Here is a 72,089-nt window from a genome sequence, read left to right as displayed (position 1 = left end):
ACTAATACTATGCTCTTTGGGATCACCCGTAATCTTGCATCCAAAACCATTAATCAACCATTTAATATCACTTGTCTGGATGGTACACAACTGCATAGAGTTGATCACATTAAATACCTTGGTCTATGGCTTGATTCAGAACTCTCATATAAATATCACATAGATAATATTGTTAGAAAAGTCAACTTTAGTGCTGGTGTTCTCTACCGCAACAGGAAATGTTTCACACTCCCTGTCAGAAAGAAACTGGTTCAGCAACTAATTTTACCCATCATGGATTACGCTGACATAGTTTACCAAACTGCATCTAAAACCAACCTTCTTCCACTAAACACACTATTCAACCGTCTTATTTACCCAGGACACTGTTCCTAATTTATGCAAATGACATGTCGTCAGCTTGTGACTGCAACTTGTTCCTGTTTGCGGACGACTCAGCCCTGCTGGTCTCTGACAAGAACAAGTTACAGGTTGAAAAAACCCTCAGCTCAGAACTAGGCAAAATCTGCATATGGCTCGCTGATAACAAACTATCATTACACATGGGCAAAACAGAGTCCATTCTCTTCGGTTCAAATAACAAACTCAGCAAGACCGACGGCTTCTCAGTTACAGTGGGTGACAATATTGTCACAAGGAAAGAAGATATTACCTACCTGGGTTCCATCCTAGAGGCAAATCTTTCCTGTGACAAAATGGCATCCAATGTAATAAAAAAAGTCAACCAACGAACTCGATTCTTGTACCGGATCTCCTCACTGGTAAACAAGAATACCCTGAAGACTCTAGCAGGAGCACTCATTCAAGGGTACTACGACTATGCTTGCACCTCATGGTACCAAAGCACCTCAAAGGCGCTAAAAACAAAATTACAAACATCTCAAAACAAACTGGTCAGACTACTGCTTGACCTTACTCCTAGAACCCACCTCACCCCTGCCCACTTTGACAACCTAGGATGGCTTAGAGTAGACGACAGAGTACAGCAACTTGCAATGGGCCTGGTCTACAAGATACACTACACGACCAAGGTACCCATGTACATGACAAAATACTTCCCAAAGGTCAGTGAATACCACGATCACAACACCAGAGGGAGCTCCACAAATCATGTTAAACCCAGATTCGGCTCAAACAAGGGACTAAACACGTTTTGCAATTATGCCACATCAATGTGGAACGCCCTACCCAAAGCTGTAAAGGAATGTGAATCACTACCCACTTTCAAAAACACTCTCAAAAAACACCTAAGGGAGACTGCAACTCGAAACTGGCCCCTGTAAATGTCCGAACACAACCCCCTCCAATGTACAGTAAATTACCAAGTATGGTCTTGTCAATAATCCAATGTACAGTGTTGTTTGTACAGTTGTACAGTGTCCCCCACCCACCCACCCCTCCTACCCAACCCCCCCCCCACTCCTACCCAACCCCCCCCCCCCCCCCCCCCCCCCCCCCCCCCCAACCACCTCCAATGTACAGTCCCCCCCCACCCCCACCTACCCAATCCAATGTACAATTTCTACGCCTAATGTATATACTCTTTTCTTTCTGGACTCTTTTTGTATCACAAACAGTACTGTAATTGCAAATCTGGTATGTCATAAATGTATAGATGTAGCAGTACTGTCTATCTGTATGTCATGTATGTCATATATGTTACGATGAATTGAAAATGGGGGACCCTGATGTAAACAAGACGAAAGTCTTTCTCTGGTCTGCATCCCCTTAACAATTGTATGTATTGAGCTGTACTGTACTGTACCCATTCTGCAATCTGTTAATAAAGTTTTCATTCATTCATTCATTCATTCATTCATTCATTCATTCATTCATTCATTCATTCATTCATTCATTCCTGTGCTGAGATATAGAGGGTGGGATGTGATGTTGTTTATTTTGACCTTCTGTTGTCTGTTGGAGAGGAAGCTGTGGATCCAGTGAAAGATGCAGGGGTCAATGTTCATGTCCAGTAGTTTATTGATGAGTTTGGCTGGGATGATTGTGTTGAATGCGGAACTGAACTCCATGACCAGAATGCGGGCGTAGGAGTTGCGGGTTTCCAGGTGTTGCAGCAGGTGATGGGTGGCTGTGTTGACTGCGTCTTCCACAGACCTGTTGGTTCTGTAGGCAAATTGATGTGGGTCCATGAGGGGGGTGGTGCTGGTTTTGAGGTGGGTGAGAATGATGCGTTCAAATGATTTCATTACTACGGATGTGAGGGCAATTGGTCTGTAGTCGTTAAGGCAGGAGATATTGTTGGATTTTGGCACAGGGATGATGGTGGACTGTTTGAAACACTTGGGGGACTGAACAATTACGGAGGGAGGTGTTAAAGATGTTGGTGAAGACAGGGGCCAGTTCTGCAGCACAGTGATGGAGGACAGATGAGCTGATGTTATCTGGGCCTGCTGCTTTATTTTTTTTTAGCCTCTTGAAGGTGGTCCTCACCTCTTCCTCCTGGATGTGGAAGGGGGGAGGTGGCAGAGGGGAGGGGGGCGAGGGGGGTGACTGTTCAAATCTTGTGTAGAAGATGTTGAGTTTGTCCGGGAGCTGGTCGTCACTGTCAGGTATGGGGGGGGGGGGTTCTTTTTGTAGTTGGTAATGTCCTGGGCCCTCATTCATCAACGTGTCTTACGCACAGATATGTGCTTAACCTGTGCGTACGACCATTTCTAAGCAAAGAGTGGGATTCATCAATTTCAACTTGAACTTGACTTCGTGCTTATGTGTACGCACAGCTTAACTGTGTAATTATGGTCAAAACCCTATAAATAGCATTTGGAATAATAGATCTTTCTCTCAGAATGAATGCAGCATGGTTTATATAGCGTTATCGGAATATACGGGGTGTACTGACTGACTGCGCTCCGCGTAGCTCAACTCGTTATTATTTTGCGCACAGACCGCAGAAACACGGGAACGTTTTGATTATATTTAAAAGGCTTTACGTTAAACGAAACAAGTGGAATTTCGAAGCTGTAAGCAGAATACAAGTCATATGAACACCCACGATATAGTGTTCTTCCCCCTTTTTACTGTATAAGAAAGAATAAAAAACGCATTGCAATGACACCAGATAGTGGACAGACTATGTAAATATGATGATGGGATTCAAGTTCGCGTTTTTGTTGATCATAGGCATGCTGTCAGAGTATGATATCTTAATCAAACATTCTAGAACATTTGTCTCACAGATCATGTCATAATAGAACATAGGCTATGGCATGGTCCATCGTGATATTGTGTAGACTGTTATTACTGTACCGGTACCACCCATTGTGACAACAGCCTTGTGAGTCCCGCACACAAACATGATGGAATTCAAGTTCATGTATTGAAAGGCAGGCTACATCATACATGCAGTGAGATTCATTGTTCTTGTATATGCTCTCGTATTATTGTTTATATAGGCTACCCAATACTGACATCAAAATAGATTGTAGTATGCCTCTAGAAATCATATGCAGCAGGTAGAAAATTGACGGAAGATCCATCGCGATTTGGAATAAAATTGAGGAGAACTTTAATCCCTGGGTATTAATCAAACAACACGGGAAAAGGCAGTCATATTCCAGCACGGTCTTTATTAGTGTTTGCGCTGCCCAGGCAGCAATGGTTAATAGATATCATATCCGACATCACCGTAAGTGTACACGTCTGTCAGCCTGTCTCATAACACGCTTCCCTCGGCTTAGTCCATTTTTCCACATTTCATGGGGGTATTCCATTACCGTATATGGTTAATCGGGGCGGTTCTGGTATGCAAATACTTAAAACAGTGCACGAGCTCAAACGTAGGATCAAAGTCATATTCATCATGACAGGTGTGCGTAGAACCTGCGTACGCACGTGTGGTGAATCCCGTTTTTTCTGTGCGTGCACTGATTCTACATTCTGTGCTTACGTGTGGAAATAGAACATTTTCTACGCCACGTTGATGAATGAGGGCCCTGGAGTTTTTGCCAGATGGTTCTTGTATCATTGGTTGTGATTTGTTGTTCTAATGAGGGATAATGAGGGATATGAGGACTGAGTGTATGTGTAACTATGAGGGATATGAGGACTGTGTGTATGTGTAACTAGGAGAGATATGAGGACTGTGTGTATGTGTAACTATGAGGGATATGAGGACTGAGTGTATGTGTAACTATGAGGGATATTAGGACCGTGTGTATGTGTAACTAGGAGGGATATGAGGAATGTGTGTATGTGTTAGGAGGGATATGAGGACTGTGTATGTGTAACTAGGAGGGATATGAGGACTTTGTGTATGTGTAACTAGGGATATGAGGACTGTGTATGTGTAACTAGGAGGGATATGCGAAAAGACTAATTTAAATTGCCGTGTGTACATTGACAATAAAATAATCTTCTTCTGCACCATGTAAGGTACCACATTGACCACATGTTTACCACAACAGCTGTAAGAATTTGACGTACACATTTCAACACTGTAAGTAGCACAGTAAACTACACGTCTGCTCAACAATGACACAGCAAGGGAGACAGTGAAAAGTCGACCACGTTGGGACTTCCCCTCAGATGCTTACGAAGGCATCGCAGAACGCAGTGTGTGTGTGTGTCAGGTGTCCGTGTGTGTGTGTCACTAAATGGATTCCTTTTTACACATGAAAACAGCTTGTATTTTCCTGCAAGCCTGATCTGTATGTCAATAGTGTCCCCTATCTAAACTAGAGAAAGGACAACTGGGGAAAAAACCTCTGTTGCGATAAAGAGGCCACCGTAATTGTTTTGGCCTTTGTCGAAATGGACCGGCGTGACTCTGAATCCGTGGCGTTCATTAGGACCTGCGGGAGAATCAGAAACACACCATCTCGGAAACAATCCATGAAGCCAGAGGGCTCAATAACCACACATGGGAGCATTTAGGACTAATTGAAAATGTTAAAGGGTCTAGTATTGTATATATTATATTGAAATTCTTTATTTGGAATTACCCCTTGAGATGAACCATCTCGTTTTCAAGGGGGTCCACAGCTTACAGAATACATACATTAATATGTATTAAACATAACAAAACAAAGAAGCAAACAAAAACCAAACACAAAACAAGATAGAATTAATAATAAACAGGTTCAAACAACATCAAACAAGAGGAACATAAGACAACCAAACAACAAAACACAGAGCACATATTCAAGTGATTGCTTCAAAGATCTGTTATACTATTATTGGTGGAAACATGAACAAGTAATCTCAAGGTGAGAGGACAGCACAGTTTTAAACAGTTGTGATGATGTTATAGCTCGAATATGAACTGGGAGATTATTCCAGTCAGATGGACCTTTGAACATGAATGCTTTTTTGCCAACTGAGGTAGTAACATTTGTTGGAACTTTAAAAAATAGCTGTGCACAGTGTCTTAGGCCCCGTTTAGACGGAAACGCTAGCAGGTGAATCCGCAAAAATATTTTTACGGATGTGCCTTTCGTTTATACGGAAACGGCGTTTTTACGGGGTGAAACCGCAAAAAAGCGAGACTACCTTCCAGGGTGGAATTCCTAGAAACGCAAAAGCTTTGCGCTCTCGTCTAAACTGTTAAAACGAATAAATCTGATAAAACGATGACGAAATGGTTGTCACGGCTCTGGTCGCGCGTACTGCTTACGTCGCAGGTAGCAGGTATGCGCCAGTAGCCGAGACGTAAACAAAGCAAGTATGTCTGAACGGAGATCACCTGAAGGCTACATTGGCAGTACTTTTAACCCTTTCACTGCCACACGACAGAAGGTTAACCCTTTACTATCACACAACCGGCTGTCGTGTGGCAGTGAAAGGGTTAAATACACAAGAATCTGTCCCGCGGCGTGAGTTCTATAGATATCTATGAGTGGACCCACTGTCTGTGAGTGACGCTGCTTTGGTCCAATCACATTCCCCATCCACAGTCTGCGAATCAGAGGCAGAGTAGGGCGGGTCTTCACAGCACGTCATGTGACATATGCGCCAATCGTGTGACAGCGGGACTCCGTCGTTACAGCGTCGTCTGCACGGAGAATTCCACTCCAAAACGCTCGTCTAAACGTAAAATTAAAAGTGAAACCGCAAGATGACTTTTGCGGTTTCTGTTCACAAAACGCTCGTCTAAACGGGGCCTTAGTTGATGTATAGAGGTGAAAGGGTCCATATACTGTTTGAGATATTGCGGATAATTGAAGTGAATACATTTAAAAATGAACTGTAACCAGTGCTGCTGTCGTCTTACTGTGGGAGCTGGCAAATTAAGATTTTCATACATGGTGCAGTGGTGTGTCAAATATGGGCAGCCAAGAGCAAATCTGCATAGACGGTTGAATAGTGTGTTTAGTGGAAGAAGGTTGGTTTTAGATGCAGTTTGGTAAACTATGTCAGCGTAATCCATGATGGGTAAAATTAGTTGCTGAACCAGTTTCTTTCTGACAGGGAGTGTGAAACAGTTCCTGTTGCGGTAGAGAACACCAGCACTAAAGTAGACTTTTCTAACAATATTATCTATGTGATATTTATATGAGAGTTCTGAATCAAGCCATAGACCAAGGTATTTAATGTGATCAACTCTATGCAGTTGTGTACCATCCAGACAAGTGATATTAAATGGTTTATTAATGGTTTTGGATGCAAGATTACGGGTGATCCCAAAGAGCATAGTATTAGTTTTAGTTTTGTTGATTAAAAGTTTATTAGCCGAGAGCCATGATTCAAGTTTATTGAAATTTGATTGCAGTGTTAACTGAATTTGAGGTAAGGTAATTTGAGATGTATATATCACTGTGTCGTCGGCATAGAGTTGAGTATTACAACCTGTGAAAATTGGTGTCTCTGTTTCTTTTGTTAGCCGAGTGGCAGGCTGCCTTCTTTGAGTTACATATTTTGTTGGAAGATTTAGGATGTATTGGTTCCTGTGAGGAGGACCCCCCCCCCCCATGTATCAGAACACCATGGTTGGATGATGAACTAAAATAATATATGATAGAACGTAATCGAGCTAAATTAATAGCAAATACATCAGGTTATAAATCAGACTGGGAGGTATATTGTAAATTAAGAAATGTTGTTACAAAATGTAATAAAAAGAAGAAAAAATTGTATTATGAAAATAGGTTTAATTATATAAAAAATTATTATGGAATACTCTAAATGAAATAATGGGCAGGATGAATAAGAAATACCCCATCCTTTCTAGAAACAGAAGGAAAATTCCTCACCAAACCAGTTGAGATTGCTAATCATATTAACAATTATTTTATTGGAAAAGTAGATAATTTAAGGAATAATATGCAAACAATAGATAATGAAAAATAGTATTTATTAATAAAGAATAAAATAATGAAAGATAAAAATTGTAAATTTAATTTTGATAGTGTGACTATAAGTAATGTAGAACATATGTTAATTACTAGGGATGTTCGATATTGGCTTTTTTACCGATACCGATATACCGATATTGTCCAACTCTTAATTTCCGATACCGATATATGCAGGGTTTCCCCCCCCAAAAATGAAATAATTTCAGGTAATTAACATTACATATCTCTTGTTGTGGAATTAACACAACATTATGCATACTTTTGACAATAAATAAAATCAGAATTTGTTCTTACTTGCTTGCCTGGGTAAATAAAGGTTATAGAAATGTAAAAAAAAAAAAGAAAAGAAATTGAAAACCGATACCGATATTTTCCGATATCACATTTTAATGCCGATATCGGCCGAAAATATCGGTAGGCCGATAATATCGGACATCCCTATTAATTACCACTAAAAACAAACCACCAGGTGTTGACAGACTTGACGGGAAACTTCTGAAATTGGTCCCTGATTTAATTGCCCCTGCTATCTGTCATATTATAAATCAATCCTTTAGTGAATGTTTGTATCCGCAACAGTGGAAAACTGCCAAAGTAATACCACTGCCAAAAAATTTGAAATTGCCATTCTCAGGATCTAATAGTCGTCCCATAAGTTTACTGCCAGTTTTAAGTAAACTGATGGAAAGAATAGTAAGTGAACAGATTAAATGCTACTTTTCTTTTAACACCTGATTTTCAACATGCATATCGTGAAGGACATTCAACAGCGACTGCTTTAACCCAAATGACGGATGATTGGCTGAAAGAGATAGATAAAAAGAAAATGGTTGGAGCTGTCTTGCTTGATTTTACTGCAGCATTCGACATCATAGATCACAAATTCTTACTTAAAAAACTTGAATGTTACGGTTTCTCCTCATCTGCACTATCTTGGATTCAAACTTATTTAGCAAACCGGAAACAAATCGTTTTTTTAATGGGAGTTACTCAGAAGTTAAAACGGTAAGGTGTGGAGTACCCCAAGGAAGTTGCCTTGGGCCTTTGCTCTATACCATATTTACAAATGACATGCCTCTTGTCCTAAATAAGTCCTATATTTCTATGTATGCGGATGATTCAACGATTTACACATCAGCCTCAACAGCCAATGAATTAAATACGGTCCTAAAGGCAGAGTTGCAATCAGTGATGGAATGGATAAAGAATAACAAACTAGTTCTAAACATATCAAAGACAAGTAGCATCATTTTCGGTTCAAACCATACTCTAAGAACGAAGTGATGTGGTAATTAATGAAGTCCAGGAGACTAAACTCCTAGGGGTAACATTAGACAGTAAATTGTCATGGTCACACCATATAAACAATATAGTAGTGAAAATGGGAAGAGGGATATCGTAAGGTTATGTATATAACCAAGTTCTATGAGTTATGGTGACACTCAGCATCATACTGCACTGTACTTCACTTCGTGCACGTGCACTGAATAAAAAATTCCACCATGTACCTTTACATCCCAACATTCGTCTGGCCACACCCCCATCCCCACCTATATGTCCCTATGCCATAAGTGTCATGTATGTTGTGTATGTCATAAATGTCTATATGAATTGAAAATGGGGGACCCTGATGGAAACAAGACAAACGTCTTTCTCAGGTCTGCATCCCCTTAACAATTGTATGTATTGAGCCGTACTGTATTGTACCCATTCTGCAATCTGTTAAATAAAGTTTTCATTCATTCATTCATTCATTCATTCATTCATTCATTCATTCATTCATTCATTCATTCATTCATTCATTCATTCATTCATTCATTCGCTTACCTTCATAAGCAGGTGTGTGGTCACCTACTCGCCTCCTTCCCAAACTTTCACCACAAGGCGAGATCAAGGGCCGCAGCGGCGTCTGATGCTGAGCGTCACCATAACTCATAGAACTTGGTTATATACATAACCGTACGTTCTATTTCGTTATGGCTTTCGCTCAGCATCATACTGTACAAGGGAGGCTGAGCGGGAGGCGTGAATATTAAAGGCAACCAACTTGTGTTCAGCCTTTCGTTCAGCGTTTCTCTGATTGGCCACGTGACCGCACTGCCGTGCGGCAGAGAGTTGCGTGACCTCGCTGCCGCGCGGCAGAGGGTTGCGCCGCTTCCCAATGACTTGTTTTGTTTACATCAGGGTGAACGCTGTTGTATTCGCAAATATGAGAGCCAGCTTATGTAATTGGTTTGTCATGACAAAACAATAAAAATCGCTACTTTACATCAGGGTGAACGCTGTTACACTGCCACCACCCACTTCAATGACAGAGCTCTCATATTTGCGAATGCATAAACTATATCTTAAATTATGGCTATGTGTCTAATATGGCTGTCGCGAAGTCATTGATAAGCGACAGCCATATTAGACACATAGCCATAATTTAAGATATAGTTTATGCATTCGCAAAATATGAGAGCTCTGTCATTCTACAACGGAGCACGGCCGCTGCTGCTGGAGCTGGACCGAGTCAAGCCGGCGGCGGCGCACGGAAGGCGGGGACAAACCACTGCATCGCCCCGCTGGCGCTTCAGCAAGCAGCCTCCACAGCTCCAGTTAACCTAATTTATACCGTAATGAATCATTAAAAAATATACCGTTAACTGGAATATGTTGTTTCTTTACACATATGTTGGCTTATGTAATTGGTTTGTCATGACAAAACAATAAAAATCGCTACTTTACATCAGGGTGAACGCTGTTACACTGCCACCACCCACTTCAATGACAGAGCTCTCATATTTGCGAATGCATAAACTATATCTTAAATTATGGCTATGTGTCTAATATGGCTGTCGCGAAGTCATTGATAAGCGACAGCCATATTAGACACATAGCCATAATTTAAGATATAGTTTATGCATTCGCAAAATATGAGAGCTCTGTCATTCTACAACGGAGCACGGCCGCTGCTGCTGGAGCTGGACCGAGTCAAGCCGGCGGCGGCGCACGGAAGCCGGGGACAAACCACCGCATCGTCCCGCTGGCGCTTCAGCAAGCAGCCTCCACTGATGTACAGTGACGAGTGAATCTGGTAGTGCGTTGGTTTATGACGTTAAAAACGCGAAATAACGCATAACGTTACAGCGTACAGTTCCACACTGATGTACAGTGACACCCAGAGTTTCTAGTTACAGTAGTGACGCGTGAATCGAGATAGTCCTAACACTGTAACAGTGTTTATTATTAAGAGTCAGATAGTCCTAACAGCGTTTATAGTCCTAACAGTGTTTATTAGTAAGAGTCAGATAGTCCTAACAGTGTTTATTATTAAGAGTCCTAACAGTGTTTATTATTAATTAACGTCATAAACGAACTACCAGATTTATTTTGCACCAGGGAACTTGAAGGTTCCTGCCGCACTTGCGGCAAAAGGGGGCGGGCTAGCGGCGTGGGGTCGTGGCCAATCAGAGAAAAGCTGAACACAAGTTGGTTGCCTTTAATATTCACGCGAGCGGGAGCCATAGCCCGACAAATGTACCCCGCTGAGGCCCCCCACAACCATCAGACCGGGGAGGACCGAGCCCCCCGACCCTCCCTAATGGAGGATACCCCCCCTATTGGAGGCTTACGGGAGGGAGACGGATCCGACCGTGCGAAGAGGAACTCAAGCAACTCAACGCACAGGGTGAGCAGACCGTGGCTTGACCCCACGACTACACACACGCACAACCCGCATGCCACCAGGGAACGAACGGAAGGAACAACCTCGTTACTGCCCCCAAAATCACGGGTTCAAGAGCAAACCCAACCCGTGGCAAGGCTGTAGCAGCGGAGCGCGAAGGAAGACCCAGACCCACTGAAGGGACTGGATCCCCTGGAAAAATGGGGCCCGGAGAGGTCAATGACGCCAGGCATCAAGACCCCACCAGGTGGTCACTTAGTGACACGCCCCCCACATCGCCAGCGTATTCGGATAAGGCCCCTCCAAGAGCGGGCCCTTTCCCCCCAATAGCACACCGCCTGGCACACTGACCCTGCAGAACAGGCAGTCAGCATGGCCGTAAGCACTCAAAAAGGTTAACCAACGGAAGCAGGCAGCGCACCGGGGAAACCAGGCAGCAGGCTGTAACCTGAGCCTGGAGCACTGCGGACAAGACAGGCGCCAAAGGAGTCAGCTGAAAACAGCCCCCCCCGGCGGAAGGGGCGTATGCTGGCGTTGTTGATCACCATGACAAAGCCTCCATTAAAAAAAAACCACCCAGAGGGGTCGAGGCAGAGAAGGCTGACATGATTGGCAGACGTCATGAACGTGCAGGGGCACACTCAACCGGGTAACCCGGGAGTTGACTCTGCTCCAACACACCAGGGAATCAACCACCCTCTCGGTACACAGATGGTGGTTGTTCCTATAACCCCTCAAGAAAAAACTCCAAAACACACCTGCGGGTATACACTGGCTATACCGCAGTACAAGTGTTTCAGTTTTCAAAAAAGGGTTATTCCAGGCCTACGGGTCGACGAAACATTACTTCGGACCGGGCCCGGCGGCTCGGGAAGCACAGGGTTACCAGAGGAGGTCCAAGACCACCCCAACAGCCCCCTCTTCGCCACACGTGAGAGAGGAGCGAAAAGAATGGAGAACCAGCCCTAAGCACACCGCACTTGGTATTCCCAGGCGGTCTCCCAACCAAGTACTAACCAGGACCGAACCTGCTTAGCTTCCGAGATCGGGCGTGTACAGGTTGGTATGGCCGTAAGCCATTACGATAGTGCAGAGTACAACATGTACCCAACAAAGGGTCTCCATAACGCCTAACCCTGTGACACCCGGGCCGACCCGGCATTTTTCCCCCCGAAAAAAGCAGATCTGCATCCCCGGCGGACAACGGGTTAACTGACCTGGACCAGCGCGACCAGACCAGTCCCGTGCCCTAACCACGCCGACATGCCCACTCCAGAAGAGGGGGTAGGTATGCGTGTCGATCTAAAACATGAAAAGAGGGCGCCACCCAGACGGTCCCATTTGTACCGTGCTCAGTGGCCCACCCCAAGGGCATGAGACCCCTCTACCTATGTTCTGATCTATTCCGTTAACATCCCCCAGATATGAACGAGAATTCATCGAGACAACCTAGTAAACTGGCGCTCGGAAGAGACAAAACTCCATCCCAGTTGCCCTATAAAAACGCTGTTTTAATAACAAGCAACCAAGGCGCACTTAGCCCCTGCGTGATTCTTAACAGAAACACCCCGAGCCAGCACTATGTACGCGTCGAGACCCAAACACATCAATGGATAATCTAGCAAGACACCAAACATTGTTCCTCCAAGTTGCCTGGGAGAACGACACGGAGCCGTCGTGCTTCATGTTCCTTCCTCTTTTTATTTAAAAAAGAAAGAAACACAGACTGACATGAATCCCACGTGACGCAGCTGAGGGTAAACATTTTTACATTTTTACATCCCACCACCCTCGCCACAGGGAGGAGACGGAAATCCCCAGAGAGACTTCCCACGCGAGCTGTATAGATTGAAAAGAATATATTGCAACATTGAGCTATGTAACACTTGGGTTAGGGCTCTCCGAGGAGGAGGCACTGAACCAATACACACTCAATAATCGAATTGAATCGAATATACACACAATAGAGCAGAACTCCTTTTTGAAGTTCTACTCACCTTGACAATCTGAGGAGAAGGCTCTGAAACTCTGAGGAGGCTCCCTCACAGGGAAGGAGAGTCCGAACTCACAGAAGGCACTTCTCCCCGAGGAGGAGCTTCGTGAGGAGGAGCTCTGACAACTCCCTGAAACAGATCCATAACATGGACCTGAACAACCCACGGAAGTCTTACCAACAGAGACGCGCTCACTGACGTACTCTATGGCGGGGGAATTTCCGCGGTGCACACGCCCAATCTTCCAGGGCGTGGGACCAGGAAACTCCCCCCCCCCCCTCTTACCATGTAATGTGCCGAACAGCAACGTGACAGGAACCTTGAAGGACTGGAGGTTTTAACCCCTGACCAATCAGAAAAGGGGAGGAAAGGATTACCAGTTCACCCCTTTACGACCCCACACCCATGATACGATGTAATGACAAGTAGAGCATGACACAGTCATAGCCTGCTACATGAAGCATCGAACAGCCTCACATAGCTCATGTGCTAATCTGCTATCTGATTTTTACCAAGGAAAAAACACAGAACAGAGCCCCTTTAAGAGCCCCGGTACCAGACTTACATATGTGCTTCTGTGGGCCAAACCTAACCCAGTTGTAGATCACAAGACACACACAACCCTTCATCACAACAAAAAATGGCAAAAGTACACTCTTGCTACAGAGGAACGCCGTTTTTCATAACGAGAGAATACAGAATCCTCTATTATGTATTGGCCACAGGCCTTGCTAAGCACACATGATAAGTGACCAAACAACCTTTTCTTTAGGAAAAAATAGTTTCTCAAGCGGAAAGCACAACCCCAGCAATTAAGCAGAGGGTTACATCGTATCCCCACAAACACAGTGACACAATATATTGTAAACAACATGTCTGAAAGGAGGGTGGGGAAGCCCCAGGGAAACCGGGGGGACCACCCCTCCTTCCTTACCCTTGATACGACCAAGTTGAACAGGTGACCCTGTTAATATGTGAACACACTGTTCATTGTCATTACAGGCTGAGAAAAGAATTCATTCCTCAATCACATGTCACTAAGCATAGCTTCATAGGTTAATTAACCCCCTTAGTTGTGAGTTCACGTTACATGAACACACATGTTCTCATCACAACTAACCAGATCATTTTTACACATGTAAACAACAACCCGATTTCTATGGAGAGAGAAGCTATACCAGTGACAAGACAATTCACACACAACACGCGTCGTATGATCCTCAATGTATTGCAGCAACACACGTTTTGGAAAACATCGTTATTACAAAACATTTAGAAGGGAAGGAAAGAAGAAGTGTTTAAAGTCCGGTCGGGACCTTCCTACCCTGAGCGCAGGCCAAGAGAACTGCAATCTGGCTAACGGGACACCGAAGTTGAACACAGCATCTCCTGTGTTTGGCGACGAGGGTAACGTCGCTGCGCCACCCAGCCGCTACGTTTCTCCATGTTGACGCAGTCCTCGCTGGCAGGGCTCCCGGTGTAGGTTCGACTAACATCCTCTGTCAAAGATGACGTCGTAGTCAGAGTGTTTAAGGCATGTTATTAGGGATGGGTACCTTTCACATTTGAACCGATACCGGTACCGGTACCTGTGAATCGATACCGGTACCCAACGGTACTTTAGTCTCAAGAAATTTTATTTACCTACCTCAGTCGTGAAAAAAAAATAACTACAATTTCGACAGTTTTCGGCTTGCCATTGCTCCGACTGCTTTGTTGTTGAATCAAGTCAAATCCTAGGTAAGCATATATTGTGCGTGTGAATGGTGACATGAAAAAAATAAAGTAAAAAAATAAAGAAAAAAAAAACGTGTTTCGGTTCGGTACCCATCCCTACATGTTATAGTCATAGAAAACGTTCAACAGTGTAGCATTAAGCTAACAGCCGTCCGACTGATAGCAACAAGCTAACGTTTACTAGCCTGGTAAACACAGCGAGCTAGCGCCGCAGCTAACAGCTGACTGGCTAACACAGTAGGCCACAACTAGCACGCCAGCTAAGCAGCTATCCGACTGATAGCAACACGCTAACGTTTACTAGCCTGGTAAACACAGTGAGCTAGCGCCGCAGCTAACAGCTGACTGGTTAACACAGTAGGCCACAAACTAGCACGCCAGCTAAGCAGCTATCACCTGAACCGTACACAACGACATAACAAGCCACACTTCAGACAGGCCGCTGTCCAAGTCCCTCCCCTAAGAGGGAAAAGAAAAAGAATGTCAAACACAGATTTCAACGGTGATCCAGACATACAGCGGGGCCAGCACAATTCCCATTTCGGGCTGCAGCCGACTTTGAGCATGGAACTCCCGATAAAGAAGATCCTATGCCCACATTTCCTCGTTAGGGTGTACTTTCATTTTTATATGAAAGGTGGGGCCTGCACGGGACAGAGAAGCATCCTCTCGAGAATCCTGGGTTCACCAGGACCTGGTCGCGGCCCACTAGATTGACCATCATGGGCGTCAGACCAAGATCCTCCGACCGCCGTTTAAGCCGAGCAGAGGACCCCAGTCTGGAGTCGGCGTTTCGTAAATTGTCAGCTAACCCCCACAGCATCAACAACAACCAGAGCTCGCAAGCAAACAGTACGTACCCCATCCTGGAAACAACCGCTTCTCACAACAGTCGGTGCTTCCCACAGTCCAGCTGTGTGGCCGGAGGGCAACCCCATCCAGCCGCAGCAAGGAGGACTGTAGCTGGGGAGCATGTCAGCGGCATGAGCTCCTAATACAAAAAAGCCGTTGAAGGTCAGAATGATCATCATCTTCCAGACACTCCAGTAACGAAGACAATATCGCCGTATTTTCTCGAAATAGTGAGAGAGAAAATAAAGATATGATGTCAACGTCCCGTTCTTTTGTTTTCCTTTCTTCTACTAACAACCTCGTCAAGTGGGGATCTACCGAAGGCACTTCCTTGTGGTGAAAGTGAAGAAGGAGGCGAGTAGGTGACCACACACCTGCTTATGAAGGTAAGCGGATGGGGGTGTGGCCAGACGAATGTTGGGATGTAAAGGTACATGGTGGAATTTTTTATTCAGTGCACGTGCACGAAGTGAAGTACAGTGCAGTATGATGCTGAGCGAAAGCCATAACGAAATAGAACTGTTGTTAAAAGATGTGTTTATTTGTTACCACTAAATTCTATCAAACACGTAATTCAAGCTCTGGTTTTGTCAAATCTTGACTATTGTCCTGCAGTATGGTCGAATGTAACGACGAATAAACTGAAAAAATTGCAAATGGTACAAAACAAAGCAGCACGTATAGCGATTCGCTGTGAGTACAGAACTAATGTTGCAGCGATGCACAGTTGTTTAACTTGGTTACTTGTCAAACATAAATTACTCTGCTCACTCCTTGTATTCACTAGGAATATTCTTGTTACAAAGATCCCCTCAATTTTATATAACAATTTATCTATAAGTCTTGACAGACACAACCATTCCACCAGACATGCTTCTGCACGAGGTTTTACACTTCCAAAAGTGAGGTCGAATGCAATGAAGCGAACTGTCATGTTCCGTGGTATGCAGGACATGTTAAGCAGGAGAATAGTAAATGTTGTTTCAAAATCGTGGTAAAACAACATTTTCAACCAAAGAAATTGACATTCCCTAATAGATAGTGTGTACGTAAATGAAAATGTATGTGTCTGATAAAGAGATAGGTATATATAGATGAAAAGGCATGTGTCTGATAGGGATATATTATAAAAAAATATAATTGGCTGATATGAACATAGATAATGTATGCAAAAGCTAAATAGTATATTATGCTGTATTGTATTATGAATTAATTATGAGTAGGTATTATTGTATTGTATTATGAATTCATAAGGCGTATATATTGTTGTATTGTATTATGAATTTGATTAGGGTTTTTATTGTTGTTTTAATTGTCTGTATGACATGTGAATGTTGTGAGTGTATACGTCTGTAACTGTATTTTACGTGTTATGGACCCCAGGAAGAATAGCCCCAGCACTGCTGTGGCTAATGGGGATCCAAATAAACTTAAACTTAAACACTCCTGTATAAAGACTCAGCATAAAGCATCTGCAGAACGCTTATATTGTTTGAAACATTTGCTTTGTTAGTGCATCATGTCAAGTCAAGTGATTACTTTCCAACACTGGCCACCAGTAGGGCATGGGTATCGCCACTGATTTCCCAAAACGATTAGATTCTGATTCACAAGGTCCCGAATCGATTAGATATTCGATTTCCGATTCGATCTAATTCTATTCGATTCAATGCTATAAATGGTTCAAGGAACCCTCTAACATGTTGCATTGTTAAATAAAAATATCAATTTTTACATTAATAATTTACTCTCAAGCAGTTACATGAATGTACTTTTTATTGGGCTTTTGCATAATGTCACGTCTGGGTGATGTCTCAGTAAGTGGTTTCATAGATTTGTTGTATTTCCACAATATTTCACCTCCACTTTGCACAGCTTACATATATATATATATATGCTTTTGTCCAGCTCTTCTCTGTCATCATGTTTTTTAAATGCAAGATGCAATCAGACATCTGCCTTTGCACCTGGCAGTGACTTGAGTGATGCTTTCACTTGATCCATGTTTTTAGATTCAAACACGTTGCGTGAGATCTGGACAGGAGACGACCAGGAAGGGAAATGGCATAATGACTACATTGGGGGGGGGGGGGGGAATTATAATTATCGATCTAGGGATTATGAATCGATAATCGCTCATTCAAATGAAGATCGATTCAGAATCGGGAAATATATTTTTTAACCCAGCCCTAGCCACCAGTGAACATTCACACTTCACACAATTGTGTAAAGTTATGTTTGATCTGTTTTCAGGCCTATTTCCCCAGTCAGCTGCAGGACATTTCATATTACTCTTTTAGCAACCTAAAACTAAGAGGTAATGATTATTCCTGGGCAACGATGGTCTTCAGTATGATTTATATCTGTGTGTTTTGTCCCTGAGTTGTTGACAATTAATTAGTTAATTAGTGGTCCGTATCCGCTTCCATTAATTTGTGCTAAGCTAGGCTAACCTGACACTCGCCAGGAAAATGTCAGCCCTCCTGATGTGTTTGTGAGTCCAGACACATAAAAATAGGACCTATAAAATGACAACATATTGGATTGAATACATCATTATACATGTTGTTGTATTGCTGTACTGATAAAACAATTGATCTTGATCACAAAAAACATCCATCATCTATCTTCTCTATAACTCATCGCTGTGTCCCCATATGGGATCCTTGATCAATAACATTGTGTGTGTGTGTATGTGTATGTGTATGTGTGTGTGTGTGTGTGTGTGTGTGTGTGTGTGTGTGTGTGTGTGTGTGTGTGTGTGTGTGTGTGTGTGTGTGTGTGTGTGTGTGTGTGTGTGTGTGTGTGTGTGTGTGTGTGTGTGTGTGTGTGTGTGTGTGTGTGTGTGTGTGTGTGTGTTTGTTTTATGCAACACTACCTACGTTCGTTAACACCAGTAAACGCTCCTGACAAGCGCTTTCCGTGCAGTGACGCCGACCCATTGTCAGGGTAGCCAATTACAAAGCACTTTGGGCTGGGCGAGGATAGAGTTTAAACGGCGCCATTACTGCATTGAATAAACAACAGTAATTAGGTGTAATTTGATGTCTTGTCAGCTGCTGTGCCTGAAAGGGTACGAAGGAGAAAGGAAACAAGAGAGGTGAGACCTCTTTCCCATTCATTCACTCACTCACTGACATGGGTTTTAACTAGACTGGAGATTCTCTGTCAAATAGAATGCATTCTATTAAGATATATTACAACAGTGAAATTGATTAATTTGGCACTGTAATGCACCTGGAGAGAGAGAGGAGCAGGAGGAGGAGGAGGGGTCTCCCTAATAACTTTGGATCTCATGTCTAAACCCTACCCTACTTAACTGGAGAGAAAGAGAGAAAGAGAGAGGGGGAGATTAAGTAGGTTTAAATGCAACATTCCCTTTATCTATCCCTTGATGTTCAATATTATATGTTATCTATCTACAGTAGTACCTGAATATGTCGTCTATTTAACCCTTGTGCCTTGTTAAGTAACGGACAGAGTTGTCACGTTAGTGCATGAAATGATTGCATCACGTTCAAGGTCATAAAAAACTTAATTTGTAATATTTCGTTCCAATTCTTTTTTCATGAATACCACTATAAACCTAACTCAACATATCTATCAAAGATTCCAAATATTTCCATTTGTAGGGATATGGTTAGGTGTTACAAAGGGTCAGATTAAACCGAATATATATATTTATTGCTTGAGATATATTGTATAATATTTGTATATCGTCTGATATCCCTTGTATATTCTTTGTACATATACACGGAATATCCCTTTACCTAGTACAGGCCAGACCATAATATTCGTTCTCCTATTGGACAGCGATCCCCTAGGCGCCACGGCCATACCCCCAATGTCTAGTTCAAAGCCACCGCCAAGGCTTGTCTCAACATGCCCAGTTTTGCGCAGGAATACGAGACAGAAATGAGGTTGGCACTAGATTATTCACCGTACGTATAAATACGTCGCAGGTGGATACAGAAGCACTTAGTCCAGTTAGTTACCCTCAAACGTTAAAGCCTTCATCACGAGTCAACGACCAAGTGAAGTGAGCAACTTGCGTCTAAATAGAGCACTTAGAACCGCGTGCGAATAGGATAGTAAAAGTGTCAGAGCTTAGTGAAATAACGTCAAGTTCGACCTAGTTAAATGTGAAGTACCGTGCACCGGAGAATCTACACCGGTGAATGCAGAGCCTTTTCCGGCTGGATTATTGCTTTGGTACTGTGGCTGCTGGAGCAGAGAACCGTCTACCCCGCTGCTGTGTGGGATTTACCCGTGAGGAGCATCACTCGAGCCCGTCTCTAGGAGAGGCTGGCTGGCTTTCATCCATGCTGCACGCATACTTGGATTATAGCTGCTGCTTTCGTCTGCCGATCAAGGGAGTAATGTACCGCCTCCCGTAGCTGGAGCTTATTGATTCCTCGTTGATCCAGACTTTTGCATTCGAACATTCCTCTCCCCTGCTGGCTTACAACCGGAGGGAACCCCTTAGTATCTCCAGCTGACCTACGTGTGTACCATATATAATTCTTATGCTACGGGTGGTATTAATTATCCCCTGCGTAATATGCTCATGGACTTACGCTCTTGACCTATTCATGCACATTCTTCGCCTTACAAGCGCAACTCTCAATCTTAATAAATAATGTAAGATAATCTTGGTGCTCTTCTAATAAATATTATTATAAACAGTACTTTCTTGTTAAGCCGTGTTATTGTGGGGGTGTTCATCACATATACCTGTGTACTGTATGGCCAGTAGTAATGTACATAACGCAGTAGTGGTTTAATGATACCATACTTATTCAATACAGTCAGGGAATTGTACCCCTCAGTTACAATTGGTCCTTCGAGCCGGAGGGTAATTAGCGTAATATTAATATAATATTAATATTGACATGGCCAGCGGTGAACACTCCACAAACGGCTCTCCTAAGCTAGAACGCCCGACGCGCAGACGGCAGCCACCTTCTTACCTAGAGGACTACGCTGCCAGTCTACTACCTAGCTTTATAAAGAAGTTAAATACGGATAAAATAAATAAAGCGGATAGTCAAAGCATGTCAAATCCTACTGACCAGACGACCCTGCCAGTAGAGACCCCAGTGGGTTCTAACGTAACTGACCAGGCTCACGGGGGGGACCAGGAGGGACATGACATGACTATACCCCACGACGTCAACGGGACGGTCCCCGGAGAGCTCCAGGATAAAGAAAGCGCTCCAGGGACAGAACCCGACCCACTACCAGAAGAGAAGCGCGCCCAGGAGACGGACCTCGAGGCGCGCCCAGAGAACAGATCTCCAACGAGCACTGCCAGAAGCCGATCACCTCCGTCGGTGTCTTCCCCTAGCGAAGCGGACAAGATGCTGGCGCAGGCATTCATCGCCACCCTGGCAGCCTCCACCGAACGCGATCGACTTCAAGCGCAACAGACGAGCGAGCGCAAACAAGCTGCAGACCAACGAGATCGCCTTCACGCGCAACTCCAAGCGCAAGCCCTCAGTGAACGCGAACATTCTGCAACCGAGCGAGAGCGCTTCCAGGCGCAACAAAGGAGTGAAGACGACCGCATAAGACTGGAGACCAGACGCCTTCAGACGGAAGAGAACATTGAAAGAAGCCGCGCCGATGCGCAGCACGCCGCCGCCAATGCGCAGCGCGACGCCGCCAATGCCCACCGCGAAGCACAGCGCGACGCCGCCCATGCCCAGCGCGAAGCAGAGCGCGACCGGCAGCAGGCGAAGATGGTAGAACAATTGATCGCCATGGCGACACCCCCTCTCTCCGCACGGAGCTCCCGGAGATCATCACGACAAGGGTCTAGGGCACATTCCCCTACCCGACCAAGCGACCCGGGACCCCGCCAACAGGAGGATCCTGTCCACGTCTCCGAACCCCCTCCCCGACCGGTCCATACGAGACCCAGCAACCGGGAAGAACCGGCCCACGTCGCCGAGAGACTGACCAGAAGACTCCAGGACCTAGCAGAGGAAGAGGAAGAGGAAGAGGAGGAGTGTCAAGCCGACCAGCAGCAACGTACTCCGGACCAGGAGGCCCAGTACAGCCCCGACCAGCAGCAACGTACTCTGGACCAGGAGGCCCAGTACAGCCCCGACGTCAGCCCCGAGGCCCTGCGTTACAGACCCCCGACTCAACTCACGGGTGAGTTTGACGCACCGTCGACACCGAGGAACAGCACCTGGGTACCCGGCCCCTGGTACCCACCAAGTACCAGCCCACGACGACACGTACGGGGAGACTCGCTCAGGAGGCCTCTCCCCCAACGCTCACCGATGTGCCAGCCATCCATGGCATCGTACCTTGGCACACCGGCGTTCCCGGATTTTACACGCGAGGACAGAGCACAGTACACGGAGCTACGGATGTGCTTAGAGACTATGATGTCCGACGTCCCCAACGAGACGTACAAATATGCTATCCTCCTCAAGCACCTGAAGGTGCCCAGAGCGCATAATATAGCGCTGGCATATTCCAACTCAAGTACCCCATACACCGCGGCTCTAGTAGCCCTCGACCAACGTTATGGACGCATATGGGACTACGTGATACAAGAGATAAGAGACATCGACCGTCTCCCCCTAGCCAGAGACAACAGAGCATTGGATGACCTCTCTATCAAGGTACAGTCCTTGGTAGGGATGCTGGGGTCCCAAAAGGAAAAAGGGATATACGAACTGTACGCTAACTCTAATGTAGAAAGGATATTAGAGAAGCTCCCTCCTGCCCGACAAGAGCGCTTCAGGCGGCAAAGAGACCACCGCGACCCCAACGGCCCAGAGGCATCCCTCCTAGACCTATCTGAGTTCCTCGCCAGGGAGGTCAGCAGCCTACGACTGGACACGTTCGTGTGGAGTGGACCAAGCCCAAGAGATGGACCTCGGGGATCAAATGATAACCGCCGGTCGGTGACCGTTATGCACCAAGCCGAATCAGTACCGCAGCACAAGAACCACAACACCCCCTCGACAAAAGAGGAGTGGAAGATTGAATGCCAGTACTGTGAAGGGGAACATCGGCTGTATCAATGCGATACCTTCAAGAAGCTGACCACGGACGAGGTGAGTCAGTGGATCAAAGACCACCGCCGCTGCTTCCGCTGCGCGCGCAGCCATATGGCAGCTGAGTGCCGCTTGAAGAAGAAGTGCAGCAGGTGCGGCGGCGCCCACTTGGAGGTCCTGCATGACATCAACAGGCGTCCGCCAGGACAACAAAGTGGGCCCGTCACGGTAATGTACCAGGCCGAGGCGGTGGCACCAGTACCGAAGATCCACCAGACCGCCCCCTGGTGTCCCGACTGCTACAGCAGACACTGGGAGTCACGGTGCCACTCGGACGACCGCGAGTCGGCACCACTCCAGAAGATCCAAGGCAACCGACCAACAGGAGTGCTCCATATAGACCAGCATAGCGGGACCCCCCGAGTGCTCATCAAAGTGGTCAGAGTGCTCCTGAGCTACGAGGACAAGGTCCTGGACACTTACGCTGTCCTAGACGATGGGTCTGAAAAGACTCTCCTCCTCGCTTCCGCCGCAGCCCAGCTGGGTCTGCAGGGTGCCAAAGGAACAATGACCATACGTACCATCAGAAGAGACCAGAAGACCATAAAGGGTAAAAATGTCTCCTTCAAGATAGCAGCGGTGGACCAGCCAGAGAAGCAGTATAGTATTACCAACGTCTTCACTAGCCACGACATAGGCCTATCACAGTACACCTACCCCATCCCACAGCTGATGGCAAAGTATGTGCACCTACGTCAACTACCTATACCGCTTATCGACGGCGCCACACCGACCCTGCTCATCGGCTCCGACCACGCGGACCTCATTCTCCCAATTGAGGCGGCCCACATCGGACCCAAAGGATGCCCAGTCGCGGTTCAGACCCGACTGGGGTGGACGCTCCAGGGCCCCCTCTACGGACTTGACAGTCAACCCACGTCTACACGCTGCCTACACACACAGGTGAGCGACACCGGCCACTCTCTCGTACAGCCCGTTGAGAGGCTATTGACATTAAGCGAGAGGCCTGTGAGAGAACCGTGGGCACAAGAGGGAGTTCGGAACTCCACCCCCCTCAGCTGCGCTCCAGACGTAGCTGACCTCGAACCCAGCACCCCAAGCGACTCCTTGATGGGGCGGCCGGAACCGGCCCCTCCTCAGACGGGGTACAGACCAAACAAGAGAAACAGACGGAGGAGGTGGAGGCACAGCCAAGCACAGATCAAAGCAGTCTCAGGCCCGCTTCCTCCTAACCCCCCTACCATCCCTTCCAGCCCGTCAGAAGCGGGTCAAGGACGGGGACAACTTAAAAGTGGAAACAGTCGTCATGATCATAGACCAGTCACTACCCCGAGCTGCGTGGCCGGCCGGCCGCGTAAGCAAAGTGATCACTGGTGCCGACGGAAAGGTCAGAGTGGCAGAAGTTCTTGTCCAGGGACGGACATACACCCGACCCGTGGCGAGGCTGATAGAGTTGCCAAGGCTCCCCGACTCTCTTAATGACGACCATGACCCCCTGACTTTGTGAATTGCCCTACTCCTCACAACGGACATTGAGTAGTGGACAAGACGGTTAATCTGTCTCTGCTTATCTAATTAGGTGCGGACTAATTAGGAGGCGGCTGTTACAAAGGGTCAGATTAAACCGAATATATATATTTATTGCTTGAGATATATTGTATAATATTTGTATATCGTCTGATATCCCTTGTATATTCTTTGTACATATACACGGAATATCCCTTTACCTAGTACAGGCCAGACCATAATATTCGTTCTCCTATTGGACAGCGATCCCCTAGGCGCCACGGCCATACCCCCAATGTCTAGTTCAAAGCCACCGCCAAGGCTTGTCTCAACATGCCCAGTTTTGCGCAGGAATACGAGACAGAAATGAGGTTAGCACTAGATTATTCACCGTACGTATAAATACGTCGCAGGTGGATACAGAAGCACTTAGTCCAGTTAGTTACCCTCAAACGTTAAAGCCTTCATCACGAGTCAACGACCAAGTGAAGTGAGCAACTTGCGTCTAAATAGAGCACTTAGAACCGCGTGCGAATAGGATAGTAAAAGTGTCAGAGCTTAGTGAAATAACGTCAAGTTCGACCTAGTTAAATGTGAAGTACCGTGCACCGGAGAATCTACACCGGTGAATGCAGAGCCTTTTCCGGCTGGATTATTGCTTTGGTACTGTGGCTGCTGGAGCAGAGAACCGTCTACCCCGCTGCTGTGTGGGATTTACCCGTGAGGAGCATCACTCGAGCCCGTCTCTAGGAGAGGCTGGCTGGCTTTCATCCATGCTGCACGCATACTTGGATTATAGCTGCTGCTTTCGTCTGCCGATCAAGGGAGTAATGTACCGCCTCCCGTAGCTGGAGCTTATTGATTCCTCGTTGATCCAGACTTTTGCATTCGAACATTCCTCTCCCCTGCTGGCTTACAACCGGAGGGAACCCCTTAGTATCTCCAGCTGACCTACGTGTGTACCATATATAATTCTTATGCTACGGGTGGTATTAATTATCCCCTGCGTAATATGCTCATGGACTTACGCTCTTGACCTATTCATGCACATTCTTCGCCTTACAAGCGCAACTCTCAATCTTAATAAATAATGTAAGATAATCTTGGTGCTCTTCTAATAAATATTATTATAAACAGTACTTTCTTGTTAAGCCGTGTTATTGTGGGGGTGTTCATCACATATACCTGTGTACTGTATGGCCAGTAGTAATGTACATAACGCAGTAGTGGTTTAATGATACCATACTTATTCAATACAGTCAGGGAATTGTACCCCTCAGTTACAGTTAGGGTTAGGGTTGGGGTTAGGGTTAGGGTTAGGGTTAGGGTTAGGGTTAGGGTTAGGGTTGGGGTTGGGTTTGGGGTTAGGGTTAGGTTAGGGGACTGTTGAGCAAGTGTTGGTGTGGGCACGGGCACAGGGATGAGATTTTACCTTCTCCTAATCTTCATGTCTGGGTAACCCTAACCCTAACCCCCTAATGGCAAGAAATAAACCACCATGGACGGTTTGAAAGCTAATGTTGTTAACTTTTGTGTTAGAGGGTTTCAAAATCTAATCTTTTCAAATTCTGTGAATATATGGAAAATAAGCAAACGGACACAATTTCATGACATAATAATCAACACAGCCATCGTTGTACACAGAAACACAAAAAAATATAGGCAAAAAACACAAAATAGTCGCTAAGGGGGCAGAGGAGTTAAGGTGCTATACGGTATATGTGTAGCATTTTCAAATGCATCTCAGTAAAACAGAATGTGTTTAAAAGTGAACATTGGCATTTTGTGCTGTAGCTCTACTGTTTTCTAAGGTAAGTATGCACACAGTGATTGTTGAATTCTGAATTCTACACATCTGACTATATCATAATTATATGTTTTTATATTATATCTATAATCAAGTATACATACATGTTTCATGCACTAAGTATTTTGCATATGCTTTATCTTTGATGTTAGATAGTGAACAGGCTTCTCTCCCAAAGGTTAAAGGTAATCTCATTTAAGGTAACGGCCAGGCCTTGGCCAGAGAGTGGATTGAGGCAGTAAATGGTCAAACTTAGTTTATCGCACCAATGATTGCTATCTTGGTAAACACTGGCATCCTGCTTTCTTATTTTTTAAGTGCCAAAGAAAGTTAAGCATCTTGTTGATTCATCCCTAAATGTAATGACTTTGTTTCCCACTCTTTTCTTTGTGTAAAGAGGATATACAGTCTTTGCTGGGCTTTTTCTCTCACTTCTCACTCTCACTTCTCCACTAACACGCTTCCACATCTCTCGCTCATTCTCCCTTTAAACTCTAGGCCTAATCTCTATAGAACTAACAATCTTTTGACTATTGTTTTATGTAATCTTGTATGGATCCATACTTATAATAAACTATCATATTGAACTTTAGAAATCGTCTCCTGATCATTATACTTTCGGGACAGCAATTAAATATTCCTATTTTAATATAAATGAATAAATAATAAGTAAATCAAATATTCATCATTACGGTGATCAGAAACAGTACTACATTTCAATATACAACTTTTAAAATATTTCCACAATATTGAGAGAGAGATTTCACAAAATGGGACAAACACCAAATTGAGACTCTGCATGCAGAATGGAACGGAAAATAAAGCATTATACAACGGCATGCAAATTTCTCTATTCTGATTGGCTGAAACAGTCAATTTACACATAGTTATTTCTCATAATCCCATGCTCTTGGTCCCAGGACCCGCCCACAACCGAATTACTATCACTCCGCCGTGCGACTTTTTAGAAAAAAACAAGATGGCGGACAATAATCTTTACGAATGGATATGTTGATAGCGTCATAACAACTAAATGGAAAACGATTCTGTCACGGCGAATGTCTTAGTTGCTTAAACAATGTTGGATGATGTAATTGATGGGTCATGAGTCATTGTGGAACAAAATAAAAATTGCGCGAATAGATTGATTGATTGATTAATTGCAAAAAAAATATATATATATTTTCTTTCTATAGAAGCAGCTTGGAGGTGCGCTGTTTTAAGTGAACATGGACTGAATGGATATGTTGGTGGATATGTTGATAGCGTCATAACGACTAAATGGAAAACTATTCTGTCACGGCGAATGTCTTAGTTGCTTAAACAATGTTGGATGATGTAATTGATGGGTCATGAGTCATTGTGGAACAAAATAAAAATCGCGCGAATTGATTGATTGATTGATTATTTGAAAATATATATATTTTTTTATTTCTTTCTATAGAAGCAGCTGGGAGGTGCACTGTTTTAAGTGAGCGTGGACTATTGAATTGATTGATTGATTGATTGATTGCTAATTTTATTACTGTCGGCCTTGTTTCCAACTGGTTAAGTTTAGGCCCTCTTTCGAAGTTGGTTAAGGTTAGAATTTGTCTTTAGAGCAGGGCGATAGACCACCAGCCCTGATTCCAAACTCTAACCTTAACCAAATTCTTACAAAAAAAATAATATCTTATAGGGCAAAGAACCCCCCCTCCCCCCCTATATAGGGCAAAGAAAACTTTTTTTAATTTGTTTTACCTACTTTCTATAGAAACATCTAAGAATGAAGTTCTATAGAAAGTAGGTTAAAAACTAAAGAAAAGTTGGATGTGTTAGTTTGTTGTATAGCAATAAGGTTGGATGAATGTGCCAGTTGTATAAAAGCATTACACCACTTGTAGTCGTGGGTTGTGAAAATTAGACCATGCCTAGGGGGGTCTAACGACCACCCCTAGGCATGGTCTAATTTTCACAACCCACTCCTGCGCGTGGTGTAATGGCTTTTATACAACTGGCGCATTCATCCAACCTTATTGCTATACAATAAACACACATTAATTGAAGATTTATTGAAAAAACCATCCGCCAGAAAAAGTAGTTCCCAAAAAAAAAAAAGAGAAGTTGCCTCCATGTGGAAGCAGCTCGGAAGTGCATCCAACTGTTCTCAGTAAGACATCCAACAAACTAAGACATCCAACTGTCTCTCAACTAAGACATCCAACAAACTAAGACATCCAACTGTCTTTCAACTAGGCATCCAACAAACTAAGACATCCAACTGTCTTTCAACAAGACATCCAACAAACTAACACATCCAACTGTCTTTCAACTAGACATCCAACAAACTAACACATCCAACTTTTCTTTTTTAACTTACTTTCTATAGAACTTCATTCTTAGATGCTTCTATAGAAAGTAGGTAAAACAACAACAAAAAAGTTTTATTTGCCCTATAGGGGGGGGGGGGGAAATGTTTTCTTTGCCCTATATGGGGGGGGGGGGGGACGTTTTCTTTTCCCTATAAGAGTTTTTTTTTGTTAAACCTACTTTCTATAGAAGCAGCTGGGAGGTGCGCTGTTTTAAGTGAGCGTGGATTACTGAATTGATTGATTGATTGATTGCTAATTTTATTACTGTCCGCCTTGTTTCCAACTGGTTAAGTTTAGGCACTCTTTCGAAGTTGCTCTCTTTCAAAGTTGGTTAAGGTTAGAGTTTGGAATCAGGGCTGGTGGTATATCGCCCTGCTCTAAAGACAAACTCTAACCTTAACCAACTTCGAAAGACTTACACCCCTTCCTTCTGAAGGCCCCCTCAAACCGTTCAGTTAGTGGTCATCTAGTTCCACTTTTAAAACTATGATATTAACAGTCAGTTATTCTTAAGGTACACTAACTGAACGGGACAGAGGTCACACTTATGACAGTTCCGCGACATAAAACCACACACACACACACACACACACACACACACACACACACACACACACACACACACACACCCACACAGGGTCATAAATCAACACTGGTATTGACAGAAGTTTTTGGCTGATTTATTCTGAAAATCCCGCCTCCATTTTGTCCCGCCTCCAGATGTCCCTCCCCCTATAGCCCCGCCCCCTCCTAAACCGGAAGTCCCTCCTTCCGAAACCGGAAGTCCCGCCTCAGGGCTTAGGGTCATAAATCATCTCAAAAGGGGCGTGGCTTCAATCAATCAAACTTTCCATATATGGTCTGACAGAAGGTGGGTCCCTATTCTCTCTCTCTCTACATTCTGACAGCCATCACTGATATAGATTGTCTGGTCAGTAACATGGATCTCCTAGTCCCTCCGCTCTGCAGTAAACAGAAAATACATGTTCTGGTATCCCGTTCCCGCTTTATCCAATCAGGAGAGAAAACCCTAGATATTATTATAATTTTTATTTAAATTATATGTTGTACTTATTTGTATTCTTATTTTTATTTGCCAAGCAAAGTAATCTTGGCAGGCCAAATGTACTTCTCTCTCTTGATTGGATAAAGTGGGAACAGGATACCAGAACATTTATTTTCGGTTTACTGCAGAGCGGAGGGAGACCCATGTTACTGACCACACAATCTATATCAGTGATGGCTTTTTAACAAAGTAAATACCACTTACAGCACCTTTTAACTGAAGCAGTGGTATAGGTGGGTAGGCTATACTGTGGACTCCACCATCCAATGTATTTCAAAGGTAATTAGGCTAATAGGTGTATATACTCTAAATACCCAGTGAAATAACTGTGTAATACTCCATACTCTGTATACTTACCTATTCCTCAACTACACAATTGCTTGGAGTCAATCAGATGTGATCGAGAAACATAGTCAATGAACACAGTAAACCGGAAAATGTATGTAATTAGTCAAACTTTTATTGCAATTGTTCATTTTTCTTTAATACTACTGTCAATAACAATAGCTATTACTTTATTAAAATCTCCAAATGTGTTAATTTGTCGTATGGTAGGGAGGTTCAGACTAAACATATAGAATTTATTAAGGTTTACTTTCATTTACAACACAAATATTGATCTTTGAGGTCTTACTGGTACATACAAGTTGATTCAGAAAATTACCGTACTGGAGGATCAGGCTACGTATTTTCTTGCTACTGCAGTGTCATCACACACGTTCCACAGCAGTTAAAGATTACAGTCATGATTATTGTTAAGGCTTAAAATGCAAAATAATTATTCACATCATCCCACTGTGATATTTTACATTCAGTAATGTTAAACTTAACAGACATAAGAATACTGATATTGCATAGAGTGGTGGACTGAGGTCATGTTACTGAGGTCTTTGTTCAAAATGGCCGTCAAAGGTGGTGTTTTAAACACATTAAACCATATCTTTCAACTTGAAAACAAAGGAAACAGTGTAATACCATAGTAACTTTCTGTTTAGGATAAATTAGCAATTTGGTAATTTTTTTACAAGGCATTTAGGTGATCCAAGGCATTTAAATAAATCCAATATTAAGTAGTATTTCTTGAACTTTTGTTCATAATTAAGGCCAAGGCTTAAAAGCTTTGATTCCTCCCCAGGGCTTGAATTGGGTCGGGTTCGTATAAATACTAATTATTATTATTTTCATAATACGAATTCGGACTCATATTGAACGTCACGGTTTCTGTTAATTAATAGTCTGGTAATTAACTCCAGAGTGGACCAAAGTGGCCGAGGTAGCCAGAGCCCTTCAGCACTGCTCGCTGTCCAGTTCAGCACCTCGGACAGTGCCAGCTGACACAGACTCCTGATGGTCTGTGTGCCAGGCCGCCAGCAGAGAGCGCTCTCTAAGCTATTGGCACAAGGATCAAGCAGGCTACCTGTGACCGGTGCTGTCCGAGGTGCTGAACGGAAACTCTGGTGGTCATGTGCTTTGCCACTGGGAAGTGAGCAGGGCACTCATAAGAATAGAACTAGAACGACAGCCTAAAAAATTATAATTATATATATTCTGTGTAATAATAATAATAAATTGTGCTCAGGCCCAAAACTGCTGCAGTTTTTCGGCTTGGACAGAACCTACACAGGTTTATGTAGGGTTCATGTAGGGCTCATGTAGGGTTCATGTAAGGTTGGGCCTGATTTTCTGAGGGCAGATCAAAGCTCTACAAGAAACTGAGCTTTTGTTTTCGCAGCTGTATGGGATAATTTACATTTCCTTGAAATTAACTGTGAAGTTAACTGTGAAGTCAAGTCACGTTTATTTTCATAGCCCATTATCACATGTCCCACTTGTAAAGAACCAGAATTATTTGATGATGAATAATATTGGAGCAAACATGCAAAGCCTCATCATTATTTGTTAATTCTATAGTAACCTGCTTTTAAAACTGTATGTTTTTGTAAGGAACACTGATGTTAAATTGTCAAATGTATTTATTATATTATCATAATAACATTTTCTTTTTTTATATACGTGTCAGTAGATCTGCTGCACAAAAAAAATATTTGGAATGTTCTATGTCACAATCACTGTTAAATCTAAAGCCTATAGTGCCAGAAGTTCTAACATTTCAAGAAAATCTCAATATTATAATCACTGCAGAATAAAAAGGTCTGTACATATCCAACAGTGCACAGAATTTATACAAGCAACATAAGATTCTAAGAAAATAATTTCACTGTACATTTGTAAGAGAAATAAAAAGATCTGTCACAACTTCGTCCTTCAACCAAGGTGCATAAACTGGATCAAGGGAGAAGGATTCTGCAACTCTATGGAGGCCGATGGATGTTCTAAAAAATAATGCTCTTCATTCATACAATTAAAACCAACACGTTTCGGCAACATGTAACCCTGATTAAACTAATCATATGAATATTAGCATCCTAACATGCTTCATATGTTTCCTATAACCCTTATTATGCTTCCTGTAATACTTACTATGCTTCTTAACATGCTTCCTATGTTTCCTATAACCCTAACTATGCATCCTAACATCCTTACTATGCTTCCTACTAGTACTACTTATCATAGTACCCTTACTATTTATTCTCTTCCTTCAACCCTGAAGTACATTCTACTTGAAATACACTTTTTTTCTTTATCCACTTTTTCTCCTTATTTTTCTCCCATCCCAATTTCGTGATTCCAATTATTCGCTCCCCTGTCTTGAACGTTGCTAGACTATGCCTCCCACTGGTCGGCTGTAGTGAGGATAGAAGCCTTGCATCACGTGTCCCCTCCGGTACACGAGGAGGCAGCCTGTCGCATCTTTTCACCAGACAGCTCGAACTCTCAGTGGCGAGGAGTAACGCGTGGGAGGCTCACGCTGCCCCCGATACTTCCTGTTTCTGCTGTACAGGCGTCACCCAACCGACCTGTAGGAGTCTCTGTCCACAACGTCCAATCCCCACCCACCAGCTTTCCCACCCTCTAACACTGCCAATTGTGTTAGTATGACGACCGGCCAAGCCGGTAGCAACGCCGAGAGCGTTAGTGGCGAGCGCCTTGCCCACTGCGCCACTCAGCCGCCTTTACTTGAAATACACTTGATACTTTCTAAAATGTACTGTATTAAACATTATACGTGAAATACACTTGATACTTCTATAATATCATACTTGAAATACACTTGATACTTACCAGGCGGCGGTATCGGACCATTGCGATCTCAGACACAGTGCCACACATTTCCACAGCACAGCAGGATGAATTATGAATGGAAACAGCTAATAAAAGAAATAACGATCTAATAACGAGTATACTCGTTGTTGGCAGTATTCGATTGGCGGGGCTATAACGAGTCAACTCGTCTTTGGCGGGGAATGCGTTAAAGGGGTCCCGGACGCGTCTATGCCTTCTACAACGCTGTTTGGTTTCCGGGTTCCTCTGATTGGCCGCTGACCTATGCTAGCACGCCCCCCTTTACACTCTCGCGCTGTGAAGCGCCAGCGGGGCGATGCGGTGGTTTCTCCCCGGCTTCCGTGCACCGCGCTGCCGCCGGCTTGACTCGGTCCAGCTCCAGCAGCAGCGGCCATCTTCCGCCGCCTGCGGTATCCTCCCTCCGAGGCGGCTCGTTCTTATTATTATCCCCCATTGTTCAGGTCGACATGGTCGCACAAACACCCGTTGGAGGAGTAGTGGGGGAGAAGAAGAGGAATATTTTTAAATAGCAAGAATTATCGACTGGCAACTCTGTGCTCGTCATACCTGCAGCTGCTGGTACTGTATGGAGAGAGAGGCACACAACAACAGACAGACAGCTCAGTGATTGAAACCGGCTGTCTGTCTGTTGTTGTGTGCCTCTCTCTCCATAAAGTACCAGCAGCTGCAGCTGCACCCTGATGTAAACAGGGGGACCCTGATGTAAACAAGACAAACGTCTTTCTCTGGTCTGCATCCCCTTAACAATTGTGTGTATTGAGTCGTACTGTATTGTACCCATTCTGCAATCTGTTAAATAAAGTTTTCATTCATTAATTCATTCACGAGCACAGAGTTGCCAGTCGAAGAGGCTCACACCAAATAGTACTATATAGGTCCTCACTGAAAACGAATGCACATCATTAGTGAAACTGATATGTGTAATAGCAATCAACTGCTTAAATAGCAGGATTTTTAATAAAATAGAAATGCCTGCTATTTAAGCAGTTGTAAATCAAATATTTTCTCAATTTGATGTCAACTAGCCATCGTTTAGCCTAGCTTACTGAAAAGGTGAAATACGTCCTAAAAATATCCACTGAATGACAGTTTAAAATTACAGATTTCGAAGACCCTACATATATATATATAATCTATTGCCTAATCAAATAAGCCTCCTATACCTTTACTGGGATGAGCGAGCAATTTTATGTCTCGCTCCATTAATTTAGTAGAGTCCCAGGTCGCTGGTGATGGAAGTAGCTAGGAAGAGGGAAGAGCCAAAATCAGGAATGGAAAGAGGAGGCAGAAGGGGATCTTTTCTTGGAGTTGAAGATGAGTTATGCTCTGCATAAGTGGTCAAAGGGCTGACATGACTCAACACTAACAGATAGTTTATATTAATGAAATAAACTACTTATTTTCACTCTGTATTGGCTTATTCTCTCTCCCCTTTGCTCTCTAGGCACTGCAGGCCTGATGGGAGCTGTCCTTGGTTCTGAAATAACTTGAAGCCAAATCTAAGCCAGTTCATTGCCTTTTGATTACCAAGCAAAATGTATGGCATTGCTTTCGTTATTCATTTAAATGTTCAAAGTGTTTTATGTTCTGACGCGTAACGCAGTCAGACTAGAAGGGCGAGGCTTCTCATTCCAAAGCAAACATGTCATTCATTGTTTCCGTTTTTAATTAAGGGATTTGTTTGGATCATTACACCCATGAAGTGCTGGAGGGGGTATTGCAATCACTACCATGGCTCTGTGTGTCTGCATGAGGCCAGATTTACAGATAGTTTAGTTACACAGCTCTCCACACTAAATATAACTTACGGCATACATATACAATATATACTACCATTTCTATATAATATATAAAGAAATATTAGCTTTTTCATATTGTATTGGGGTTTGAAAGCATTTGATCCAATCCAGTATCAAACAGCTCATCAAATCTAAATCCGTTTGTTTACATTTTGTTTTGTTCTGATGTGTTGAGTGGGGATATGGTTGCTGTTGATAGCCACACCTCAGGCTCTGCAGAGAAATGCACAGTATATTTACTAAACTCCAACCCGCACATCAGACCAAAACCAAAAAAGTGCAACACCAAGCGGAGCTCTTTTGTAGTTTGCAAAACCTTGTGATCACAATGATTAGGCTAAAATACAATCTGGTTAGTGCATCTTACTTTAGTTGCACAACAAACATACAAGTAGTGGATGGAAAGAGTACTGAAATATATTACTTAAAAGGAACACACCAACATTTTGGGAAATTCGCTTAGTATTCTCCAGAGAGAAATAAGATACCAGTTTCCTCTGTTCAGTAGAATGCCATCTGGCTGCATGTTAGCTTAGCACAATGAATGGAAGTGGACATGGCCCATTAGCCTTCGGGAGAGGTGTTAGTTGGACGATGCCTAGGCTAACCGGCCATGTCCGCTTCCATTCATTGTGCTGTGCTAGGCTAACGTGCAGCCGGATAGCTTTCTACTGAACGCAGAGTGGAAACTGGTATCAATCTTCTGGCGTGTTCTTTTAAGGAGTAATAGTACTTGTCAGAGAAATTACTCAAGTAAAAAAAGCACCTCTACAAAGTATTTTCTGGTAGTTACTAGTTACTACTAAGGACTGTGATGTATAGAGCAATGACTGCATGGAATTCCTTACCACCTCCATTAACTAGGGTTGAAGAGAAACAGACATTTAAAAAACACCTTAAAAATCATATAAGAAAGAATGGTACTGTCAGTTAAGTAAACATAGTGGGTGATTGAGAAGATGGGTATGTGTGATTGGTGAACGTGTATGTTGTATTGAGATGTACCGGTATTGTACTTTAAGTGAACATATATGCCTTGAAACATGATTGAGTAGATGATGTGATTGGTGAACTTAGATATTTTATTATATAATATTTCTATGCGTTATTGAGGTGTATTGTTTTATTGTATTGTATTGTATTGATTTGTGTGGACCCCAGCAATAGTAGCCTATGCCTGTGGCAATGGCTAATGGGGATCCGAATAAACTAAACTTCCAAATTAAAGTGTGTATATATATAGTCAAATATCATCTCCACCCCCCCCCCCCCCCCCCCCCCCCAAAAAGGGGCACTTCACCAAAAAAACAATGCAATTTATTTTGCACAATAATCACACATCCAAAAACTCAGTTTTGCACTTTTATTGGTTGAATCTACATGGTCCTCATTCAACAGTCCGACAAGGAGGACCATGTAGACTAACTACAAAATGTAATTCATGGAAAGTAAGGACACAGAACAATGTATATCAGAAGTAGAAATGTATATCAAATTGAAAAACCAGTGATGGGTGTTCCTTATTTTAAATTGGGTCAAAATTTGGGAAGACATGCATTTTAATCTAAAAGTCCTGTCAAAGCTAAATAACACTTAGGAAATATACTATATATTTCCTATCAAACACAATAAAAAATAAAAGAAATAATTTTAAAAGTACAATCTCTAAGTTTCATGTTCACAATTTACACAACACGCTTTTCACCCTCCCTCTGAACAGACGGGTTTGATCACTATCTGGTCAAATAAGACATCGTGGGACCAGTAGGTGTGAGAAGAACTAGGGTCAGTTGTAGAACCTGGATGTACCATCAGAATACCTGGATGGACCGTCTGAATACCTGGATGGACCTGCAGAGCGAGATAATCATTAACACATTGAACGGTAAAAGACTGAACAGCACTGAATGATGTGACCATTTACAATAGTCTATGGTTGAAATTGACCACCGATATGACATGGATGTGTATTACAGATGCAGCTCTTAGAATTTCACCCTCTGCTGCCAGGTTAACAGTATATTCAACCAGTAGGGGGCACTCGAGTTACACCTGTAATTTTATCCATCCGAGGCACAGATCAGCACGATTATACAGTAGCTGGTGATTACTGCACAGGCGGCTGTCGGACCATTTACTTCATTCAAGAGTTATATAAACTTTTTATATTGTACAGACGCGCTCTGAACTAAACTAAAGCGTTCACGTACAGTATATTTTAATGGAGAGCACCGCTGTGTGTCGCATCATGTATACCATCTCCATCCATCTGACGGCCCGTCGTTAAAGCTTCATGTACAGCAGTGGTCACCAACCTTTTTAACACTTTGAGAGCCAGTCCGTGTTTTCCTTTTTACCCCCTTGAATGCCCAAATCCACTCCAATGTTAACTTAATATCGCCTAATCTATGTTTTAAATTATGTGTCTAATCTGCCCGTCGCTTATCAAAGACTCATTTTCCAGTTTGTCAAAGCAGATTGTTTTTTTATCGCTTGATTTCCGTTTGATAGCATTTTGAAAATCACTCGTTTTCGCGGAAAAAACAACCCATTCTATGATAATCGCCTTTTACTGGAATATTCTAGAACGTTGTCATTTGTCTGCCTATTTATGAATCGATAAACGCTAGATAATCGATAGTATATGTGTGCGCACGCACGCTCGTGCCGCGTGCTGATAATCGCTGCTCTTATTTCCTGATGGCTTTTACAGTCAAAACAGCTATATCACATATAGGGGAAACGCTTATATATCCGTGAAAACGAGTCTGATTATCCTAAGACTGATAACATAGATTCCTTACCTGAGATCAGATGGTATCCAAATGGATTATTCCAATTCCTGATCACCATTCGAAAAAATCGATCATTGTATTGATCAACCGTGTGTACAGTAGAACATATAATCCCCGCTGCTCTTCAGGCTCCGGAGTGATGCCGGTCGATGCCGGCTGCGTGAGTGAGACGTAAAATGTGGAGTCAGAAATCCTTTCTCCCATTCACTTTCATTGAGTCCAATCCAAAAGGGTGATTTACCATCTGGGAGACGATAGGGGGCGCTTTTTTCACATCTGAGAGCCTGGGGTGACTGGATCTCCAACGGTAGGCTCGCTTGATGCAATATGATTTCAGATCGCTAATAAAAAAAATAAACGAGAAAAAACGAATATTCTCGTGATGGGCATTCAACCAACGGGGGTGAACCCGAGAAAAGCCGTGAGTGGCATTCAAAGTGTTAAGCCCAAGATAACTTTTTTTGGTGAAGGCAAGATCTACCTATTGAAGCGTTGAGAGAAAAAGACAGCCAAGATTGTACTTTAAACTAAATTACTTTTATTTGCCTGTATTCTAATTACATGCAATGCTTTGGTCCAACATTAAAACGTCAAAGTAGAACTGTAATATGTACTTTCTCAGTCAGTGCTAAGTGCAGTCATCTTATCCAGCATCACTTTTCACATCAAAACAAAAGTAGAACTGTAATGTGGACTCTCATATTATTAACACTTTGGCTGCCATGGGTTAAATTCATTATCAACCTTGCCGGCTCTATTTGTCTATAGAGAAAGTCCCCTTCTTTGCAGGGCTATAAATTTTTAAATTCTATTGCTACATTGCCATTATTAGGGCCCATTCAAAGTCCTATATGTATTGTTCATTGTGTAGCAACGTTAAACTTTTTCATTCACATATTCATAGTAAAGTATGGTCTAATGTATAAGTATGTTTTCATCTCTTTCTGCAGCTTTCTCCAGAACGTGATCTATAGCCCCAAATACATTATATTGATGATGCAATACAGTTTTATGGCAATCAGCGCGATATAAAAAATTCCAACTAGACGTACTAGAAGTTAATACACGTCATCTGATGTTGACCGGATGGGCTAGGGGGCGTTCATAATTCCGTGGGCAGCGTTATACCAATCAACTAATGTGGGTCAAATGTTGATAATAGCAGTTAGTATCGAAGACGGTAACTTTACACGCTAAAACTCACACCAGTCTCCGCGTGCCGTTGGGCGATCATCGTAGAGTAGAAATTTTATCATTATGGGATGTAGATTTACCCGGTCCATCTCCAGCTTGTATAATGGTATATACGTCCAAATCATGTTGTTTATCGAGTTATTGGCAATCGATCGCTATGTAGTGTGACGAGCCAGAGTCCCGGGACATGTACCGAGTGCCCGGAAGTAATACGGCCGTCCAGCACAACCTCTACGGCACTTCCTGTTAAGCGATTGCGCCGATCGGCCACCAGATGGCGCTCCTGAACCGCCAGAGAGCTCAGTGGGTCCTCCTGGTGGATCTCAGGCCAGCGGAGGGGACATATGAATCCGATCCCAGATTTTTGAAATATTGATATTAAAGACGCTGTAAAGCGTCTTCGGCAACTTGAGCATGGCCGGGAATGACGTGTTTAAGCGTTTCCCGGTACCCAAAGTGTTAACATTGACAAACATATTTACAATTAGCATTTTATAAAGTAGAACTGTAATGTGTACTTTCTCAGTCAGTGCTAAGTGCAGTCAGTGCTAAGCGCAGTCAGTGCCAAGTGCAGCATCACTTTTCACATCAAAACAAAAGTAAAACTGTAATGTGGACTCTCAGGTAAAGTATAAAAAAAGTTTAAAAAAAAAGTAAAAATAAAAAAAATACTTTTTTTTTCAGGGAAATATCTACAGGGAAAGTCTCAAAGATTGACCAGTCGATCGCGATCGACGGGTTGGTGACCACTGATGTACAGTATATTTGTGGTTAAAGCTGGTGATTATTGCACAGGCGGCTGTCGCGGTTGACCTCATTGAATTAATTTGTCTGTTATATTTGTACAGACACGCTCTAAAAGAACATTCATGCCACTTGTGTTGTAATTACAATTATTAAATTCTGTCAAGTTTTTAGGGTCGGACCCTTTAGCTCAACTGGCTAGTGCGGCTGCCTGGGGATCACAGGTTTTAAACTCTCGGTTACATTATTATTATATAATAATATATATTATATTATTTTGTAATTTAATGAGTTTATGTTGATTGTTTTACTGTTATTGGTACAGTAATGGTGTTGTATTTTTGATTAACGTGCGTTTTTTATGGATAATCAGCGGAGATTTTGGGCAACAGGCTACAGACACTATCTGAGCAGAAGTACTGTAGATGGCGAATCCCCCGTTAAACGTGAGGTTAACTATGGTAACTAGAGTAATACATTGTACGATTCTGCTACAGTATGAATAGCGGCCGCTTTTATTTTGAAATTCGTAGTGCAGAGAACTTTTATTATGAAACGGGAAACACTTCAGCCTCGAGAGCACATCAAAACGTTTTTTTTCGAGCAGAGAGGAGTTACAAAGACCTGAATTTGAGCTGCTTTCCCAAAATCTCCACTGATTATCTATTTAGAGGATGGGTCTGGAATGCTACTGTAGCCATGTCTGGATTATGCATTGAAAGACAGTAAATACTAATCTAATAAAACGTTCAAGACTATGCTCCAACTTGTGTGTAGTGTTTTCATTACATTTGACTAAGATTGTTGAACCCTGACATATTTCCAGTCAAGTCAACCAACAAACTCCATTCTTGTACCGGATTTCCTCTCTGGTAAACAAGAATACCCTGAAGACTCTGACAGGAGCACTCATTCAAGGGTACTACAACTATGCTTGCACCTCATGGTACCAAAGCACCTCAAAGGCACTAAAAACTAAATTACAAACATCTCAAAACAAACTGGTCAGACTACTGCTTGACCTTACTCCTAGAACCCACCTCACCCCTGCCCACTTTGACAACCTAGGATGGCTTAGAGTAGACAACAGAGTACAGCAACTTGCAATGGGCCTGGTCTACAAGATACACTACACCAGCGGTTCTCAACAGGGGTACCGCGGCACCCTAGGGTGCCGCAGAGAGCTGCCAGGGGTGGCTTGAGATAAAAAAAAAATTTATTCTTTTTGGATTACAGAAAATTATCACTAAAGTGCTATCTGTTGCAGCTGCACTGTTTTCCATGAAAATACCATATTTGGATAAGTTTGACCATTTCTCAAAATCTGAAAATCATTATTTAATAAAACGCAGAAAAGGATCACCAAGTTACTCTGGATAAAAAAAAAACATTACAGACAACATTGAAACAAAGCTTCCTGACACATCTCCATCCAAACTCTTGGAAGAACTCATCGAAATCTCATCTGATACCACCTGGAGAGCTAGTTTCAGAGTGTGGTGCTGAGTTCCAAGTATCTCATGATGCAGCAGTTAAGGTGTTGATACCATTCAGCACCACATATCTGTGCAAAGCTGTCTTTTCATCCATGACAGCTCTGAAAACAAAATATAGGGCCAAGTTGAGCCTTAAGAATGACATGCGTGTTGCCTTGTCAAAGATCTCCCCACGTATTGACCGTATTATAAGCCAGCAGCAGCAGACCTCGCATTGAGTTAGAAATGTCCACTGAGTGAACGAGTGCTTATTTTCTGTATTTATTTATATTTTTTGAGAAATGGTAACTTGGTGATACTTTTCTGTATTTAAAAAAAAATACATGATTTTCTGTTTTTGAGAAATGGTCAAACGTATCCAAATATGCTATTTTTATGGAGAACAGTGCAGCTGCAACAGATAGCACTTTAGTGATAATTTTCTGTAATTTTATTTAAAGAAATATGCTATTTGATTTACTACTACAAACAGTGTAATGTCAACAGTACTAAGCCATTTAGACCTGAAATACCTGTTAATAATGCATTATATAGCCTGCATATACACACAAATGTGTTTCCCGGTTTCTTAAATAAACATTATTTTGAAAGCAAGCACTTTTGTCATCATTGTAGCAAAAAAGACAGGACCGGAAAAGTCTTTATCGTATGTAGGGGTGCCCTGGAATATTTTATTGAACACAGGGGTGCCTTGGCAGCAAAAAGGTTGAGAACCCCTGCACTACACAACCAAGGTACCCATGTACATGTCAAAATACTTCCCAAAGGTCAGTGAATACCACGATCACAACACCAGAGGGAGCTCCACAAATCATGTTAAACCCAGATTCGGCTCAAACAAGGGACTAAACACGTTTCGCAAAGACTGCAATTCGAAACTGGCCCCTGCAAATGTCCTAACCCAACCCCCTCCAATGTACAGTAAATTACCAAGTATGGCTTTGTCAATATTCCAATGTACAGTTTTGCTTGTAAAGTGTAAAGTGTACAGCATCAATCTAAGAAGTCCGGTCCAGGTTTTCCTTCTCTGGCATGCAGTATCGTTATAACACGTTGACTGGGGACACTCGGAGCAGCGTGGATTATGTGTTTTGGATATATAACGTTGGATCAATAAACGCGATCAATATTTGGAATGGCGATCAGGAATTGGATGAATCTTTTTGCAGGACATCAGATGTGAGGTAAGGACTTTACGTTACGAATCTTGGGTTAATCAGATGTTCCTTTCACCGCCATCGGAGCGCGCGCGTGCGTGCATGCGTGTGTGTGAGAGACGGAGAAGCGATTTTTCAGACCCCGCTTCTGTTCGCCCATGATGACACATATAATATCGATAATCTAGCATTTAAAATCAAGCGACAAATGGCAGGATTTCTAAAGAAATACATTGAAGCTTGAAGATTACATTGAAGATTTGCTGGAGTTTATTGAGATGAGACAGAACGCTCTAGAAATATATTCATCACAGTATAAAACGGAAATGTATGTATAAAAAATGTTCTGTTTCGTGCATGTTGACTGGAAGCAACTCATTGACGATCACGTGTTATTTAGATCTATTGCTATTATATTTGATATATTTTAAGCACTCGCAAATAAGTCCTATCCTACATTGGATAAAGCACTGGCACTGAAGGGCCACAGCGCCCTCTGCTGTTGGTGCCGGAAGTGTTAATGTGATATTAAGATGATTTTCAGGAGATTCGGGGGAACCTCAAGACGACGCTGTGTATGTACCCGAGAGTTTGCCTGAGTAACGGTTTCCGGTGCTGGGCATTCTGGAAGGAGGGGAGGAGAAGCCCATGGAACTCATGGATGAGTTGTTGTTGTTCATACTGCTGTTCATACTGTTGCTCATACTGCTGCTCATACTGGGGCCCTAGAAAAAAAAGAAAAACATCAGGAACATTTAGGAAGATGGCAATTCTGAACAATCCATCCAATATTCTAACACTTTAAATTCAGCCATGGTCTCTAGTCTCTAAGTGTGCATAGCCTACTTAATTTTTCCTATATTGTATATAAGTTACATTAAATGTGGGAAAACTATTTGTACATTTGCCAAGATTAATTAATGTGCATACCAGTATTCCCCGACCAGGTGGGTGGAAAGCGGTATTGAATGTGGTGAACAGACTGAACATTTATAAAACATATGTATATATATTTATATTGCAGATGGTAAAGTTTTCTGTTGGGGACATAATTAATAGTTAATAATCAAGTTGCGGTTGCTATGTGTTAAATTTTTTGTAGATTGTACAAATTGCCAGTTTGTGATGCATACTAAAGAATCTGATCAGCTTTCAGGTCAATTCTGTGAATAAACACACAATTCCTGCGTTTTTTTATTTATTTATAACATTTTCTTAATGACCATTTTATAAATGATGGCTTTGCTTATCGAATCCGGTTCTTATTGAATCTCTGTTCCGAGATTGGTGGGGGAGAAAAATAAATATCAAACAAAACTATTCTACCTTTCATTCTTGGCAGATTTTAAGCTCTAGTCAGTAAATTGTGAACCATGACATGAAGATCTTTTTCTCTTAACCTGCTGTAACTTAGCCTTTCGTTTTTGCCCTCCGTTTCTGATGCATTATGATAGGAATATATCAAAAGGGGGCTTATTAAATGAATTAATATGGCTGTGGATGATAAGCATTTTGCTTATCCATTACCTAAGGAAGGAGACAACTGTTGCCAAGGAATGTAAGCAGTTCACCTCTTTCCGTGCTCATCTTCCCCTTTATAGCCAAAGTGAAATGAGTTTTCATTAATAGTGTGTCTGGGGATTACTGGAGGTGGTAGGGTGCTCCGTGAACTTGGAGGATCTAGGATTAGGCCCATCTTTCATTTACGGGTACCTCTAATTAGAGCTGGGCGATATGGCCTAAAAATAAAATCTCTGATTTTTTCACACCACATCCGATTTACGATTTGAATCGATTTCCTTCTTGTGCCCCAGTAACAAGTTAGCAGAGTTATAATGCTAAGCAGGAAAGTGTTGCGTCAAGTTCAAGGCCATATAATTTTTTATATTTAAATAAATCTTTTCAGGAAGAGCACTAAGAGCATAACCTCAATATATCTGTAAAAGATTACAAATATTTCCGAATTGTAACCACTTATCTTCCCATTTGTTTGATAGTAAATCCCTTTTTATGACAAAAAAAACGCAGAAATCTGCATTATTTCATATTTATACAAGTTTTCAACCCCATATTGCAGCATGGAAAACATGCACCAAGTCCTTGTGAAAAAGAATCTGTCTTTATATTTACAAATTAATGACTAATTCGGTCAGAAATAGCTGAGACGCTAACGTTAGTAAGCATTGCTTATTGATTATTATATCCGCAGGGTTACAGTAAACGTTCTCCCGGTACATTCTGAAGACACACCGCTGTCTGCTGAAGCACCATGGCTCTTCAGCACATTAGTGAGATCAGAGCAGCGCGAGGGGGTGGCACCTCGGCATCAAAGTGTTCAGCTCAGCAGCTGTGACACGGAGAGGAAGGAGGAGGGGATAGTTCTTCCAATCATGCTTGCTCGCTCTCCAGCCCTACCTCTAATATATGACGAATGTCAGCCGTCGGTATACGGTTACAGTCGAGGGGTCTTGCACACCGACCGCTCTCACAGAGCCAGATTACGGTAGGTTGTAATCTTTACTTGCACACTGCGCTCGTAAATTATTTTCCCGGGTTTGAGACCATTTTTAGTTGCAATGCGAGCTAAACACTCGGCACTGTGGAGCCGTGCCCCTTTAAGAGTGCAGAGTTGCAGGTTAAACATACTTCTACAACTAGCCACTTAATCCTCTCCATTCTGCTTACAGTTAGTTATAGCTGTAGTGTGTGAACACAACACGAGGGGTCTCATACCGAGTTAACACTCCGGAGCCTGTAATCCATCAGCACGTCCGTTAGCTTCTGTGTCACCTTCAGCACGATCTGGGCATCGTTCTCGTTCTCGATGCGGAAAGAATCCTGTGGAAAGTTATCGGCACATTTTGTAGAATGGAAACCCCAACAGCTGGTGTGATCATTAGGGATGGATACCGATTCCGGTACTTTTAAGGGTATCGACCGATTACATTTATTTTTTACCGTTTCGTTAAACGGAAAACGAAAGCTATGAAGTGTGCCGCACAATGTTCACACGCACAATACATGCTTACCAAGGATTTGACTTGATTAAACAACAAAAAAAACAGTCGGGGCAATGGCTAGCCGAAAACGGTCGCAAGTGTGGTTACTGGTTACGGATTCTGATTGTAGTTATTTATTTTGTCTTGCGTGTTTAAAAAATATATAGTTTTATACTAAAATACAATACCTTTATTTAAATATATAGATGTGTACTTGTTATTTTGTAAAACATAATTTTTTATTTAACACATTGGGCGCCATGGGTTATATCCATCAATATACCCAGTCTGCCACCGTTGAAAGCCTATGGAGATGTTTACCTTCTTTGCAAGGGCTATAACTTTTAAAATGTTATTGCTATATTGACATTACTATGGCCCATTCAACATCGATTATCTATCGTTCATATTTTTTCATTCATACATTGTTGTGTTAATACCGTCTAGAATATAAGTATGTTTTTAAGCTTTTCTGCTGTAATTCCAAAAACGAGAGTTATAGGCCCTGACGCATATGATAGATTATCGATTGGCGTTTCTTTCCTATACACGCTATATTAAAACATTTAAATGTATATGATCGGTATACATTATGCTTCATCATGCGTGAAGGAAAGGGGGGGGGGTAGTTTATAATTAGTTGATAGTCAGTAACGGCTTCATTTAGTATGGGTTGATATATTGATCAGATGGTTTGCAGTGAAATGAATAAACAATCGGGCTGAAAATAACGTTACTGTCCTCTTACAGTTAGCCGATGAGACTGGAGGAAAAAGATCCCAATTATTTGACGCCGATCTCCTAGATCCATTTCCGGTTTGTATGGCGCAATAAACGCCGAAATCATATCGATTATTAAGTTTAGAAAGCAATCCAAATGCACTATAGTGTTTGTCTGGATCCACGTAACAAGATGTGACTGCCGGAGGGATTTAATTTCATGAACTAACGACAAAAAGCGTGGCTGGCATTCAAAGTGTTAACACAACAATGTATGAATGAAAAAATATAACGTTCCCACATCCTGAACGATAGATAATCGATGTTGAATGGGCCATAGTAATGTCAATATAGCAATACAATTTAAAAAGTTATAGCCCTGCCAAGAAGGTAAACATCTCCATAGGCTTTTAACAGTGGCAGACTGGGTATATTGATGGATATAACCCATGGCGCCCAATGTGTTAACAATTGCATGTCAAACTTCCGCATATACTGTACTTTCTAGGTGCACTTGTTATTAGCTCTGAGGCGCTCCCAATTAAAGCATGGATTTAAATAGCTTACAAGTTAGGGCTGAACGATTCATAGATTTTAAATCAAAATTGCGATTTGAAATGATGTGATTAGCAAATCTCAAAGCCTGCGATTTGGGATACGTTATACAGCAAGTCTGATTCAAGTTTTTTTCAGAAGTGCTGTGCTCTACGTGTACCAGCCATTGCTCACCAATCAGAAGTAGCCCAAGGTAGCTATGTACAGTATATGCCCAACAACAACAGCATGTGAAACGCCCGTGTGTGAAGACATTAACACATTCTGTGCCAAAAACTGAAAATTACGTGTTTGCTCGACAATGGTTGAGTGCCAAAAACAAGATATTACGTTTTTGAATCGTTTGATCTTTTTACTTTGATCCCCGCTCTACAGACTTGCCCGGAGCGATCTGCATAATTTTGGCACATCCCCACACACTAGAACTGCAATGCCGATCGACTATCACCAGGTGGCAGTATCGTCCGTGTCTGAACTGGAATAGCTTGGTGTGGATACACCTATTCTCTTTTTTTTCTTTTTGCAAAGGCCCCTCCTCCTCGGAGACAGAGCGACAGAGTGATCGGCTAGAGATTTTTTTGCCTGAAGCCTATTTCCCGTATAGACATATACACTGGTAATCGCGATGGCGATGCGATCACTTGGAATTATTCTTCTTGGAATACCTTCTGGCTAAGGTAAGGTACATTATATGTCTATTTTACCGAATCTGAAACGTGTTTTTCTAACGATCACAGTTCTGCGTTTCACCGGACGAAAAACATGCTCGGCAAACACGATCACAGTTTTGAGTTAAAACGACCCCCCCCCCCCCCCCCTTGAGAATTTTGTGAAGGTACATATATACATGTCATATACCTTTGATTTGGGAGTATTTGGGGTTTCAGCTGATCAGCCAGAACGGTTTGGGCTTATTGCACATACCGCGTTTTATCTCGCGATCTATGAAAAAAGACTGGATTATCTTGGAAATGCGCAATGTTTAGCGTGTAATAAACTACAAACTACAGTGTGTGGAAACAAACTATTATTCCCATGTTGCACTACAAGTAATGTTTGTCAAAATGAGCCAAACCATATATATTCTGTATATAATACAGAACACACACAGCTTCGCAAACAGTGAAACGACTATAAAGCTGGCATTCTAGGGGTAAAGATAAGCGATACGCGTGGCACCCAAAGTGTTAAGATGGTTGTGTGAAAAAAAAACATCTGGCAGTAGTCAGGTTAGTAATGCTCCATCACATGTTTTAAATCTATTACAAGATGAATATTAAACTGAAGCTCGACTTTAAAGCAACCCAACGTTTCATGCAAGTATCATTTCATGCAAGCCGCATTTTACAATAAACCACCATTGGGCTGCTTTAAAAATCTGTAATTGTATCCAGATAAAACGCAATTAGATATTTTCCCCAAATCGCGCAGCCTTACTGCACAGTCTTTTAAGTTACAAATTCACCATGCAAAAGTTATCACTTCAAACGTGTTCTTTCAAGACACACTCACCACGTATTTAAGGAAGGTACTAGTGGGGATGCTGCTACTATCTGGAGCTGCTCCCATCAAGCCCGGCCTGCCCATCGCTCTGTCAGCTGGCCGGTCCATCGCTCTGTCAGTGGGCCTGCCCATCGCTCTGTCAGCTGGCCGGTCCATCGCTCTGTCAGTGGGCCTGCCCATCGCTCTGTCCCCTGGCCGGTCCATCGCTCTGTCCCCTGGCCTGTCCATCGCTCTGTCCCCTGGCCTGTCCATCGCTCTGTCCCCTGGCCTGTCCATCGCTCTGTCCCCTGGCCTGCCCATCGCTCTGTCCCCTGGCCTGTCCATTGCTCTGTCAGCTGGCCGGTCCATTGGGCTGTTTCCCAACAGGCCGCACCTGAACTCGGGGCTGTCGCCCAACAGTCCACCCATCAAGCCCGGCCTGTCGATGGGTCTGTCGATGGGTCTGTCGATGGGTCTGTCAGCAAGCCTGTCCATCGGGCTGTTCCCCATCAGGCCGCCCCGGAACTCGTCAGGGTAACGTCTTTCGGGGCTATCGCCCAACAGTCCGCCCATGCCGAAGCCCCCTCCTCCGCCACTCGACCCAAAGCCGCCGCCGCCCCCTCCTCCGCCCTGGCGAGGACCTTTACCCCCCGAGAACCGTGTTGGACCCATATCGGGTCCCGAGAAGCCCTGGTTCATGCCACCCATCGGGAAGTCAGAGAGAGGACCTCTGGGATACTCTCCTGGAAACATCGGGTCAGAAAGCATGCCGACTGCCAGAGAGACATATGCTGATTACACTCGGAAATCCTCGGTTTGAAATTCAAACTATTGTCCAAACCTTGTGAAATGTTAAAATATGCCCACTAACCATTTAGCAATCGGTTTTCCATTGTCCCAGATTAATGTTGTGCCTAAAGCAATTGATGGTGTTGAGGGTAAGTAAATGGTAAATGGCTGCATTTATATAGAGCTTTTATCCAAAGCGCTTTACAATTTGTTCCTGACATTTTACCGATTCACTCGCACATCGATGGCAGAGGCAACCATGCAAGGTGCCAACCTGCACATTGGGAGTAATTAGGGGTTAAGTGTCTTGCTCAAGGACACTTCGACACACTGCCTCGGGAGGAGCGGGAATCGAACCAGGAACCTCCGGATTACCAGACGACTGCTCTACCTCCTGAGCCACTGCCGCCCCCCGTTTATTAAGTATTAACAAGGATGTGTTGTCATAGTTACTAAAGGTTGCTCCCCAGTACTCTGGCACTCCCTAATATAAGTGCGTCCAAATGAGAGAGCTAAAGCACAGCAGCTACAAGACCGAGCAGAAAGGATCCTTGTGCGACTTAAACGCCATCCAAACCAAACTCTATGGACAAGACTTTCCACTAGGGTGTAATTCACCATTATCAATAAAAGAATGACGTCATTTTACTAGTCGTGAAATTATTTGATCTGAAATGAATACCATGCCGCCATTGTAAATAAGAATTTGTTCTTAATTGACCTTTCTGGTTGAACAAAAGATTAAATAAATTAAATAAAAGTAATACCTTCATAGTTTTTGTAACCTATTCTGTCCGTGTCGGCCAGGGGCTTGTCTGCCGCTCTATTAAGAAATGAGACAGCTCTTTCCCTCTTAAGCCCCGTCTGTAGTGGATAAATCTATGTAAACACTTTTCTTTTTGTATAAACAGTGTCTACATGCAGAAGCAAATTAAATGTAATACCATTTAATGCCACTGTTGCCAATTTTGCAATAATAAAAAAAGGAATACATATGTAATTTCCAAATGATCAGTGAGGCAAAATGAGAACTGGTTAAAGAACATTATAAGTTTATTAAATGTAAAACATTTATTGCATATCTTTAGGATCATGTAGACCTACTTCTCATCATAATGGTATATTTGGCTACCTGTAAAACCAGGTACTGGGTGTGACTTCTGGTGATGTTGAGGCTGTATTCAAGGTAGAATGCCATGAATGTCTATGTTGAAAGTCATTTAGACCCCCGGCTGTATTATTACGGTGGTTTCATAGTTTATACATGGCTTTCAAATAAATAGGTAAATGCTGGTAAATCCTATTTATGCTACAATGAATCTGATTAACTTCCTTCCCTTTTTGGCCCAAATATTGTTGGAGTTGGACAATTATTTACCTGGCAATGTTTCCTACACATTATTTAGCCAATATAGTTTTTCAGCGTCTTTGGGTTATTAAAAAAGAGATGGTGCTAGAGACCATGCGTTGCAAATCATCAGTTCAAGTGATGGCTGCAATGACCCTCATCAACTATAATCATGAACTAGACATGCTCTGAAATATGTCTAGTTCATACGAGTAAATTAACATTTTGGAAGACAATTTGTTGTGTAATTTTGAATGGTTTGATAACCTGGGACACTGGGAAGCAGATTGTGAAATGAATAGAAGGGCTCCCTCCCTTCCAATTTTGAATTCAAACATATCATTACAGTTTCGAACATTTACCGCCATACAGTGCTACCAGAATAGGCATCAGCATTTATTCCAGGGCTTGTCCTTGTACACACTGGGCTGTGGCCCCATTGCATTTGCATTGGTTTTGTGACTAACTACACTAAACTAGGGTTCCAGAATTCAGAACTTTGCGTAGAAGAGAACAGCGATAATGTCTCACCTGGTCTCGGCCCTGCGAGTCCCAACCCTGATGGTACCACCTTGGGAATAGCGGTGTCTGACGGAAGAGGACAGAGAGATGAGGATAGACCAGAGAGATGAGTTCAGTGATCTCTAGTTCAATAACTCCCCATGTTTCGGTTCCATCAACATTACATTCGATTAGATTCAAATGTATTGTCATTTATCAGCACAGGTACAGTACAATGAAGGTTTATTATATGCAGGTATATTCAGACAAATATATATATATATATGCGCTAAATGTAAATATGCTGTATATACAGCACTGTTGTACATGCCATCATACAGAGTATATGGAAAGACATGAGCTCCCCCCGCCAACAACATGCACAGATAAAACATCATTAATTTACTTCCCATAGAACCCTGGGTAAAACTGCAATTCCCATAGTAATTAGACTACATAAAATATTAAACTTAACAAGAAGTACAGACATATAGGAAAACCAAGATGGCAGCACGTCTACTGTCTCTGTTCAGTGTTTGCTCATGTCAAGTTTGTAACTTGTCTTTTTATTAGTTAACACTTTTTGTACTATTTTTAGTGACCAGTAGTTAATTTTTCATCCTGGCATTCTTTCCAATCCGGGTAAGGATTTTGTGCTGTGAATTTGTGGACTGTTTGGGGTATTTGTTTTGCTTCTGGGGAACCGCTATACAAGCTGAGCCTACTCAAAGCGCTAGCTGCAGCGAGGCTCGCTTTTAGCCCGGGACTGCAGCAGCAAATACATATATTTGTTTAAAGAAACTTCCTGTGGCTTGTGGATTATTTAATCCGTTTTAGTGTTGTGGGCTCCATCTGCATCCTGAGGCCCTTTCCATCTGCTCTGTGAGCTGAGGCTTACTCCATCTGCTCTACAAACTGTAGCCTCCATCTGCCCTGCTTTGTGGGCTGAGGCCTACTAGCCTCAGTCGAGGCCTACTAGCCTCAGTCGAGGCTTGCATGTCTCCACCAGCCCTACAGCAGCTAGCCTGCAGCTACCAGCCACCATCACCAGGCTACCAGCTACCATCACCAGTCCAGCCCCAGGCTATTAGCCACCACCACCAGGCTACCAGCTACCAGCCACCACCAGGCTACCAGCTACCACCACCAGGCCAGCCCCAGGCTACCAGCTACCAGCCACCACCACCAGGCCAGCCAGGCTTCTTTGATAAATTGATTCCTTATGTCATCTATGCTGGGCGCGTCAATACTTTTACCAACGGATTTCCAGTTCCGCGTGCGCGTTCTGCTATCTGATTGGCCACTGACGTTTCTGGTCGTGTGACATGTGCGGCCAATCATGCGACGCCTGTTTCTTTCACCGGTTAAGCTTAGGCACTCTTTCGAAGTTGGTTATGGTTAGAGTTTGTCTTAGAGCAGGGCGATAGGACACCAGCCCTGATTCCAAACTCTAACCTTAACCAACTTCGAAAGAGTCGCCTAAGCTTAACCAGTGATAAACTAGGCGTTAGGTAGTTTGCATACCGTTCGAGGCGGAAATGGGCAAAGACACAGGCGCCACGCGATTGGGCGCACATGTCACATGACCAGAAACATCAGTGGCCAATCAGATCGCACCAGAAACGTCAGTGGCCAATCAGATCGCGGAACTGGAAATCCGTTGGTAAAGAAATAGACGCATGCTGGACCCTGGGACTCTTACAAACTCAGTGCATCGTACCTGTACAACTATATAGGTTAAAGCAGGGGTTCCCTTTTCAGGCCGCGACCCCCGAAATAACAGTGTCAGAGAGCCGCGACCCCCACTATTATAGGAGGTAAAAAAATTATTATTATTATTTTATTTTTTTATTATTATTTTATTTATTTTTATAAATGGAAATGTATGGTTGAAACATGCAAACGTTCAAACGCACACACACTAATAAGCATTGGAGGCTTTTAACCAGGGCCGGACTGGGGAAATCATTCAGGCCAGGAAATATAGTGCGAAATATAGCCCTAGTCGGGCCACTTTTTAAGCGGGGAGTCTGGGGTTCCCCACCAGGATATTTTTGTTACAAAGACTTAATTTCCTGCATTCTGGTGTAGGAATTTTTAAATGCCAGTGTTTGTGATGGTGTCACAAATTATTGTTAAAAAAACAGGCTAGCATATGTATGATTAGCAACAACACTGATTTTGATGGATTTTCGGTTTTTTGTAAGGGTCCCGCCTCCACCAATCACATGCAGCTCCCTTTGTGTGTGTGTGTGTGTGTGTGTGTGTGTGTGTGTGTGTGTGTGTGTGTGTGTGTGTGTGTGTGTGTGTGTGTGTGTGTGTGTGTGTGTGTGTGTGTGTGTGTGTGTGTGTGTGTGTGTGTGTGTGTGTGCGCGTGTGTGTGTGTGTGAGCAAGAGAGAGATAGTTCTCCAACTTGTGTGAGTTGCAGTGATCTCCTGGTTGTTCCCCACCTAGGTTATCTAACTATTGGCCTGGCCTGCTTCTAAGTTCAGTGGCCTGACTGCATTTATTTATATTTTTTCACATCTTATCTGTACAATTATATAGGTTTAAGTAATGTCACATCTTAGCTGTGCAACTATATAGGTTAAAGTAATGTTGCATCTTACCTGTACAACTGTATAGGTTAAAATAATGTTTCATCTGTCTGTGTTTGTTTGTTCAGTGTTATGTAGGTGTTGGAATGCAACCTTCTTTTTTCAGGGGGGTTTCTGTTATTATAGGTTTCTGTGTTCTGTGTATTATTGTTTTGTGTCAGTATAATTGTTCTTCCTCCAATATCATGGGACAGATGGACCAAACCTCTCGGGATCTGCATGCTTCGATCCTTGCTTGGCCGCATTGGTATGTTATAGGGCTGACCCCTATTAGTCGATTAGTCGGTCGAAAGAAGCAGTAGTCGACTGGCCAACCTCTTAGTCGAATATATATAAAAAAAAAATTTTTTTTTTTTTTTTCATTCTTTCCAAAAGAAAAGAGGCCTAGAAGCATGGCGAATGCTAATGGAACGCATACCAGAAGCTAACTGCCTACGAAAACAGGCACAGAGGCACTGAAAGAGGATTTCACCCATCTAATGAACACACTAGACTAGACAAATATCAAGATGTATCCATCAGTGGACCAATTGCATGCGTTTGCAGAGGACAAGAAGCCTTCAGTCGACTCCTTCAGACATTAAGCACCCCCCACAGCCCAAATGGAATGATACACACAAAAGATATATGAAAAAACAAATTAAATATTCTACTTTTTTTTTTTTTTTTTTTTACCAATAGTCGACTAACGGCACATTTTGGTTAATCATAGTCAACCATCCAAATCCTTAGTCGGGGACAGCCCTAGTATGTTATCAGATGCATAGACAATTACGATCATGGCTAAATTAAACGCATTCATATGGAACACAGGGGGGCTAAACATCGTGTCGCCAACATAATCCGCCACACATCATCCATCTAGAGCATTTGACGCTCCTCAAGCCGATCGGGACAAGCGCTCCCCTTGCCAAACATGGAAAAATCAGACCGGGCACTTTAGATCGACGCACAGCCCAAGACACAATGTTTCAAAGGGTGCTCGATACCACCGCCTGGTAGGATGCGGCCGGTATTGCACTTTTGCGATCTCAGACTCATTCCCTATGATAACACCAGGCTCCCTGGATGGATAATGAATGGAAATATCGAATAAAAGAAATAACGATGAAAACCCGACTTTTCTCAGGTTTGGCGCTCAAGCGTCGGCAAGTTAACCAGACTTTATTCGGGTATGGCGTCCATTGAGTTAAAGGACTATTCTTGCCTCTCATCCAGACACAAAACTTTTTCTAGGATTGACTACTTATTCTCGTAATTTGTTTGATAATTTCGATGTCTCGCTGGTTCCCATAGCCCTCTCAGATCACAAAGGGATTTCTTTTACAGCATTGTTTGGCAAGCTAGCCACAAGAGCTCCCAGATGGAGTTTTAACTCATCCTTGCGAAAAAAAATAAGATTTCTGTACTGAATTTTTGAAGATTAACATCGGCATGGTCAAGGACACTAGAGTCCTGTGGAATGCAGTGAAGGGCTTTGTTATAAGTCATGTTACACTTTGTTTCCAATTTGCGTAAATCTCGTTTAAAAAAACAGGTGGAAACACTATATGCAGACCTATACGCCTTACTGCAGACTAACTACAATGAACAAGTGAAGACACAATGCAGGATAGTTAAAAAAGAAATAAACACCATACTTAGACAACACTCAGTTTTTAATACATAGGACGAGGCAAAATTATTACTTTCATGGCTCCAGACTAAGCCGCTTATTGACAATGAAAATACGCTCAAATAATAAATTCTCGGATATCCACTCAATCAGGACACAACAAGGAGCAGTCACCACTGACTCAAAAAAGATTAATGACACTTTTAGAGAATTCAATTCACAACTGTATAGCTCAGAGGTCAACTTTGATCATTCCAATCCATTTGAAACATTTATTGATGGTCTTAAAATACCAAAATTATCCAAGGAAGAGGCTGGGGAATTGGGGAGATCAATCACTCTTGTAGAACTCAGACAATTGCTGAAATGCAGAGGGGTAAGGTACCAGGCTGGGATGGGATCCCGCCTGAGTTTTACTTAGCATTCTGGGACCAGTTGGGCCCATTGCTGTTCGAGATGATTGAACATGCCATTAAACAGGGGGGATTCTCGAGAGATGTTAACATGGCCTTGATCTCTTGTTACTTAAAAAAGACAAGTACCCCAATGACTGTGGTAGCTATAGGCCCCCCCGAGTCTTCTCTGGCCGATCTTACATTTTTTGGCAAAGTATTAGCCTGTCGTCTGCAGAAGTATATGACGGTTCTGGTACACTGATCAGACCGGATTTATTCAAGGTTGATTAGCCGCAGATAATTTTAGCAGATTATTACATGTAATTGACAACAGTAAGAACAATACAATTCCGGCCACGGTTCTGTCTCTGGATGCCATGAAGGCATTCGATAGACTAGTCTGGTCATATCTCTGGATGGTACTGGAGGCCATGGGACTTGGAAAACAATTTATACACATGATTAAGGTTCTCTATGCCTCACCCTCAGCAATAATAATGGGGGAAAATTATGCGCCACACTCTTCCCGGTGTCTAGACCTTCCAGACATGGTTGTCCTCTGAGCCCCGGACTATTTGCGTTTTCCCTCGAACCATTAGCCCAATTCATTAGACAATCAGAAGAAATCGCGCCTATAATAATCAATGAGACACCACACAAAATTGCTGTATGCGGATGACTTACTAATTTAAATTTAACTTTACAGGTACATGTAAAAAATACACCAGGACCTGGATAGATGGTCGAGCCTTCCTAATTCGTTACAGGCCCGAGCATCCATAATTAAAATGAACATACTACCTAGGATACATTTTGTCAGTTCAATGCTCCCCCTGCCTCCTCCTGAATAGACCACTTGCGTAAGATTCAAACTATGATATCTAAATTCATTTGTAATAACAAACGCCCGAAAATCAAAAGAACTACCACTCAATTTAGCAATCCCGGATTTTAAGTTATATTTCTGGTCCTTCTCGCTGAGGCCCCTGACAAACTGGCTTGACCCTGAAATTGCTGTCTTGGCGCTCCTTAGAAGCAGCAGCGGTCTCACCACAAAGACTACAGGATGTAGTATACTCCACTATCCCTATATCAAATTGATTCAAACGTGGCATAATGGAGAGAGGTCCTGTGACCTCTCCAATTTTTCATTGTGTTGGGCACAAACCTGTTAATATTCCTCAATGGGAGAGGAGGGGAGTTCATACTCTGGAAGATATATATGATAAAAACGGTCTTTGAGCATTTCAGGACCTAAAAGTTATGATATACCTGGCGAATCATTCTTCCTTTACCTACAACTAAGGTCGGCGCTCAGGGCCCACGGTGTAGCGTGGGCTCAGGTGTTGCACCCACACCCCTTTGTCAGGCTTATTGGTGACAGGACAACCACAAGAGGGTTTGTCTCAGATTTTTATACATGTTTAATCAAATCCACATAAAAATGTAACATTAGATACAGTCTGGCGAGGGGACATCCCAGGGTTAGACCCTGAGTTTGACTGGGACGTCGTTTGGACAAATGTTATATTAGCCTCCCGCAAACCTAATCACCAACAAATACATCTTAATTATATACGTGTGAGATAGGACGTATCTCACACCTAGGAAGCTGTTTGCTATGGGACTAGTGGCCGATTCCCAAAGCACTGTATGCTCTCTAAGAGCCACCGGCACGTATAAGCATATGTTCTGGGATTGCCCACCAGTAACCCATTTTTGGAAATCTATAGCAACTAAACTCTCAAACATCTGTAATATATCAATTCCACTCACGGCAGCAACATTACTTCTAAATAGGGATGTCCGATATTATCGGCCTACCGATATTATCGGCCGATATTGGCATTCAAATGTAATATCAGAAATGATCGGTATCGTTTATAAAAAAAAAAAAGGAAAAAACATCCCTACTTCTAAACGATATATCTTTACTACCAACATCCATACAACAGAAACAAATTATTCTGGCAGGCGTTACAGCAGCCAAAAAGCTGATTGCAATGAGATGGAAATAACTAGAGACTCAGTAATTAACTGGTCCCTGACATTGCTGGATGTTATTTATTTGGAGATCTCAACTGCTCGTGTGGTTGGAGTGGGACAGGCCAGCATTGAGCTGTAGGTCGCAGCGGCAGAGAAGATTAAGACCACCATATAGCGGCTGAGCGGTCTGGGGTGGGAGTGGGGGAGGAAATGTCTTTTGTGGTGTCTGTGGTAATATAATTTGTTTTTAATAATTTGTCATTTGTTTTTATTTTTAGGTTCTGTATTTATAATTGTTGTGATTCTACTGTCATTATTGTTATTATTGTCATGTGAAGTCATGTCTATTATGATTAGTATTGTATTGTGTGGTGTCTTGTTTTATATTTCATGTAAAAAAAAAAAAAGGAGAAATTTAAAGATTTGATCATAAAAAAAGTACAGACGTATAGACAGACACTGTCACATACTGTTTCAAGCCCTTCAGGCTTACAAATGCGTATAAATGTAGTAACTTACCGAGTCCTTTGAAGGCTTGGACTTGACAGGGCTCCTTAAAGATCACCTACAACACCACACATAAGCGGTTAAAGGCCAAATCACGGATCCAAATGCACACAAAAGAGACAGCCCCACCACAAAAACAAAGCATGCAACAGCTAAACATGAGTTTGAAAATGTATATTGAAGCCATGAAAATGTTTGCTTACATTTGTCATGTCAGTAAACAAACCGTAACACGTGCCTAAATAATATACTGTAGACCTAAAAGCCGTGTACCCATTTCCTAGTCAAACTCCCCAACAATCTTTATGAATGTACCCAAATGGTTAAAATAATTTCCAGATTGCCCACACTGGATTCTACCTACTGTACTACCTACTATTGCAGCCGTCAAGGGACATGATATTTTGCCTAAATCCTGGGAATCCTCACCTTTAGTTGACCCCTCCCCTCTGCCTTCTCGACCTCTGCTGAGGTCACTTTAATGGTCTTCCTGGCAGCAGAAGACAGCATAGCCACTTCCTCCTCAAAGTCCACCTTATCAGCATGGGCATGTTTCTGAACACACCAGAACACCATGAGGAACCATGTTATGTGCGCATTAACACACACACACCAGAACACCATGAGGAACCATGTTATGTGCTCATTAACATACACACACACACACACACACCAGAACACCATGAGGAACCATGTTATGTGCTCATTAACACACACACCAGAACACCATGAGGAACCATGTTATATGCTCATTAACTCATTCCCTGCCAACAACGAGTTTACTCGTTATTGGGCGCCATGCGCTGAACGCCAACAACGAGTAAACTCGTTATTTGGTCCGTTTCTTTTTTTCTATTTTAATATTCTATTCAATATGTTGCCGTTAACACATCCTGCGCCAAAAACGAGTTTACTCGTTATTGCCCGCCAATCTAATAACGCCAACAACGAGTTTACTAGTTTTTAATGATAGTTATTTCCTTTATTCGCTATTGGCATTCATAATTCATCCAGGAAGGCTCCGGGAGCCAGCTGGACTCTGTCTGATATTGCAACGCCTCAATACTGCCGCCTGGTGGATTTCGGGCGAGTTGCACTCCACTCTAAACCGGATGTGGCGCTCTGTGCATCGGGGAAAAAGTTCCGGCAGAGCTATCTTGTTACGTGGATCTAGACAAACACCTCGAGTGCATTGGATCGCTTTCGAGACGCAAGAATCAATATGCTTTCGGCGTTTATTGCGTCGTACAAACGGAAAATGGATCTAGCAGATCGAAATCAAATTATTGGAATTTTTTTTCTCCAGACTCATCGACCACAGGTAAGAGGAATCTAACGTTAATTCCAGCTCGATTGTGCATTTATTTCATTGCAATCCATCTGATCAACGTATGATGTCGTACTAAAGAAAGCCGTTACTGACACTCAAGGAATCATAAATGACCCCCCACCCCCCTTTCCTTCACGCATGATGGAGCATAATGTATACCGAGCATATGCATTTGAAATTTTGTATATAGCGTGTATAGGAACGAAACGCCAATCGATTATGTATAATATGCGTCGGGGCCTATAACTCGCGTTCTAGGAATTGCTGCTCTACACTATAAAAAAATGCTTATATTCACGACGGTACTAACACGACAATATATGAATGGCAAAATATAACGTTCCCACATCCAGAATGATAGATACCCGATGTTGAATGGGCCATAGTAATGTCGATATAGCTATAATATTTAAAAAGTTATAGCCCTGCAAAGAAGGTGAGCGACTCCATAGGGTTACATCACTGGCAGAAAGTGGTATAAGATGGGCAAACTGCGTGGCAGACAATGTGTTAAAAGACATACTGGGACCCAGAGGGTGCAGTACCGGCCAGATCCTGCCAGGTGGCAGTGTCGAGAGTGCAGTAAACCCTGTTCCAGACCCTGTGTTACACTCAAATCCCTCCGGGCGCTAAATTTAGACGGAGCCAAGTAAATCGCTTCATCCGACCACTTCGAAACGCATCTGGCACACTCGATCAGTTGTGCCAAATTATGTCCGGGACCAGATGGACACCAATACTGGAAATCGCGATCAGACAATTGGAATCTTTTTTTTTGGAATACCCCCGACCAAAGGTAAGGACTATCTGACCTCAATTTCAGCTTGATATCGATCCAGCTGACAGCATCTGTAGTGTTCAACACGAATGCCGTTACTGGCCATCAAAGCATGATGATACATAATACCTAGGGTTGGGCACAGAGAACCGGTTCCAATAGGAACCGGTTCCTAACTTCCGGTTCCGGAACCGTTAAGAAGATGTTTGCATTTCGATTCTTAAATTAATTTGTTAATTAATACCCTAGTTACAGTACAGCAACCAAATTAAACGATCAAGTCAACTGACAATGTGAATAGTATGAAAAAAATAAAGGATTTTATAAATAAAAATTCTCCTGCGAAATAAGCTGTGACCTGTTTTGACGTGCACCTCAAAGAATCGGAATCGAGAATCGTTTAGAACAGGAATCGAAACGGAGAATCGGAATCGTTCAAATCCAAACGATGCCCAACCCTAATAATACCTATTATATACATTTGATTTTGAAATAGTAGCGTGTCCAGGGATGAAACGCCAATGCTTTTAGTCAAATTCATGTTGCGCCCTATAACTCAGCCTACCAGGAATTAGCCCGGATCACTCCGAAACTATACTTATATTCACCACGGGATAACACACGAACTTATTAATGAAAAAAATTATTCTTTTTTGCACAGGACAGAAGATAGTTAGTCAAATGAAGACAATAGTATTGTATCCATAGCTATAATATAGAATATAGATATAGCTCTACAAACAAGGTGACGCACTCCTATCTTTTAAAGCGTGGCCTAACTAGAACAGGATAAGTATAATAGCTGGCAGTGAATGAGTTAACACACCAATTGACAACTGAGACACATACATAGGAACCATCACTCACCAAATGACAACAGAGGAACCATCACACTCACCAAATGACAACAGAGGAACCATCACACTCACCAAGTATCTGAAGCAGTGTTTCCAGCCCTTGACATGGGCCAGCATGTCATGCTGTAAGCGGGTCACGGCGCAGAGCTTACACTGGTAGTGAGGAGGGACAGATTTGCTGGGGCTACGGTATTCCCAAACATAGCGCAGGCCTGTGGAGACACACGGAACATTCTGATGAGTGCTTCAGCGCGGATGATGAGTGTATGTGAGGAACTGGCTTTGCTGCTTACCAAGAACAGGCTCAGTGACGCCTTTCAGAAGATTGGTGAGAGAAGCAAGAAAACGGACGGATGTTCCTTTATTGTAGACTGAGAAAACACAACAGCAATTAGCAGAAAGCTAAACGATAGTCACTAAACTAAAGCCTTACAAGTGGACAAGTGAAACCCCAAGGTTCACGTCCAACCAACTAACCTCCACACAGCCTATGGCTGAGGAGCCTCATCTATAAAGGCAGACATTGCGTCATTACAAATGTGATTGTGCTTTTATACAAACTAGAAGGTCAGAAGGCCAGTTAAATCAGGCCTGGATGTTATAGGTCCTTTATTCGCTGAACAACTGTTAGAAACACAACCTCCTCATGAGTGCTCGTTACGCCCTGGAGGGAACAGTGGCAGCAGTAGTTCTCTGCCAACCTTCACATAGCCCAGAGCTGGGCCGCAGGACTACAACTCCCATGAGGCACTGCTTCTCACCATGCCCATCCACCTCTGTGGATACCGATGAGGCAGCTCAGCTGTCAAAGACTGATGAAACACCTGCATGATTCAATGTAATCTGATAAGCAGGGAGAGGAGAGTTCACTACAATTTAGGAGCATGGAGTGGATCATTAGCCACTCACTCAAGTAAGGCCAGTATAATACAGGCCTCAAGAGTGGAGAAAAGAGAATACTGCATTCAGCAGTGTTTTTAAAATGTTTATGAAACAGAAAAAAGATAGATAGATGTTCACACAACTACCGCCCAGCACAAAGTGCCCTGCAGTGAGAGGGTCTTCAGCAAGCAGCACTCCAACAGATGCATGAAGACACCAACGATGTCTAGTCCTTATAAACCCTGGTCCAAGTGCTCTCGCCACTAAAGCTGCCAGGTACAAAAGAAGCTAGAGATGCCGGCCATTGCTGAAGCATCGTTCTGTAAGGATCCGTTGTAATTTCTAACGTTGTTCAGTTCATAGCTCAGAACCATTGAAAATGAAACCGGTTTAGCTAAATATTTTAGCAAGACCTTGGAAAATACTCTTCAAGAGTACATCTGAGCCGTGAAGAACACTGAGCCCCCGGACAGCCCGATGTCGAACCACAACTCAGAGAGTGAATCTCAAGGGTGGTGAACATGCCACCGCCACCGCCATCAAGCACTCGCCAAGGGCTCAGCTGCCAACTCCCATCATCAGCAGCATGGTACTGTGTGGAGCCAGGACTTACCTATGTTAGTGGTTTGCTGCTGCCTTTTCTGTCAGTGGAAGGGAGACACATATAGGCATTAGTGACGGGATGAGACTAGTCCTCCACACTCAACAGGCTATGGAGGAATGTTAGATACATCCTCCATATTCCCTTGGAAAAAGACAGGGGCACATCACAGAGATGTGTCTTTACAGTAGTGTAAAACGTAAAGTAAAACTAAGTAGCCCTTGATAGAGCCAAAGGTTGAGACCAATTATGTAATGTTCATTAAATCAATACCACATGAGGCAAAGCCACTATCCATAGAGTTGAGGTTGGTGGCTCACAATCTGATGCCAAATCGATCAGTTGTGGGGTCCCGCAAGGGAGCGTCTTAGGACCACTCTTGTTGTACATAAATGATATACATTATATACCATTTGCTCAAGTCATTTATTTATGTATGCTGATGATTCTGCCTTGATGGTTTCTCATAAGAATTCAGTATAAATTGGCTCTCTGATAACAAGCTCTCCATACATCTTGGCAAAACACCCAGGCTTAACAAAGCACAGGTAATACCGTCATATCAACCAAGAGCTCTGTGAATTTCTTGGGCTGTATGTGTGATGACATCTTAAAGAGGGGAAAGCTTGGCCATGAAAGTGTTCGGGAAGGTAAACTCCAGAACAAAATGGTCAGTTTCATTTGTAGGAGGATAAATACTGCCTTAGGATACTAGCAACAAGCTCAGTCCAGTTAGGGCTGGGAGGTGTACAGAATATGAAGGTGTACCATCATGCAACGGGATGGTAAGAAAATAGACAGTTTTGATTGAATGACAGCACCATTACAATTGTATTACCGCACCGTTAGCCTAGCTTAGTGTCATTCACTGCAAGTAGGTGTGCCAGTGTAGCCTAGTTCCCAACAGTCACTCCAAATACAACTTCAAAACTTTGCTGTAAACATGTTGTGACCTGTGTATTTACCACGTGAAAAACATCTGCTGCCTTGGCACAGTGGTTTCACGCATCACCTCTGAAAGCCCTGTTCAAGGAAAGCGTGTCTTGTCGCTAGCTACAAGTCACATTGCCTTTATCCTTTATTGACGGAAGTTAGAAGGGGAGGGGTGATGCGTGAAATCACTGTGCCCAGACAGCAGTGGTTCGACAAAAAAAACTAAAATGTCTCCACGTGGTAAATACACAGGTCACGACATGTTTAAAGGAAAGTTTGAAAGGAGAGTTGTATTTGGAGTGTTGGGAACTAAGCTACACTGGCACACATAGTTCCATTAAATGACACTAAGCTAGGCTAACGGTGTGGCTGTTCCCTAAGCCTAATGCATGCACAGAGAAGAAAAGGGTATGCATCTGCTTGTCTAACTCCAGGGTAGATGGCAAATAAGCTAATTTTCCAAAAAGTTGGCGTGCTCTTTTAAGGTCTCCTGAGCACGGTATGAACTTGGAAAGTCAGCCTTTTGTTTTAATGACCCAGTTTCTTGGAATGAGCTTCAACAAAAATGTGCCACTAACTTATGGACAATTTTATATTATGATGGTAAACCTCCCTGCGTCAGTATGTAACAGTTTTATTATTTATTATTATTTTAGCTTTGTGTGCTTTTTTCCCCTCACCCCCCAATTTTGTTGTTATACCAATTCTCCCCTGGTCGTTGTGCTGCCCTACTGTTGGTCTGGGAAAGGATGTAGACTATACCACATGCTGCCCTACTGTTGGTCTGGGGAAGGATGTAGACTATACCACATGCTGCCCTACTGTTGGTCTGGGGAAGGATGTAGTGTAGATGTAGACTACTACATGCTGCCCTACTGTTGGTCTGGGGAAGGATGTAGTGTAGATGTAGACTACGTACTACATGCTGCCCTACTGTTGGTCTGGGAAAGGATGTAGAATACCACATGCTGCCCTACTGTTGGTCTGGGAAAGGATGTAGTGTAGATGTAGACTACTACATGCTGCCCTACTGTTGGTCTGGGGAAGGATGTAGTGTAGATGTAGACTACGTAATACATGCTGCCCTACTGTTGGTCTGGGAAAGGATGTAGAATACCACATGCTGCCCTACTGTTGGTCTGGGGAAGGATGTAGTAGACGACCAGCTCAAACACACCAGCCGTGCACACAGGCACTCACAGGTTCCGCGTGAGGCCAGGCACACAAGTCCAACTTTAGAGCGGGTAAAAGTGCACGGAGGAAGGCACATTTAGCTGTACAACAGCTGTAATGCCTAGTCTATTGTGAAGTCAGTCCCTGTTTGAAGATTTTTTTTAAATGTCCAGTTCCAGTGTTCTATTGTCCATTTTGCATGTATAACCAGTTATTATATAATTAATTAGAATGTTAGAATTCATTTTAGAATGATGAATTGATCAGTGTGACTATACTTCTGAAAAAGTATAGTAATACGGTTTATTTGTATTGGGAAAGATGGACACATTAGCTGGTTGAACAACATCTATATGTGTGGTAATAATGCAGATATTGAGTGTATTCTGTGAACAAGCGGGTGGCGCACACTTCTAAATCCAACCAAAGCGGATCGCTTCCAGCCCGAGAGTCGCACGGCCGGTGGGCACAGCTACGTCCGTTAACATGGGAGCGAAAGTGAAGCACTGGCCCGCGCACGGCTGGTGTGTCTGGGCTGTGCCACATGCTGCCCTACCGTCGGTCTGGGGAGAGTGTAGACTACCACAGGCTGCCCTACTGTGTCGGTCTGGGGAGGATGTAGACTACCACATGCTGCCCTACTGTGTCGGTCTGGGGAGGATGTAGACTACCACATGCTGCCCTACTGTTGGTCTGGGGAGAGTGTAGACTACCACATGCTGCCCTACTGTGTCGGTCTGGGGAGAGTGTAGACTACCACATGCTGCCCTACTGTTGGTCTGGGGAGAGTGTAGACTACCACAGGCTGCCCTACTGTGTCGGTCTGGGGAGGATGTAGACTACCACATGCTGCCCTACTGTGTCGGTCTGGGGAGGATGTAGACTACCACATGCTGCCCTACTGTTGGTCTGGGGAGAGTGTAGACTACCACATGCTGCCCTACTGCGTCGGTCTGGGGAGAGTGTAGACTACCACATGCTGCCCTACTGCTGGTCTGGGGAGAGTGTAGACTACCACATGCTGCCCTACTGTGTCGGTCTGGGGAGAGTGTAGACTACCACATGCTGCCCTACTGTGTCGGTCTGGGGAGAGTGTAGACTACCACATGCTGCCCTACTGTGTCGGTCTGGGGAGGATGTAGACTACCGCATGCTGCCCATCAGTTGGTCTGGGGAGAGTGTAGACTACCACATGCTGCCCTACTGTGTCGGTCTGGGGAGGATGTAGACTACCACATGCTGCCCATCAGTTGGTCTGGGGAGGGTGTACCAGTAGACTTTCACATGGCTCATCCGATACACGTGGAGTCAACAGACGCTTCTTTTCACCAGACAGCGAGGAGTTTCACTGGGAGATCGTAACACGAACAGAGGTTAACACTGGAGAGATACCCTCCCTGCTGGCTGACCTGACCGACCAGTAAGGAGTCGCTATTGCAACGACCGGGACTCATACCCCACCGGCTTCCCACCCACTAACACTGCCAATTATGTTTTGTAGGGATGACTGAGCATTGAAAATGAAGACCAACGCTCAATTGCATTTCAGAGTGCTAAATAAAGGTTGAATGAATGAAAAGGTAGGCTCATGTGTGTGTGACAGAACTCAATAATAGATCATGTTAATTAATATTAATGTTAAGATAATTCCTTTAGGGTGCAAGCCACTTCAAGGCTGCTTTTTGAAAGGGTGGGAACTTACCTTGGCAGCTCCATTGGCATTCTTAAATGTATTCTGTAGTGGTTGTGCACCACCTTGGTCATTTGTTCTGGGAGGGTGAAGCACATTAGGTTCATACTCCATTCTTGACTGTGGGGAAAACATGGAAGACCGATCTGTAAAGGACACATACGATAAGAGATTAGATAAGATATTCCTTTATTGATCCTCTTTGGGAAATCCGGGCATCATAGCAGCATGGGGGGGGGCGGGGGGGTGTACAGTTATGGGCATTGTAATAGTAGAAAGACACAAAAAGTACAAATAAACAGTGTAAGTAAGCAATATAAGAATATGAGAAAAGTAAACAATCAAAAGGTGCAGATAAGGTTCTGTATGCCCCCAGTTATATTATATGTTACAATAAAAATGGACAATAAAGAATTCAAATCTGAATATATAGGCTACTATAGAAGTAAACACACTGTGCAGTAGGGCTGGGCGATAAAACGATAATTATCGCGATATATTTTAATAATCGATAGAGGGGAAAAAATATAATTTTTTTTTTACCTGCAACAGGGCAGTGGACAGACTTGTCTTTCTTGCCTGCAACTTAAAGTAATGGCTTTGCTTGTCCAAATGACAATACTGACCAAATTGAGATTTATTTTTGTTTGCTTTCTAATTTAAAATACAGTTTGAAACCGTCTGTACAGTGCACAGTAGGCTATCGGCTATGTGTGCTAGCAGAGCTAGTCTCCAGTCACGAGTCACGGTGCACATGTGCGGTGGTTTGTCCACCAAAAAAGCACCAAAAGATAGAAAAGATACTAGCAGAGCCAGAACTGTTCAACTCCCTTGGAGCCACAGCCAGCAGAGAAGCCTGTTTACTTTAGCTTTCAAACCAGCTGCAGCCTGAGAACTGGAGTGTGAGGGGCTGTAACACTAAAGATGGCGGCAACGACAAAGAATTGCTGCAAAATAAACATACTGTTGTTTATATACATTTATATATATATATATATGACATTATCATATTGTTATCGCGATATCATTTTTGGCCATATCGCCCAGCCCTACTGTGCAGTATACACAAGGTACCCTAACTGGCATGATATACGCTATACGTTGCAGGTTTGGTGGACTCGCCAAACAAACTCAACCCAGAACTCGCATCGGCCCAAATTAGTTATTGTTTATTAAAAATTTCCATGCCCTTGGTCCAAAATATATACTTGCTGAAGGACTCGCATAACTCCCAGAGCCAGTGTGGCCAATAGCGGACGGGCTCAAATTCAACACGACAGACAGAGGTTCATTCCAGGTGCAGTAGAGTATAACTCCCTGCCAAATTACAAACATCACAAAACAAACTGGTCAGACTACTGCTTGACCTTACTCATAGAACCCACCTCACCCCTGCCCACTTTGACAACCTAGGATGGCTTAGAGTAGACGACAGGGTACATCAACTTGCAATGGGCCTGGTCTACAAGATACACTACATGACTAAGGTACCCATGTACATGTCAAAATACTTACCAAAGGTCAGTGAATACCACGCCCACAACACCAGAGGGAACTCCACAAATCATGTTAAACCCAGATTCGGCTCAAACAAGGGACTAAACACTTTTCGCAATTATGCCACATCAATGTGGAACGCCCTACCCACAGCTGTAAAGGAATGTGAATCACTACCCACCTTCAAAACCACTCTCAAAGAGCACTACGGGAGACTGCAATTCTAAACTGGCCCCTGTAAATGTCCAAACCCAACCACCTCCAATGTACAGTTACCCACCCCCACCCACCTACCCAACCTCTTCCAATGTACAGTTTCTTCCCTCTCAAATGTATATACTCTCTTTTTAGACTCTTTTGTACACATAAATAGTAGTGTATATTTGTAGATCTGGTATGTCATAAATGTATAGATGTAGCAGTACTGTCTCTATCTGAATGTCATGTAATGTATGTTATATATGTCCTGATGAATTAAAAATGGGGGACCCTGATGTAAACAAGACCAAAGTATTTCTCTGGTCTGCATCCCCTTAACAATTGTATGTATTGAGCTGTACTGTACTCATTCTGCATTCTGTTAATAACATTTTCAATCAATCAACGAAAGCTCGGCTGCGCTTCAGCAAAAAAAATCTGAATGTATGAATAATCTCGTTTTATTTTGATATCTGGACATTCTTGTTCTCGTGCTGTGCCTGTTGTTCTTCCGTTAATAATGTCAATAAATCAAGCCAGACTCAAGATCAGGTGTATACAGCAGCCAGATTTAGCAAGGCAGGTCCGTTCTGCATCAATTAACATTTTCAGTAAATGCAGTTAGCTAGCTACCCTCCAAGATTAAATAACACGCGATGATTTGAACGTTAGTACAATATTATTGTAACCAGGTTGGGTTAAGCTACTTTAACGTTAGATACATCCAGAGCTCTCCCGACTAACGTTAGCTACGCTACACGACTTTCACTCAAGTTAACACTTTAGTGCTATGCAAAGGGCCATCAAATAATGTAACGTTAGGAATGCTGTATTAATAGCCTGTTAAATACAATTTCTTACATTTATACGAACAGTGGAGACGCCTCTAACCTCTGGATGTGGATGGCTGGTTCATGAAAAATAGACCACCGGAACACTTCCGGTATTTTGAGCTCATTGGAGAGAGCGGGGGAAGTGGGGGGAAGGGAGCGTGAATTAATGGGGGAGCCTTGACGTAGGGGGTTGTAGCTACGGCTAGCCAAAAATCACATCAACATTCAACACAACATTAACTTAATTAATTAATTCATTGTATCCCGCCGCGCTCTCCTTCCCCCTCCCACTCACGAGCTCCATGTAACGCGGAAGTACTGGTGCTCTTCTTTAAGGCGGCGTTTTGCAAATTATTTTTAGTTGCATTACCGCCACCTACTGGACTGGAGTGTACATTTTTAGAAACCCATTTTCCCACGTTGCCCGAATGCGTGTAACTGTTCCGCAACAGTAAGTGACTTCCGGGGTATGCCTGATTGGCCCCGACAGGCACGTGACGCGGCAAACTCAGGACGCGCAACGAGGCTGCTGAGAGCTGTCGCGCGGAAATAGGCTGTCTATTGCCATTCTCTAACACAAACTCTAACCTTAACCAGCTCCTTAACAGCGCCTAAACTTAACCGTTCTAACCTTAACCAACTCCGAAACAATGCCTAACCTTAACCTTAACCTTAACCATGCCTAACCTTAACCATAGAAAGAATATTGCCATTCTCTAACACAAACTCTAACCTTAACCAGCTCCTTTACAGCGCCTAAACTTAACCGTTCTAACCTTAACCAACTCCGAAACAATGCCTAACCTTAACCTTAACCTTAACCATGCCTAACCTTAACCGGCGAAAGAATACACGTTAAAAAAAAAATCACGTTAAAAAAATTCAATGGGATTCGAACTCGTCAACAACGGACCGCAGGATCGCAGGACCGCTGCTCTGCCAGGTGAGCTGAAGCGCCAAATGAAAGTCATAGCGTATTTGGACGGTTACATCATTCCGCAAGCTCTGCCGCTCCGCTCCGCGGAGCGTGCCGCGCGGCAGAGAAAGTTGCGCGTCACGTGCCTGTCGGGGCCAATCAGGCCTACCCCAGAAGTCACTTACTGTTGCGGATAAGCTATAAACTGCCCGAATGCGTGTTGCTTTTAACAGCGCAGCAGTGCAAGAATGTGACAATTTGACCATGTGACCGCGGCAGGGAAAACGCGGAAGCAAAAGCAGCACTGCTGCGCTGTTATTAAGCAATAGGCTGCCCGAATGGATGAATGAATGAAAACTTTATTTTAACAGATTGCAGAATGGGTACAATACAGTACGGCTCAATACACACAATTGTTAAGGGGATGCAGACCAATCTGCATATGGCTCGCCGACAACAAACTATCATTACACATGGGCAAAACAGAGTCCATTCTCTTCGGTTCAAATAACAAACTCAGCAAGACCGACGGCTTCTCGGTTACAGTGGGTGACAATATTATCACAAGGAAAGATGAAATTACCTACCTGGGTTCCATCCTAGAGGCTAATCTTTCCTGTGACAAAATGGCATCCAATGTAATAAAAAAAGTCAACCAACGAACGCGATTCTTGTACCGGATCTCCTCTCTGGTAAACAAGAATACCCTGAAGACTCTAGCAGGAGCACTCATTCAAGGGTACTACGACTATGCTTGCACCTCATGGTACCAAAGCACCTCAAAGGCACTAAAAAACAAATTACAAACATCTCAAAACAAGCTAGTCAGACTACTACTTGACCTGACTCCTAGAACCCACCTCACCCCTGCCCACTTTGACAACCTAGGATGGCTTAGAGTAGACGACAGAGTACAGCAACTTGCAATGGGCCTGGTCTACAAGATACACTACGCGACCAAGGTACCCATGTACATGTCAAAATACTTCCCAAAGGTCAGTGAATACCACGATCACAACACCAGAGGGAGCTCCACAAATCATGTAAAACCCAGATTCGGCTCAAACAAGGGACTAAACACGTTTCGCAATTATGGCACATCAATGTGGAACGCCCTGCCTAAAGCTGTAAAGGAATGTGAATCACTACCCACTTTCAAAAACACTCTCAAAAAACACCTACGTGAGACTGCAATTCGAAACTGGCCCCTACAAATGTCCTAACCTAGTTGTACAGTAAATGACCAAGTAAGGCTTTGTCAATATTCCAATGTACAGTGTAAAATGTGTGTGTGTCCCCTACCCAACCCCCCCCCCCCCCCCCCCCCACCTCCAATGTACAGCCCTCACCCAACCCACCCAACCCCACCCCACCCAACCAACCTCCTCCAATGTACAGTTTCTACGCCAAATGTATATACACTCCTTTTCTGGACACTTTTGTATCACAAACAGTACTGTATTTGCAAATCTGATATGTCATAAATGTATAGATGTAGCAGTACTGTCTATCTGTATGTCATGTATGTCATATATGTTATGATGAATTGAAAATGGGGGACCCTGATGTAAACAAGACGAAAGTCTTTCTCTGGTCTGCATCCCCTTAACAATTGTATGTATTGAGCTGTACTGTACTGTACCCATTCTGCAATCTGTTAATAAACTTTTCAATCAATCAATCAAACCAGAGAAAGACGTTTGTCTTGTTTACATCAGGGTCCGCCATTTTCAATTCATAGACATTTATGACATGAATGAATTTGTTGAGCTTATATGACTAGATATTACAATCCCTTAGATAATCAGCACTTTTTATTGAATGGGGTAGTGGTAAAAGCTTCACTGGGGTCTTCAGGTGGGCACCCTCCTTCATTGGTGTTTCGTTGACAGGCCCACGACACCTCCGAAGCGCTCAACGGCAACACCTGGCGTCCCAGGTGTGCCCCCCTCTGCTTTTACCCCTCGATGGTCATTTTGCAGCCCAGTTGGGGTCCTTTCTCTTAATCCATAGCCATCTGCTGCTTCGTTCGGCAGCCTCTCACAGTGTTTTGACAGCTTGTCGGAACGCCTGTCCTCGCACTCCCATCCCCTTAAGAAGCTTGGTTGTGGACATGGCAACAAATCCTCTAGATCCAACCTCAACCGGAAGCACCTGGGCACGCCAGCCACGTTGTTCTGCCTCGGTTGCTATGTCGGAGTACTTCAGTCGTTTACGTTCATATGCTTCACCAACTGCAGCCTCCCATGGTACAGTTAGTTCCACAATGAATACAGACTTCTGGGAGGTTGACCACAAGACCAGGTCCGGCCTGAGGTTAGTTGTAATGATCTCAGGCGGAAAGATTCGTTTCTGGTCCAAGTCAACCTGCATTCTCCAGTCCCGGGCAGTGTCCAGGAGGGTTGCCTACTTGCCTCTACTCTTGCAGATGGCTTTGCTGGGAGCTGTCCTGCTCTTACAAAAGAAGTGGTGTTTGAGTGTCTACCATAGGTGTAAAACTCATGGCCCGCGGGCCAAATGTGGCCCGCCACGTCATTTGATGTGGCCCCCCAAGAAAACTTTTTTTTAAACATTAATCTTGGGTTAAAAAATAGCGGCGTTAAAATAATTGTGGGTTAATGCGTTAATAAAGCTTTAACTTTGACAGCCTTAGTTATTACATATTCTTACACATACATGTATGTTGAACATCTGAGGTATTGATGAAGTAACAAAGGAAAGAAGCCAAAAGCACTTACTCCTCAGACATTCTTTGACAATTTTACAGCCCAAAATACAAAAAGATCCAGGCGGAATAGGTAACAAAGAGTTGAAGAAATATTGTCTGAACTGTCAGATGCAAACTGGCTGTGTGACATAACCGAGCATCTCGCTCAATTGAATAAGAAGATGTAGGGACGCAAACAAGTCCCACCCAAAACTTGACCAATATAGTTGTGAACTGAGACAACCCTTATTTTGTTATTTTTGAGTACAGTTACAGTTGTGTGTTCATGCAGACACTCATAATAGCAATTTCATTACGAATTGAAAATGGTGGACCCTGATGTAAACAAGTCGAAAGTCTTTCTCTGGTCTGCATCCCCTTAACAATTGTGTGTATTGAACTGTACTGTACCCATTCTGCAATCTGTTAATTAAAGTTAATTAAACTATCTTCCATTAGTTGGATGTATGGCCTCTGCAA

At 43.1% G+C, this 72,089-nt stretch overlaps 1 protein-coding gene across 3 annotated transcripts; it reads right to left on the bottom strand.

Annotated features, from left to right (window-relative positions):
• Positions 1-35,679: 35,679 nt before the first annotated feature.
• On the bottom strand, positions 35,680-68,170 carry LOC311246183 (uncharacterized protein). 3 transcript variants are annotated; one of them, XM_084336302.1, is made up of 12 exons: positions 68,015-68,170; positions 65,471-65,604; positions 61,675-61,702; positions 60,473-60,550; positions 60,252-60,391; positions 57,644-57,769; positions 57,227-57,272; positions 50,144-50,200; positions 47,506-48,248; positions 44,453-44,557; positions 42,303-42,444; positions 35,680-36,184 (listed from the first exon to the last, which is right to left on the bottom strand). In XM_084336302.1, the coding sequence occupies exons 2-12, from the start codon at positions 65,591-65,593 to the stop codon at positions 36,120-36,122; spliced, it is 1,653 nt and encodes a 550-aa protein (XP_084192428.1). In that variant the 5' UTR covers positions 65,594-65,604; positions 68,015-68,170; the 3' UTR covers positions 35,680-36,119. The 3 variants fall into 3 exon arrangements, with proteins under 3 accessions (XP_084192428.1, XP_084192426.1, XP_084192427.1); XM_084336300.1 differs by having other exon boundaries at positions 68,045-68,167; XM_084336301.1 differs by having other exon boundaries at positions 47,506-48,218; positions 68,045-68,167.
• Positions 68,171-72,089: the final 3,919 nt, after the last annotated feature.

This window comes from Notolepis coatsorum (assembly GCF_963971535.1).
Source record: "Notolepis coatsorum genome assembly, chromosome: 19".
NCBI classification, from domain to species: Eukaryota; Metazoa; Chordata; class Actinopteri; order Aulopiformes; family Paralepididae; genus Notolepis; species Notolepis coatsorum.
Note: the sequence above shows the minus strand (reverse complement) of the source record. Positions and strands in the feature narration are given on the sequence as shown.

What these genes read in the sequence shown, in the direction of transcription:
- LOC311246183 (XM_084336300.1), bottom strand. Translation starts at nt 68,111, where the DNA reads ATGAGCTCAAAATACCGGAAGTGTTCCGGTGGTCTATTTTTCATGAAC. An exon ending in GCAGCAAACCACTAACATAG is followed by an intron (nt 60,551 to 61,674) that starts GTAAGTCCTGGC and finishes GTGTTTTCTCAG; the next exon opens with TCTACAATAAAGGAACATCC. An exon ending in GTACCTTCCTTAAATACGTG is followed by an intron (nt 44,558 to 47,505) that starts GTGAGTGTGTCT and finishes AACTTTCCACAG; the next exon opens with GATTCTTTCCGCATCGAGAA.